The sequence below is a fragment of the Hibiscus syriacus genome, unplaced genomic scaffold (genome assembly GCF_006381635.1).
Source record: "Hibiscus syriacus cultivar Baekdansim isolate YM2019G1 unplaced genomic scaffold, ASM638163v2 tig00111358_pilon, whole genome shotgun sequence".
NCBI lineage: Eukaryota > Viridiplantae > Streptophyta > Magnoliopsida > Malvales > Malvaceae > Hibiscus > Hibiscus syriacus.
The window spans coordinates 857,110-919,884 of record NW_024063070.1 but is presented as its reverse complement, the minus strand read 5'-3'; the positions used below and the strand labels follow the sequence as shown (position 1 = coordinate 919,884).

At 33.1% G+C, this 62,775-nt stretch overlaps 2 protein-coding genes, 1 long non-coding RNA gene and 1 pseudogene across 3 annotated transcripts; 2 read left to right on the top strand and 2 right to left on the bottom strand.

The window, feature by feature from the left end:
* Window positions 1-10,276: 10,276 nt before the first annotated feature.
* On the top strand, window positions 10,277-18,824 carry LOC120159365 (U-box domain-containing protein 51-like). Its single transcript, XM_039169964.1, has 10 exons — window positions 10,277-10,390; window positions 15,218-15,314; window positions 15,399-15,511; window positions 15,591-15,712; window positions 16,364-16,630; window positions 16,743-17,001; window positions 17,078-17,179; window positions 17,428-17,856; window positions 17,936-18,694; window positions 18,762-18,824. Exons 1-10 carry the CDS (start codon window positions 10,277-10,279, stop codon window positions 18,822-18,824), a joined length of 2,325 nt encoding a protein of 774 aa, XP_039025895.1.
* A 2,605-nt stretch (window positions 18,825-21,429) lies between these two features.
* Window positions 21,430-27,985, bottom strand: LOC120159336 (annotated as a pseudogene).
* Window positions 27,986-36,560: 8,575 nt separating this feature from the next.
* On the bottom strand, window positions 36,561-44,319 carry LOC120159330 (protein RRC1-like). The gene is made up of 18 exons (XM_039169939.1): window positions 44,215-44,319; window positions 43,978-44,052; window positions 43,699-43,834; window positions 43,483-43,528; window positions 42,055-42,115; window positions 41,795-41,944; window positions 41,439-41,558; window positions 41,178-41,343; window positions 40,305-40,417; window positions 40,037-40,108; window positions 39,702-39,923; window positions 39,510-39,568; window positions 39,318-39,402; window positions 39,087-39,224; window positions 38,528-38,752; window positions 37,599-38,374; window positions 37,304-37,470; window positions 36,561-37,191 (listed from the first exon to the last, which is right to left on the bottom strand). The coding sequence occupies exons 2-18, from the start codon at window positions 44,050-44,052 to the stop codon at window positions 36,884-36,886; spliced, it is 2,919 nt and encodes a 972-aa protein (XP_039025870.1). The 5' UTR covers window positions 44,215-44,319; the 3' UTR covers window positions 36,561-36,883.
* On the top strand, window positions 43,480-48,497 carry LOC120159331. The gene is made up of 3 exons (XR_005519344.1): window positions 43,480-43,530; window positions 48,339-48,342; window positions 48,487-48,497. It is a non-coding gene; the product is annotated as an uncharacterized LOC120159331 (long non-coding RNA).
* The last annotated feature ends 14,278 nt before the right edge of the window (window positions 48,498-62,775 follow it).

Genomic DNA, 62,775 nt, shown 5'->3' with positions numbered 1-62,775 from the left:
TCTGAGGTAGGTTTATTTTAATACTGTTTTCGAAACAATGTAACCACCAAAGATCCAAGGCTCTAAGAGTAGAATAACGACCTCCGGATGGTCGAAACCACCAAGAAATCATTAGATGAAGAAAACGTTCATGAAGGTCTAAGAGACTCGCACTATCCCTTCTTTTATAACGAGAACCTAAAATTTGTTTTTCATTTGAAATACCATCGTTATCTAATCCTAATGTCTTGGCTATGTAAGCCGAGTTAATATGTAAAAATTGTCCTAGGAGGTAGGAACGAACTTCTATGGTCTCAGTTTGAGCTCGGTTTCTGACACAAATGGCATTAGAATAAAAGATGCGAATAAGTTGATGGTAAACTATAGGTTCAAGGTCACAAAGTTTATCAAATTTCCACTCTTGTAAAAGAGGAAAATATTTAAAATTAATATCTAACATAGCTTGACGAGAAGGGATACGTTCTTCTCTAATTTTGTAAGAGTCAAAATATTGATAATACCAAAAACGATGATTTCTAGAACCAGGATGATTGAAGCATGAATTTTGGATAGTTATATTGGGATCAACAGGATTATGATTAGGAATTGGAATTTCAGGAATAGGAGGAGGATTTGGAGGTGGATTTGGTTGACGGTGTGAGCGACTAGATGATGACCTAGCACGTTTAGGATTGGACATGGTTTAGGAAATAGGAATAGAATGGATAACCTACAATTTAGAAAACACATGTATGCAATTCAATCAATCCCAAAACTCAATTGAGTCCTTAATATTTCAAGGTTCTCTAAATCAATCCTAATGGGCAAAGTTTTTGAAAACTATTAAAAAATAAGATTTTGAAAAACAATATATGTATAGTTTTCATAACAACAACATAATTCAATTAAAACACAATAATTTGAAAAACATTTTTTTATTTCGAAAATTTCAAAATTTTTGGAAAATTCTTGTGTTTTTGATGAAATTAGTTGTAATATCTAGTTTCTAATCACTAAACAATCAATGCCCGATCACTATTCCTATCTAAAAATTAGTCATATGTTCAAAATCAATGAAATAGAGAGTTTAGAAAAATTTACCTTGAAAGATGAGATTGAGTGGATTTTGATGTTGTTTGCACGATTTTAATGATGCTAGCAAGTTTAGAAGATGATATTTGAAGAGAATTCTGATTAAAAACGTTGTTTTGAGGCAAGAATAGAGATAGGGAGAGTAGAGAGTGGAAACAGCGGAAGAAAAGAGAAGAGAGGTTTTGAGCCAAAACCAAGGGTTCTGCCCGATAAAACCAGAACCCCAGGGGGGTATCGATTCCCCTGTGGGGGGAATCGGTTCCCCTTCAAAGGGGGAATCAATTTCCTCATGGGGTATCGATTCCCTCTGCGCCAAAATGCTAAAATTCGAATTTAAACACACAAAATGCTAAATTAATTTTCTCTAGTGGTATTGGCAACTCATATATTGAAAATTAATCACGTTCAAACAATCAAATTAATCTTTAAAATATATTTGAACATAAAGTTAATTTTCATCAAAAATAATAAACTCCCCCTAACTAATAGCAATTAATGCAGTCAAAAATTACTATTCTAAGCATTTTTCATTTAGTCTTAAAGGTGCTAAAATTATTTTAAACACTAAGTGAAGATAGGTTGGTCAAACCTAATTCTCTCCTAAGTGTCCAAAATCTTTCCTTGTCTAAAGGTTTTGTAAAGATATCCACTAATTGGTGCAAAGTATCAACAAATTCTAGAACTACAACTTCCTTAGTGACATGGTCTCTAATGAAGTGATGTCTTATTTCAATGTGCTTAGTTCTAGAGTGTTGGATGGGATTTTTAGTGAGACAAATAGCACTAGTATTGTCACACTTGATAGGAATGGTACCTACTTTAATTCCATAATCAAAAAGTTGTTGTTTCATCCATAAAACTTGTGCACAACAACTACCAGCTGAAATGTATTCGGCTTCAGTGGTAGATAATGCAACACAATTTTGTTTATTTAAAAACCAAGAAATCAGCATATTTCCAAGAAATTGGCAAGTATCGGAGGTGCTTTTCCTATCTAATTTGCATCCTCCATAATCCGCATCAGAAAATGCATGCAAGCTAAAGCTAGAGTCTCTAGGATACCAAAGTCCTAAACTAGGAGTGTCCTTAAGGTATCTAAAGATTCTCTTAACAGCTAGTAAATGTGATTCCTTATGACATGATTGAAATCTAGCACATAAGCAAACACTAAACATAATGTCCGGTCTACTTGCAGTTAGATAAAGCAAAGAGCCAATCACTAACCTATATAATTTAACATCTATACATTTATCTCCTTCATCTAAGTCAAGCTTTGTTGAAGAGCTCATTGGAGTATCATGAGGTTTGCCATTTTCCAGTCCAAACTTCTTGAGCATATCTTTGACGTATTTAGCTTGATTGATGAAGATGCCATCTTTTCTTTGCTTGATTTGGAGTCCCAAGAAAAATGAGAGCTCCCCCATCATGCTCATATCAAACTCACTTTGCATTAGCTTAGAAAATTCTTGGCAAAGAACATCATTAGTAGAACCAAATATTATATCATCAACATAAATTTAAACTACCAATGAATCTTTACCTTTATGCTTTAAAAACAATGTAGTGTCAACCTTCCCTTTTGAAAAACCTTTTTCAATTAAAAAGTTTGACAATCTTTCATACTAAGCTCTAGGAGCTTGTTTTAAACCATAAAGCGCGTTTGGCAAACAATGCCATTTCCTCGTCATCATCATCTTCATCCGAATCGCTCTCATTTTTTGTGGATTTGAGAGCAACTCCAATGTTTTTCTTCTTCTCCTTCTCCTTTGGTGTCTCTTCAATCTTATCAAGGTTCACCTCATCTTCAAGCATCATTTCATGAGTGAGGAGTGAACCAATTAGCTCTTCAAGAGTTAAGGATGTTAGATCCTTAGACTCGATGATTATCGTCTTCTTTGATTGCCACGATTTTGGGAGGGAGTAGACTAACTTCCTCACAAGCTTTTCATTTGAAATGATCTCTCCATATGATTTGAGATCATTGACAATCGTTGAGAATCTATCCGTCATAGCTTTGATATCTTCATTTGGTTTCATCCTGAAATTTTCATAGCTATGCGTTAGAATACTAATTTTAGATTTCTTTACCTCATCGGTACCTTCATGAGTGACTTGAAGTTTGTCCTATATTTCTTTGGCGGTTGTACAAGATGAAACTCTTCCGTATTCATCTGGTCCAAGAGCACAAAATATGATATGGATGGCTTTGGAGTTGAGCTGGAACATTTTTATCTCTCCTTCACTCCATAATCTTAGATGAGTGAGAGGCTTGAAGTATCCTTCTTCTACGACATTCCATGCTCCCATGTCAGTTGCATGAATGAAGTACATCATCCTATTTTTCCAATAGGCATAATTAGCCCCATTGAAGAAATGAGGCTTGTTGGCGGGCATCGAATCGAGACCGGAGTCGAAGTTTGAAGTAGAGGCCATTGATAACTTTGATTATCGATGTAACTCTTCCCGAATCGACTCAAGAGGCGATTAAACCTTCAAATGAGTTAGGCTCTGATACCAATTATTGAGTTAATCGATTGACGAATATGGCCAAGAGGGGGTGAATTGGCAATTAAAATTTTGGTGGAAGCTTTTGCAGAAAATTGAAAGAAATTGCACAACGATTTAGAGTGGTTCAACTTTCTCAACCAAAGTCTACGTCCACTACCTTAGCTATCCACATTAAGGATTTTCCACAAATTCACTAATTTGTCTTTCTTTTGAGGACAAAGGGTAAACTTACAATCCCTCAAGAATTATACCCCAAATTCTTGAGAACACTCTCTCCTAAAGAGAACAATACAAATTTGCAAACTTACAAGGAAATCCTCACAAGGTAGATTGTTTGCACAATTCTAGAATAAAGAAAAGAACACTCAAGAATGAATACAATTGAGCACAATAAGTGTTCTTGAAAGGAAAATGAATATTGAATGAAAAATAGGCTTGAAATGCTCAAACTTGAGGTTTGATGCTTTCTCTTTGATTCTCTCTTGATTCTAGTTGCTTGATGTTTCTTGTTTTTGATCAATGGCTTCTAAGTTTGCTTAAATACACCTTGAATCTGAACATTGGGGATCATTAATGAAGTTTTTGGAGTCGTTTAAGTGTGAAAATAATTAATATTTCTGCTTGGAGCGTGGGGGGAATCGGTACCCCATTAGGGGAATCGATTCCCTAAGTGTAAAATTCAAATATTTCGACCGTTGAACAGTGGGGGGAATCGGTACCCCCCTGGGGGGAATCGGTTCCCTCCGAGCATACTGGAATTCTCAGAGCCAAACCATTCAGGGGGAATCGGTACCCCCTTGGGGGGAATCGGTTCCCTATGAGCAATCTGGAATTTTTTGGCTTTGAAACGGTTCGAAATACTTTGTAAAATTATTTTGAATATTGTTTTAAGATTAAAACTTTATTTTACACTTGAGTAAGGATTAAAATGACATTTGAAAGATTTAGAGTAATGTTTTGATATTCGAATAATTATATCGAATATACTTAGAAAATCTTTTTGGAAAATCTTAAAATTCATTTAACTTAATTTGTTATATCGAAATATCAAAATGTTTTCAACATCGAGGTTATAAATCAAGTAACTCCTTTCATTATTCTTAGTTTCTATGGATCATGAACCATATATTTTCCAGATTTGATCACACTGACAATGGGGATTCTGTCAGTATTCTTTCTAATTCTTGAAATTCTCTTCTCACTAATCAATCCAAATGAATGACACATCTTTTCTCAATAACTTGGTTTGAGGGGAGACAAACATCGAAAAGTTCTTTACAAACCTTTAATAGTAATCAACAAATCCCAAGAACTTTGAACTTTGGATCCACTTGGGAGTCTCACACCCCACTATAGTCTGCTTTCTTGGGATTTGTCCTTATACCCTCTACCAAACTACCTATCCAAAAAAATACAATCTTAGAAAACCAACTCACACTATGTTAAGTTAGCATACAACTTTTCTCTCAACGATTTGGAAGAACTACGCGAAGATATGCATCATGTTCTTCCTTAGTCTCTCAATAGATTCGAACATCATTGATGAAAACTATCACAATTAGTCAAAATATAATTGAAATACTTGGTTTATCAAAACCAAATGGTTTTACTACGAACTCGTAGCATTATATTGAGTCCTGAAAACTTCTTAGAAAGATCTTCTTCCTCCACCTTTAACTGATAACATTCAGATCAAAGATCAAGCTTTAGAAACGCAATGCACCCTTTTGACTGATCAAAAGATCATCAATCCTTGGAAGAGGATACTTATTCCTCCCTGCTACATTATTTAACTAATGATAATCCATATATTATTGCATAAATCCGTCTTTCTTTTTCACCACTAGAACTTGTGCATCCCATATGACATGATTGGTCTAGAAAGTCCCTGATTTTACTAATTCTAGTAATTATGCCTTTAATTATCTAAGCTCAATCGGAGACATTCCATACAAGGTTATAGAATAACATTATACTTGATAGTACCTTTATTTTAAATTCTACATATCAATATGGAGATAATCCAATTAACTCTCCCTATAACCCATATGGATATTCTTGAACAGATGGAATATCTTCGAACTTAACCTTGAAAGCTTGAGTATCCACCTTCTTTACCAGGAAGGCTTAACAACCTTCTAGCAATAACTTCATAGCATTTACTACTAAAATCATTCTAATAAACATATTTACTCTTTTTCCTACCAAAATGATCTCGATACTTTTCAAGTTCTTTAAAATCAATCGCTTTAAGCGTAATTCATTATAACATGGTAGGAGGCCACTAATCCATACTAAATTTTACCTTTGAAAGGTAATTATATCGAGTCCATAAAGCTTAACACTTTGAATCTTTAATAGGCAGTTGCTGTCTAAAAAATATGACTCACCCTCGCACTCTGGCCTAAAGGGTTAGTTACACATGTATCACATAGGATCAGTTCTAACTTAATGTCCTTTTTCTTTAGCCAATATTGTACTTACGTATGAATGAGGGTTTCTTTAATCTTATGTTGGAACTTCCTATCATGCCAGTGCATTACTCAAATCAATTTGAACATGAGGGTCGTAATTAACCACGTTACAACCACTATTCGCTTATTCTCGAACCTTTAATTCTGACACTTATCTGGAACCCTCTGTTTCAAACATTTAATACTTACATTGTACTTATTCACTTTTTTGTGTAAGGAGTAGCATCAATCGAACCTATAATCATCGTATTAGTAATAATGACATCTAGTGGCATGTACATGCTTTTCACATAAAATACACTCTTTTTTTGTCGAGAATCGGCTAAACCTGTAGCTTTGATACCAATAAATGTATCACCCATTTCCCATATACATCCCTGTACATGAGTCGTAGATGTTGCATATCTTTTAAAATGTTTCTATACTTGAAAACCAATAAAATTTGGTTTCTTTAAATAAAATAGTTTAATAAATAAATATATTTCTACTATAACTTGTGTCAAAATTCATATTAAGACAATACGAACTCTTTTTTACACGTATACATGCCAACTAGAAATTTAAAACAATAGTAGTACATCATTACTGATACCAGTAAGTAATATTCGATGATTTATGCCAAGATCAGCTCCTTACTCCACTCGCTCCTTTTATCTACGCGTGAAAATCATCACATGCTAAGTATACACTTAGTGAGGTATAAGAAGAGTAAGTAAAACATTTTAAAGCATAATTAAGCCATAAAAGATCAAAATATGAATTAAATCGTATAATATATATATAAACACATAAAACTGACTTGATAAGCCAAATTTTCATCACATAACCCGTGAAACATTACTTCATATGCATAAAATACCTATCAACCAATCTATTCAAAAATATCCATTCACTTCCCAATGTATGGCAAGGGAGAATGCAAGGTATAGAAATTGCAAATAAGTGCTAAACGAAAATATAGGTACCGTAGTAACAACAACATTATACTAATATATTGAAATGGTAATTCACAAACTCATTATGAACACCATCAATACATACAGAGTGCCGAAAGTACGTATAGGTACTAATACAAAAATGCAACAAATGCATTAAACAAAATCGACCGATAACCATCTTATTCAAGGTATTAACAAGTGCTCATTATGAACACCATCTTTGCACACAGTGTCATAGTACAAAAAGTACTACTCCAAGTACACAAAGTACTACTCCAAGTACACAAAGTACTGGTACGAAAATGCAATAATGCATTAAACAAAATTGGTCGATAACCATCATACTCAAAGTGTGTCGAAATGAACCTATGACTCTCAATGTACATACAATATGTTCTTATATCCCAAAATGGATATTAAAGATTTATTCCAAAACAACAATAGATGTTAAATAGAATAAAAATACATCCAATTGTTTTAGGGAAGTTCATAACCTAAAATCAGTCAATAAAATCATTTTCATAAACTTTATGAAAATACTTCAGAATACGTTAAAAACATGCTTAGTAAAAACAATCGAAGTTAACTCATCGCAAGTCGTCATAACATATAAGTACATAGTAAATACACTCACTTTAACACTATTTATACAAGTCAAAATATAAGCCTCGCTAAGCTTTAAGATTGATCCTCTGCTTTAAATTCTTTTCTAATAAGAAGTTCATCACAATTTCTTATTCTAACAGTTTGTACTACCTTTAAAGAAATATTATTCTGTATTAATATACTCTCTTAAAAATTATTATATTTATACCAATGGAAACTAGACTCAAATACGAATCAAACCATATAAGTAACTTCATATGGTTCAATTTGTACAATTCATACTGAATTTTCAAAGTTGACTTACATAAGCTATTGTGAGCAGAATATGTTGCTCTGTTTTCTAACCTATCGTCAATTAAAAATTCATATCTTTTTGTATAATCCTTGAAATCAGGTTCTATTTGTTTTAAATAAAATTAGAATGGTATAAGAACCCAAAGGTATAATATTCATCTTCTAATCATTTCTATAGACTTAATGGCTATTTTATAAACTTACTGTTCAAAACAAAATTTCTAGGCCGGTTTCACCAACTTGCATTTTCAGCTTATTCACTAATTATATTAGATCACCAAATGAACATACATGTTTCAACCACAAATCATATAACATTTAGGAGTAAGTTCTTACATTTTTAACTCCGTCACTGGCTCATCGCAAGCTAATATTTGTATGATAATATAAATATGAATTAAATATGCACTCACCTGGTGTCCTTAGTTTGCAAACCTTCCTTAGAAATTCACATTCATCCTTAACTCTAATTTTTCTTGGTCTTGACTTTAATCATAATCTAATTGAACATCATTATAAAACATATACATTTCAAACCACATGTTATAATCTCACTAACATAGGCCCACGATGGAAAATAAATTCCTAAAAACATTTTGATGCTCATTCGACACAATTTCCATATCACAACATAAATGCTGACTTTATCACTTCACGTGACCATTCCAACTCTTTTTTATCCAATTTATCCAAACTTCACATGAAACTTTCATTTAAGTTCCCAACTTCTCATGAAACTTTCATTTAAGTTCCCAACTTCTCCATATTTATGATTTTATCCTCAACTTTTCTCAACTTCCCAAAATAACCCAATTTCACATTCTAACATCAATTTCAACACTCTAACATAAATTTCCAGCATAGTACAACAACTATTTAACAATTACACATTAACCCCATAACTTTTCATAATTATCTAATTGGCTCAAATAATTTTTAAAGGTTTGAGGACCTTCCAAATATCATTTCTAAGCTTAGAGAATTTTTTCACAAATTTTTTTTCCTAATTTTTTCCTTAGGGATGAACACTTTAGGGGTTAGGGTTTCAAAATTTTCACTTGATTCGAGAATGAAATCAACATCGATTCAATGTTTCAAGACCTATACAATCAATCCCCTAACTTAATTTCATAAAATCTCAATCTTCCCCTGAATTTAGGGTTAGGCCAAAATCAACATGAGCATGAATAGTCTTGTATAAGTGTTTTTAATCATCAATCAAGCTTGTAAATGATTCTACAACCTTAATAGCATTAAAAGCCCTAATCATTTCTTAAAAGCCTAACTTGAACATAAACTATAGAATTTGGGATATCTGAAGACAAGAAAGATTAGCATGCAATATTGGTACCAAATGATAGTGTTTTACGAATAGAACGATTTTCTATTTCACAACTCGATCCAAAATCCCAAGGAAATTGCTTGAAAATGTAAAATAAAATTTCTCACTTTGTTCCATGAAGCTCACAGCTAAGGGGCTGGAAAATACCCAACTTTCATGAAATTTATGCTTAATTTAATGTTAATTTATCATGTATTTAAGCTTAAATGAATTTAAAATTCATTTAATTTCAAATGACAATTTTACCATTAATGAATCCTTATATTTACATCCATACCAAGCCACATAACACTTATCATCTTTATAAAGTTAAAGATGAATAAAAATTCCTTCCCTTTACAACTTTGCCCATGTAATCTTTCCAAAATTTCAATCTTGCCATTTTTCATCCAACGGTCCAAAATAAACATGGAGATAAATTCTCAAATCCAATGGTCTATATTATTTTCCATAATTTTAACATGTTTAAATAATATTTTTAAGCTTAATTTAATAACCTTCAAAAAAATTTCATAATTTCTATTCGATCTGATTTACCTAATTTTTACCAGACTTTAACACTTTGTAGCTTTTAACACAATTTTCGGATCAAGAATCTAATTTCTACCCGAACATCATTCTTTGGGGTAATGTAATGAGTTGTGACCTAAAATACTTAACATTTAAAAATTACATTTTTTATCCTTAAACTTTTTTAAAATTACCTTTTTGGTCCCTAAACATTTCCAATCTTTATACTTTAGCCACACACCCTAAGTACTAAGAGTACCATAGGTAATATAATGAGTTGTGAGTATCGAGGTACATAGATTCCTCTAATTTCGTTATTATGTATATGTGCGTGAACAGTAAGTGAATCAGCTAAATGAGTTAAGCCTCATTAGTTATGTCTTCGTGTTGGTATATGAGCATGAGCTATATACAACACATAGCAGTATGCAGTGTTGCATAGTATCACATACTTTTGGTGCTTCATGATTAAAGAAAATCAAGTTCATTAAGCATCGTATGACTAGAATTGGTCGTTATCAGATAGCTCAATGATGGTAAGTGATAATGAGTGTCAGACGCAGAATCTCATAATCCCTAGTCAGCGTGCAGTTGCTATAGACCTCCGCTTTGTGTTGTGTATTCTCCAAGAGATTCAAATGTTACAGGTTTCTCTAGATAAGTGATCGATTTTCAGTTGTGAGCCCCATAGATGCTCTATCAGGTGAGTAGAGAGTATGTGTGCCACAAGGTATATGAGAACAGTCAGGTCATGTGGATGAGTATTAAATCAGATTCACGCAGTAGAAGCTTAGGGGTCAACATTAGTCGAGGATTATCATCATATATTTAGTAGCCGATATCGAGACAGTGTAGGCAAGTGCCATGAAATCTCAGGGTGTAGCATGATGATCTACCTATATCCAGTAAGTAAGAGAGTTATTGGGTTACGCAGTGAATTAACTCGATTGCGTAAAGTTGGCTAGAGAATGATTTAGTGATAGCAGTGAATGGAGGAGTAGCGTTATCCTTGTGCAACATTCCGAGCATACAATGTCAAATAGCAAGAACGTGATTTTTTAGCTACGTGCTTCTCGAAGGTTTTCGCTTGAAGTCTGATATTGGTAATGCTTCAGAAATCGTATATCGGTTTGGCGAGTTTCGAGTTGCATGTTAGATTGTGAGGACTTATTCCTTCAGAATTAGATTTGATATGAGTCTAGATATTTCAAGGTTCTTAAATGTTTAACCTAAGGTTGTGTCATTGGTTAGACTGAGTAAATTTAGAGGACGAAATTTCTTTTAAGAATGGGAGAGTTGTAACACCCCAAATTCTGGGCTAGTAGTTTCGGGCTTACCTAAGAGGTAAGTGGACCCCATGAAATTCATAAGTAAAATCATTGGGCTTAATTAGGTTTGGATTTGGGCCCAATTAGCCATAAAATGGGATTTCAAATTGTGGAAAAAACAAAGAATGACTTATTATGCAATTTTCCCATTTTAAGAAGATGGAGACTTTTTATATATTCCATCATTATATTCTCTTCATCTGCTTCTTTCTCATTTCCTCTCTAAGACCCATAGCACAAAAGTGAGATCTTGAGTCATTTCTATGTTTTATTTTTGTCCTAAATTCATCTAGCAACCTTAGTTTAATGAATAAAAGTCTTTGTTTAATCCTAGCTAAATAAAAATAGGGGTTTTCATCCAAATCACCAAAGGAATAGGGTATGGCTAGAAAATGAACTTTATTTTGGGATTCTAACATCAAGGTAATGTATTTATAATCCTTTGGAGTATTAAATTTTCGTAAATTTAGGGATTTTGCTAAGATTTGGTGATTTGAGCATTTTAGGGCTTACTTTTGAATTCTCAAGTACATCACATTTTAGGGGTTAATAATGCATTTTTATGATACCTTAAGACCATAAACAACTCACTAAATCTTCAAAATAAGTTTAGAAACCAAACCAAGTCATTTAGGATTATTTTATAATGATTCACGAACCTAAATAAACTATTTCAAGGTTTGAGTATCGATATTGGGATGAATAGTACGATATTGGTTAAATTGGGGCTAAAATTAGGGATTTTATAAGGGAGTATCTATACTGCCAAGTGGGGCAATATCCATACTCAGGGTGACAGTATCGATACTAAGGCCCCTTTTTCGTAACAAAATACACTTTTGGTATCGATACTCATAGAAGTATCGATATTTGACCCTATGACATGGATACTGCAAGTAGAGTATTGATACTACTCACTTTGGATGATTATATTTAACCCATTTAAGGCCCGTAAGAGCTAAGTACGATCCGTAATAGTAAGACTTAGTCCATAAGGGACATAAATAACTAAGTATACCTAAAAACACTCGTAGGAGTATGTTACATAAGGTGTAACCATATTAAGCTAAATACACCGAAGTATCTTTAATCGAGGACGTATACGGATTATTGGGATCGAGGATCGTTACAGGAGATATCTGCTAAGCGGTACGATGAATATATCATATTTGATGGTAGTAAAAAGCAAGAGCTTCGAGAATGTCAGTGAACCCAGGAAGAGTAAGCCATCCTTTTTAGTTTAAGAGGTTCTAAAAGGAATTACGATAAGGTTGAATAGAGTAACACTACTCAGAAATGAACCCGAGCCATATATTGGGTTTGTCAGTTCCAGAGTTAATAAATAAGCCTTTGCATAACGTTTTAGATGAGAAAGTGAGCGAGATAGCAGCTAATGTGATGTTGACTTCACTTTAGTGATTCCTGCTATGTTTAGGTATACCCAGGTTACCTTAATTTCACTAGTGGGGCATTGCCAGTGTGCAAGGCACTTCAAGGGCTAACTAGGGTGTGAGGCCTAAACACTCGCGAAAAGTGGATTAGCGATGTTAGTGTTATGTGGCTTGTGGGCCTTAAATATTCATGGGTAGTTATGTCAGTTCAGTACAGTCAGGTAAGCTTATGATGCACATAATTTACGATTCTTACTAATAGGTTATTTTATATTCAACTTAGGTTGGGTTGTTGTTTCGAGATCTTGCCATTATTTACAATATACAATCACAGGTTCCTGTTCGACAGTCTACCACCTTAATAGCACGAGCCAATTTGAATGTATATGTGTTTGTGCATACGTATATATATATATATATATATATATATATATATATAAGTATATACATATGTATGTATGTATATATATATAAGTATATATATATATATATGTGATGTATGTACACAAGTATATATATATATATAAGTAATGTGATGTATGTGCACAAGTATATATATATATGTGTGTACATAAGTACATATATAAGTATATATATGTGATGTATGTACATAATCGTGTGTGTGTATAAGTATACAATTAAACATGAGTAATTAAAATAAAAGATTCTAAAATTAATATTCACATTTAATAATTATGCACATTAAAGAAAGAATGGGAAATTAAAAGTCGTTAGAATGTATACATAATTAAATTGCATTGAATTGAAAATGCAAGAAGAGATTTACTATTAAAACGTTACTAAAATGAAACAAATCAAAAATCAAATTAAAAAGTGGAAAATCAATGATTGTTGGAGGAGCGTGAGCCTAATTAACCTAAAAAATCTTATTGGACACCAATCTCTCCCCCGCCGCCAACTTCGAAATTTGCTTTTCTCAATTTCTTGCTTCTAAATTCTCAAATAAAATCAAATTTTCCCAAAAAAAAACAAACTTTTTTTTTAAAAAGTTTTCTCCCACTACTCATTTGAGTATTTATATATTCAATCTCAAGTAAATTCATCTTATATGTATATTTTAAAATTTTAAGTTAAATTATATTTAAATTATTAATTAATTATTACATGAAAAATAAATTAAACTTTTAAATATTTAAATTAATTTTATATAATCTAATAAAATCATGTTTAATAAATAAATTATTTTATGAAATTAATATAATGATTATAATTAATATTTATAAAATAATGATTATAATTAATATCGAAAATAAATTTATTAATTTAATTATCATACTAATAATTTGTTTTAATTTCTAAAAAGTAATCATATTAATTATCATAGTTTATTATAAATTAAAAATATCATAACTTCATCAATTGTAACTTATAATTCATGTAAATATCAAGTCAGATAAATATCATATCAAGTCAGATAAATATCATATCAAGTCAATAACAAGTCAGATTATTTACAGGTTGAGTCAATTACATGTAAAGTTCATAACATGTTAGATTTATAACAGTTATTTACCAAGTTAATATCGGGTTCGTGTTTGTATAAGTTGGATGCAGGTTGGGTTCGGTTATCATATTATCGGTTCAATTCGGGTTTAGGTCGTTCTCAAATTGGGTGTTGGTCGGGTTCAGATCCACAATTTTCAGGTCCAACTCAGGTTCAAGTCAACATCAGTTCGAACTCAAATCGGTTTCGAATCACCACCACTCATGTCACAAACAATTTTGACTTAAGTCAATTTCAGTCAGTTTTCAAGTTGAATCAACTTTGTACATCCCTATTTATCCCAGCATAAAAGACTTAAGTTTTATAAAATAATTGAGTAAAATATATTAATGATTACTAAACTGTATTAAAATAATTTTTTAATCATTGAATTTCAAAAGTTTTACAATATTTATAAAACTTGTGATTCAATTACAAAATAATCATTGTATCGTTAACAGGGACGGAAGCATTAATTTGTGTCAGGGGGTATGAATATAAAAAAAATATTAAAACCTTAAAGAGTGCGAGATAATAAAAACCAATGGGTGCGAAATTAAATAATTCATATAAAATACAAAAAAAAAATCTAAACTACAAAGAAATTTTAAATTTCTAGGGGGTGCCCACACCCCAACACCCCACGATCCATCCCTGCTTTCCACCACCGGTGCACCATATGTTCTCAAAACTCTCAGCATATTCAACCTTTATTTTATTCTTATTTACAAGTCACCAATATTGACAATCAGTATCTCTCCCATTGTACATCAATAAACCTATCAACGTATATGGGGAAAATTAGAGAAGAAAAAACCAAGCAATTAAAAGGCTTGGTTTGAATGTGGAGGCTAGACTAGAGAGGACGTTGACAAGAAATGATAATAAAAAAAGAGGTCAAACACCTTACCATCCGCAAAACAAGGCCGCTCTTTCATACTCTTAACTCCGATTTCCATGGTACAATTTGAAGTTTATATTTTTACCAAATTAATTAACCCAAAATAACACGACCGATGGAAAGAAAAATGTGCAATTGAGGTGGAAAATCGTTCTCCTCTTCTCAACTCGGAATATGTTAATGTCGTAGTCGGTGTTGCTTGGCCTCCTTTTGCATAAACAAATTAAAAATTTGTTTCTATCAAAAAATGAAAAATTAAACTAGCAACTTCATTGACAATCAAGGGTATAGTTGGTTAGGGTTTAAATCTGCTCTCTTCAAAAATTTAAAAAGAGAGTATACTTCTGCAGAAAAACAATGGTAGGGCAGTCGACCATCTCCTGCAGAGAGGCCAAACCATTGTTCTCATCCATGTAAAAGCCAGACGCTGCAACTCGACTCCGCCCCGTACGTTTTGGAAAACGTTACGATACGATCATTACATTACGTCGTACACGTTACTGATTTGTTCGATTTTGTGGTACCTAACAGGGTTTAACCAATTTGCTGAAAGCATTGGTGGTTTACCATTTGTGTGTAAACATCCCGACCCTCAGACCAGGGAAGTTTTTCTTCCTTTCCGTTGCTTCTGCACTCGTAAGGATGTAAGTTTGATTCCCATGTGCAAGTTCATTGCTTGCATTAACTAATAGGTTTGATTTTTAATTATGTTATTAACTTTAGATACGATGCAAGGATGTTGTTCTTGAAGAAACTAACGTAGCTAAAGCATTGATTGAATATACCACACATGCTGTAATCGAGGTTCTTGTAATTGGTGCCTCCACAAGATTATGTTTTCTCAAGTATGTATCTCTTCAACACATTTGATTAAATAGTCATTTTAGATTATATATTTTTCGATAAATTACATGTTTAGTACTCAAATTACCACTATTATTTTATTTTAGTCATCTCACTATTTTTTTTTTAAATCATATTTAATATTATATTTTTATTTTATTGAGTCACCTTCCGTTTAAAAAAAATAATAGTGATGATGATCATTTTATTCTATAAAAAATATAAAAGTAATGATTGGGTACTAAGCATTTAGTTTATCCCATAAAAATAGAACTTGTATGATTAAACAATCATTTTAACTTATTTTCTAATTTTTAGAATATTTAATGTTTATACCGTTCATTTTAAAGAAAAACTCCTCCAACGTTTGACTAAATAGTTATTTTAGTCATTGATGTTCTTTTCTAGAGTATTGTCTCTTAAGTTTTCATTTTAGAGTAAAAGGTCTTATATTTTGGAGTATAACCCCTTTGTTTCTTGATCTATAGAACGTCTTTTTACCCTAAAATAAAATATTGAGATTAAAATATTTTTAAAAAATAAAAATTATTATTTAATCAAATATTAGAGATATTTTTATTTATTTTTATGCATAAAAATTAATAAAATAAATATTCAAAGTTCACACTTTCCATTTCAACTTCTCTCAGTAGATTTAAAGCACCGGATATCACAGGAACCGTATCAAAAAACGCACCAGACTTTTGTAGTGTTTACGTGATATCCATTAACAAAATTTCATCCATGCGATCGGCTTCCCGTCCTGCTCCACCTAGCCCCCCATTGCGCAATCAAATTCTTAACCAGTCCAACTTAAAACCAGCTCCTTCCCCTCTTCCAGAGTCGCAAATCGTCCCGGCAACTGAGAAGCCGCGACCCGAACAGCCGCGTAAATCTACCGATTCCACGGATTGCATCAGGCAAGTAGCTTACACTGTCGGGTTTTTTCTCCGTTATGTATTAATAAAAGCGTTCTCTATGTAGTTGTAGCTAATGGTTAACTAGGCTGTTGGCAATCTTGGATGAATGCAGGTCACCTTTTAGCCGGAAAGGCGTAAACAAACGATTTCCGGGGCTCCCTTCGCCTGTGCGGGACATTGATATATCCTTTGCGAGCTCCGGAAGCTCCGGCACAGCTCCAAGGCTGTCCAACCTCTCAGAAAATGAAAGAGATCAGAGCTTCGAGTCGGTGGTGCCGTGTGGACAGAACACAATGGATATGAGCTCTCCACATGATTTCTCATATTCTTCGCAGGACAGTGACAGACACTCGGACTTATCTGCATCAACGGTGAGTAATTAAGATCCATAAGATGGCAAAGTGATGGCATAGATGAGTTCTTTCCTCTTTTTTTTGAAATTTGCAGGATGATGTTGAAGCTGAAATGAGGAGGCTAAAACTTGAGCTCAAGCAAACTATGGAAATGTATAGTACTGCCAGCAAAGAAGCACTCACAGCAAAACAGAAGGTTAAGACTTAAAGAGTGTAAACTAAAATCTGCTTAAATGTTTGTTACCGCCATAGTACTAAATTGCGATTGCAGTAGTGGTTGTGAATATTGTGAACGTTACGACATATTTGTTTTCCTTTACGATGTTGCACTAATCTTAGAAAAAACATTATAATGTGTCATTTATATTATATTGTGACAGTAATTTAATACTATGGTTACAGCCCTCCCCCACTTTGACTAGAGTTAGAATTACATGACAACAGGCAAGAGAACTCCAGCTGTGGAAAATGGAAGAGGAACGGAGATTGAAGGCGGCATGGCTTGTCGAGGAAGCGGCGTTAACGGTAGTAGAACAGGAGAAAGCTAAGTCGAAAGCAGCAATGGAAGCGGCCGAAGCGGCTCGGAGAACAGCGGAACTTGAATCACAGAAAAGAGTGAAAGCAGAGATTAAAACGCTCAAGGAACAAGCGGAAAAGACCAAGGCACTTGATGCACTAGTGCAAACAGATTTCAGGTACAGGAAGTACACCATAGAGGAAATCGAAACTGCCACCGAATTCTTCTCGGAAGCTCTCAAGATTGGAGAAGGAGGTTATGGCCCTGTGTATAAAGCTCATCTGGACCATACTCCAGTCGCGATTAAGGTCTTGCGCCCCGATACGGCTCACGGAAGGTCACAGTTTCAGAGAGAGGTATGTCAATGTAGGTATGTAAGGTGAGCAAAACTCTAGTCGAGTCGGTAATTGATTTTAACAATTGGACTAATCACAGGTAGAGGTTCTAAGCTGCATACGGCATCCCAAAATGGTCCTCCTATTGGGAGCCTGTCCGGAGTACGGATGCCTAGTATACGAGTTCATGTCGAAGGGAAGCTTAGAGGATTGTCTCTTCCGTCGAGGAAACACTCCGACCCTGTCCTGGCAGCTTCGGTTCCGAATCGCAGCCGAAGTCGGAACAGCCTTGTTGTTCCTCCACCAGACTAAACCCGAACCCATAGTCCACCGTGATCTAAAACCAGCCAACATCTTACTCGACCGCAACTACGTCAGCAAGATCAGCGATGTCGGGTTAGCCAGGCTAGTTCCTCAATCGGTGGCCGACAACGTAACACAATATTGGATGACCTCGGCCGCCGGAACTTTCTGTTACATAGATCCGGAATACCAACAAACAGGCATGTTAGGAGTAAAGTCCGATATATACTCCCTTGGGATCATGCTTCTGCAAATGATAACAGCGAAATCACCGATGGGATTGGCTCACCATGTGCAGCGGTGTATCGGAAGAGGGAGCTTTGCTCAAGTGCTGGACCCGACTGTTCATGATTGGCCTGAACAAGAGGCCTTGAGCTTCGCTAAGATTGCGCTTAACTGTGCAGAACTGAGGAGGAAAGATAGACCGGATCTCGGCAAAGTGGTGTTGCCGGAACTCAACCGCTTGCGAGAACTTGCTGAAGAAACCATGCACTCAACTATGGAAGATGGCAGTCCAGGAGATTCCCCTAACTGTTCCCAAGTTTCACTACAATTAGTAAGTTAATTAAATTAGTTGAACTTGTGTAAAACTAGAAATTTAACACTTTTCTTTTTTATGTCAGGAGAATTCAAGTCATTCTAATTTTGCGGACTCAGACGATTTCTCGAGAAGTGAGAATTTATAGGTCTTTCCATGTGAAAGTGATGATTTTCATATTTGATTGAGGTCATAATTCATTATTTACAATTCATTAATGCCATACAATTTTTTATCAATTAAATTTTATTTTGTTTTTATAATTTTTTTAATCTTTGATTAAATAAAATAAAATTAAGAAATAAAAAAAAAAAAAAGATTAAATTTCTTAGCAAGAGACAGAATTACGATCACATGCGGAGAATAAAATTATTTTATATTAAAATAACAATAATTTATAAAATATTTAAATCTAAAAATTGAGAGAATAAGGTTTTTCATCTAAAAATCACTCAAAAACTAAGAAAATACCCCTGTAACACCTTTTCCCTTTATTTACCAGGCACTCGTTTGAATAATTTAATAAGGAGGTGTATTTCAAGAAATGTGCGTTGCTGACAAGGTCAAAAAAACTCTTAAAATGCGAGTTTTCCAAGAGTTTCAGTTGGGGTGACATGTCAACTGAGAGTCACATCGAAAGAGGAATATTTTACGCTGAGTTGACAAGACAACTAGGAAGCATATCTTATGGGACGACCCTTTCCCAGATTCTTATAAAGCATATTTAAAATATACACTTTAAAAGAAATTTTAAAATATAAAACTATAATGACTAACAATGTAATTTAATACATATTAGATCTATGAGTTAAAAGTCTAATGATGTAAGTTTATATAGGCATAGTAGAGTGTTTAAGTTGTATCTTTTAGCAATATGAGATAAAAGCTAAAAAGAAATTCTTCTATCTTTTTCTTATGTAATATTTAACTTTTTATTTTTATTTAACCCATTAAATTAGATTTTTTTATTTTATAATTAAAATATAAATTAGAGTTTATATTAATTAAAATTAAATATTTTTATATGTTAAAATATTTCAATATTTATTTTTTAATTATGAGATAAATTATGTTAAGAAATATTTTGATGAGAATATTTACATTAAAATTAAAATTAAATAAATAATTATATATTTTATAACATTTTTACAAAACATCATCAAATTCAGTTTGAGATTAAAAACTTATATCTATAATTTAAGTTAAACTTATATCTATAATTTAAGTTGAACTTATATAAAAATATGAATAGTTATATTGACATAAATAAATATAAAAAATTAACTTTTAATAAAAATAAATTTATTAAAATTTAAATTCATCATATCACTAATTTTTATTTTTATTTTTAAATATTATTCTTAATACCTAAAAATATATAAAAATAGTAATTAATTATATTGTAATAGCTTACTATTCACTATAAAAGATTCTAACAGTTAAATATTTATACAAATAAATTTAATAAAATAATTTATAGGATTAATTATTTAATATTTAGAATATCAAATATTTAATTTTGATTCATATATATGTTATTAATAGAATTTAATGGACTAAATAAAAATTAAAAAATAAAAATTGCATGAGAAAAAGGTTAAAAAAAATCTTTTTTAGCTTTTATCTCACAATACTAATGGATATAGCCTAAACATTCAATTATGCCTATATAAACTTACACAATTACACTATTTAACTCATGGAACTAATATATATTAAATTATATTATCGATTCCCTTAATTTTATTTTTTTAAAAATTTAGCTTTTTAAATATGCTTTATAAAAATTTTGGAAAGGCTCACCCACAGCGCGCTCCCATAGTTATCTTGCCACCTCAGTGTAAGGTGCTCTCCTTAGGATGTGCCACCTTAACTAGAAGGCATGCCACCTTAACTAGAACTTGTAGAAAGCTCCCCATAGGACGAGCCTTCTGGCCACGTCAGCAAGGCATGCCTCCTTATTAAAATATTCGAAATGGTGCTAGTTTGGTAAATAAAGATGAAATGATGTTATTCTGTTATATTTTTAGTTTTTGGATGATTTTTAGATAAAAAAGAAAAGAAATATTTTATTTGACTAAGATCTAAATTTAAAAAAAATAACTTTATACCAAAATAATTTAGGAGGGTATCACTCCCAACCACCATAAACCATTCCACAAATTATTAATTTTTTTAAAGGAAGAATTTCATTAGATTCAAATGGCATCATTGATTACATCAAACTTAATACAATCGGGCTTAGAAATATCATTGGGCCAGAGAGTGAGCAACTCGATTGACTTCTCAATTAACGTAAAACACCTTGAGCTCTCGATTACTGGCCAGAATTTCATGTGTCTCGTTGAGCAACAATCCGATGGTTGAAACGCCTTATGTCGAATGTAAATTCTATTCACAATAGAGATAACACCTTCTTTAATGATAGCGTCCGTCCATCCGTTCTCGATCGTAAACTTTAACCCTGTGATGAAGGTTGCCACTTCCGAAGATTCAACCGAGAAGGGAGGGTCAATTTGACCGCACATACCACTCACAACTATCCGATTACAGCCCCTTGCCATAATGCAATTTGATGCTGTGGCACTGGTGTCACTGAAAGCCGAATCAACATAAGACTTTTTTGTTTTGTGGTGAGGGGGGGGGGGCAATGTGAATCGTACGATGGGACGATACATACACCAATATACCTAAAATATACTGCTCCTGTTTTTTCTTTTCATTTATCATTTCTCCACACTTGTATTGTTGGATCAATCAATTTTCATAGGTTGAGTTCATGCAACATCTGAAGCGGGCATTACGAACAGTTATCATTATCTCAGTTTGTGCATTCTTAAGCATCTTTACAATTTCTGTGAAGGGAGGACGGACTTCTGGGTTAGTGTCCCAGCATCGGGTCATGATCTCACTCAGCACAGGGAGACAATCATTTGGAATAACTGGCCTAACACCCTTGTTCACCACTGCAAATGCTGCTTGCACGGCGGTCATGTTCTGGAAAGGAAGCAACCCAGTAATAAGCTCCCAGAGCACAATTCCAAAACTATACACGTCTACTTTTTGTGTGTAGGGCCTATGTTACATCATCTCGCTGCATGGGCAAAGTCAAATAAACACAAAAGTGTTGCTAACAAAAGCAAAGAGCAAAAATCAATAAAATACTTGACAAATGGAAAAATTAGATACAAAATCAACCAGGTAAATAATGAATAAAAGTTTCATATGAAAGATAATTCAGTCAAAACTAAGGATGAATAATGTTAAAACCAATTCACGATCGAACACTGCGACATGGTGAAGGTTGATAAGGTAAACCCTGCACCTTAGCTCTGGACCACAAAACCATGTTAGACCCTTTTGGCAAGGCACCTCTGATCAACTGCATGCCTGTTGAGCCTGGCCATCCTTTTCTATCAGGCAATATGCCCCCCGAAAAGTACTTTCTCACTCCTCTTTAATTGTATTTATATTTTTAGCTCTGTAATTTTCTTCAATAACTATAATTTTAACAATAAAAAGAGGAACGGTATCAAACTCTCCACTTAATGTTCAATAAAACAACAATGAGGAAATCATGCATATATTAGATCAATCTTTAGAGTTTATTAACAGAATTATATATCTTAAGCTTGTTATACACACACGCACACACAAAGACACACCGAGAGAGAACTTATAAAACTACACGTTTATCTTTCCTACTTCACTCAAGCAAGTGCTTCTATTGTATTTGAAGCCTCAAGCAACATCAGGGATCTAGAGCGTCAAGTTCTCCTCGAACCCTTGAAAAAACAAGGCATAGTTACGATTTGACATATAAAAAGTTATCAGTTTTCAACAACTCCAATTGAAACATGGGAGAAGTTCTACTAAGGAAGTGCAAGTAACAGTACAAGTTCGGCTCAAAAATGAGTTTCCAATGCTCCATTGTGAACAGGAAAAGAAGTTTTCAATAAAAATGAAAAAAGCAAGCAACCTAGCAAGTTATGCTCAAAACTATTCTCTGTAGGTGGGAAGCGCCATAGCGCTGCACATTAGTGAAGCACACAAGAAGCAGGAATTACAATCAACCAATTTTGATGCCTTAACTTGTTCTATTGCCTATGGGTATTGAACAAAATCAAGCATGTCATGTTTGCAATTTGCACTTCAAGCCCAAGAAAGATTTGGCTCAAAATTGTTCATGGATGATAACTCAACATAAAACCCTTATATATATGGTAGAAAATAGAAATAACTTGATATAGCATTATCATAATTTCAACTCAAGGATTCACCTCCTACTTTACATCAATGTTGAATTGTAAGACCTTAACTTATTCAATAAAAGTACTATTCTTCAAACCGATAAGAACTTATCCCTCTACAGTTCCTACCCTAAAGTCCAAAAAGAAAAAAAAGAAGATATTAAGGTAAATTGATAATATAATTAAGAGTGTAATCCTAACATTGAAATACAACAATCTTTTATCAAATCCTAGAAATGTATTGCACATCATTTTACATAAAAGGGTCCAAAAAAATCATGTCTAACAACTGTATGATACTATCTCATGTTCCATTGTTCATGTTTTAAGCTCCATCATCAATGTATCTATAATGAAAATAAGATATTTCAAATAAAAATTTAACGTAACAATTTCTTATGATTCAGAGTAGATCTTCCACATGCTAGAACTAATATTTTTATTCTCAAAACACTCTACAAATACACATTTAGCTAAAAAAACAACCATAATTTTGCTAAAAGTTTGGGGTCATGGACGTTGATGTCTTCTTCAACCCCTAGCAGCACCAACAAGACCTAATTTTATATTGTTCACTTGCCTTTCCACTTTCTGTCTCCTTTCCCTCTAGTGAGATTTCTCTTCTGCTACTCAATAATCACTCTTGTCACACTTCAAGATTGATTCTTTCCTAACACATTTTTTAAAAATTCAGCATACGGGAACCTATGGCCTATGGGCAGGATGACTGGTGGTCATTGTGAGATTTTCACAGAGAAATAACAATTTTCTGTTTAAGTTGGATAACCCACAGATAGTATTCCAACAATTGAATAGCCGACCTGACAATACACTTGCAAATGCTTCTCAAACACTGACGGCTTAGTTATGTTCATTGGTTGAAATGAAACCAGGTAAAGCCGGACCCTGTTCCTTTTAACTGGAGACATTTTTCTATTTTTTCTTTATCTCCAACGCCAAACATTTATCATTATCTCTCTTCTGATTTTGACTCTTTAGCTGTCATTTTCTCTTATTTGATTTCTCGTTTCTTCTTTGGTTCATCTTATCTCATAGATCATGGATGACTCTTTCAAGGTGCATCTTTTGCACACAAGTTAAAGGCAGATAATCTAAGTTCCAAGTTACCTAGGAACATGATCAGATTTCCACACTTCAAGAAATCAAACAGAGTCCTCCTCCTCCTGGGTATAAATTGGAACTAAAGAAAATAAAAGGGGAAAGTTCTAAATCCACTGCCAACTTATCTTTCTGATTACTCATCATAACCATGCTGGCTATGCTTTAACCTCATAAAACTGAAGTCCCCATCAATAGTGATTCTTTAGTACAATTACTATGTTTTATGTTTGAAGGAAAGAGCCATCTGAAGGCATTAGATTCTATACTTAGAACCTTTTGCTGTGTGGGGCTTCATTGTGCTGGTACCAAGAAATAAGCAAGATTTGCTGATATAAGTAAATGGTAGCAGGGGGTGTGTTGTGTAAAACAAAACTGGCACTTATCCAATCAAGCCTCAGATTGTCTATCAAAGAAGGAGCTCACCTGACTTATATCATTTATCTTTATCAAGCAACAAACAGCCTCTGCAGTTACAAAGAGTATATTGTTTTGTTGATGATTAGAGCAGGCAAGGATTCCAAAAAGTAGAAAGAGAAAAAGCAGGAAATGTCAAATGGGAACTTCTGCAGAAAACTCAAAAGGTTAAAATGATCTGTGACTCCAAGCATTGTATTGTTAAATATTACTAGGATTTTCAGCTAACCTGAATTGTATAATTCAAATTCCATCTAAACTATAAAGCTCAATATATTTTATTCAAATTGATTCGAAGATCTGAATATTTGAATTTTTTAATCAGTTTTTTTCAAATTGAGCCTGCTTTTGCTCACCCTAGTTATATGCATATATTAAACAGAAACCGATTAATGATATACACAGAATATATATATATATATATATATATAGGGGTTAGAATCCAATTACATTATGTAAAATTAATAAGTTTTATACCAATTTATAGCCATTAGATTTAAATAAATAAATGGCTTAGATTTAATTAAAATTTATAATCCATAAATAAATACTCCCTCCGTCATATAAGAAATGTCCCTTATTGATTTTTTAAAAGTTAAATTTTTTAAACTTTGACCATGATTATTTTAAATATTTTAAATAATAAATTTTATAAAATATATATTTAAAAGCTACTTGATTGGAGGTTTTTAAAATATATTTTTATCACTAATAAATTTTAAATAATAATTAATCAAAGTTTTAAAAAATTGAACAAAAAAATCAATAGTGGATATATTTTATGGGACAACTTAGAATAAAATAATATTTTTTTAGGGTTAGAGTTAGGGTTTATGATTTAAGATTTAAGTTTTAGAGTTTAGGATTTAGTATTTATAATTTGGGGTTTAAGAGTTAGTGTTTGGAGTTTATGTCAAAGGTTTTAAGGTTTGAGATTTAGGATTTAAGATTTGGGATTGAGGAAAAAGAGAGATTATTTTATTGTGACCTAAAAGATATTTATTTATGGGTTATAAATTTTAATTAAAATCAAGTCATTTTATTTATTTAAATATAATGGCTATAAATTAATGAAAAACTTTTTAGTGTAAACGTATCCTGCCATATATATGATTCTGCGAGATGTGGGTGTGGGAAGATGTGTCCTTCAGATACATGTCAACTGTTTGACAAAAGGCTCTTTCAATATCAGTGAATTGGTGCTTCAGTATGGAATTTGGTCCAATGGTAAAACGGTTTATGAAAAAATGTCATAAAATTTCAGCTAGATTGAGACTACAAGAGTTGTTAGCTAAGCCTTCGATCTTCTTTGCTTCTCCTCTATACAGGATAGATAAGTCATATCCGTTTTCCTATTTTATCTTTTCGGTTGGTTTTCTAAACACATTTCCAAGGGTCCTTAACATTCGTAATTCTTATCTAATAAACTAGAAAGATTATATATATATATATATATATTTGAAAGCATCCAACAATGGAGAAACTTAAGCATAAACCATATTTAAATAAAAAAGGACCACTTGAATGTGTGAATACCAAGTCAATCATGTAATCAAAATGCATCAAATCAAAATACTTTAAATATCCTAGACAATGAGAACAAATATAATGGGTCAAATAATACTAGACTCTCATGAAAGTCCTATAATATTTTACTTTTAAAATGTACCTCAAAAAAGAAACAAGACACATGACACATTTTCTCAGCCGGAATAAAACAAGCACTCTAGATATGGAGAAAGAACACCATGTTCTGCAAAGAATAGCAGTGAATGAAAACAAGCTATGCACAATCTACATGTTGCTTGAAAACACAACTTCAGCATTTCTTATTATAACACTATTATCATGTTCAAATTTTTAATGGTTCCAACTTTAATAGGAACAGCACTCTACAAACTAGTTTAAGGACATAAATGAATGAATTCTATATAAGTACCAGCATATCCACTTAATAAGAACAGAACTCTACAAACTAATTCTATTTAAGCTGCAAGACATCTAGATGACATAAGTTACACATACTTTAGGGAGAGAAAGAGACCTCAAAACTTCAATCCTCCGGGGTGATACACGTACATTCCCTAGTAATCTACTCAAATTTTCTTCTGGATAAGCAGCAAATATTGAGATCTTGAATAATCTAAACCTTGCATTCCAGCCAAATATATTTAACTCAAAAAAGTTTAAATCAAACACAGTCATGAAGTCAGTGCGTCACATTTATCAAACAAAAGCATCAGCCTTTTAGAAGGAAGCTGCTAGTTCACGTTCAAAATTCAGATAAAGATTTAAAAGGTTCTTTATATTTAGTCAACATCTTTTAAAAGGGATTCTAAGAAAACATAAGTTAAAGCTCAAGCTCAGAAGATGAAAGCATAAGATAGCAGAACCTTACACGGAAGGACTTACCCTTAACATAATTTAAACAGAAGAATACAAAAGATAATCTAAAAATGAATACTTTGATGCACAACCTTAGGGGTTTTATGTATAAAAGAAATCCAGCGAGTTTATGCCAACTAGAAAGACCATCCAACAAAGATGAAAATACCACCAAATAAAAAAGGGTGTATGTTATATTGTAAAAGGGAAGATATTGTAGAATGCAAGGGTACGGAGCCATCCACCGGTATGTCCCTGTCTCCGGTGTCATGCCCTCAGTCTGCACCTCAATTCGTGCAACACCAAAATCTGCAATCTTTATTGATTTTTCGGCAGCTATTAGAAGGTTGTCTGACTTCAAGTCTCTATGAATAAACCCAAGCCCATGGACATAGGCCATTCCTCTTGCAACATCCAACGCCTGTTTAACTGCCAATTTCAACGGCACAGCACGATTCTGTCTCTTTGCTAGAAACTATCAAACTGATCCCCCCCTTTGCATACTCTGTCACAATGCACCAAACCATAGGCTTACGACATGCCCCGATAAATCGCACAATATTGGAATGTTTCAGTGTTGCAAGCATCATAAGTTCCTGCTGAAACTGCTGCTCCATAACTTGTGCCTTCTCTGGACTATTCTCTGGCCTTTCCAATATCTTAATTGCAACATTATCACCATTATATGTACCTCTGTACAGTTTCCCAAAACTCCTTGAGCAAAAGCCATACCCATATTTAGTTTTCTTAAATCAATAGTCCAGTCATCATAAGTTTGCAATCTCTCAGTTGGGTACCTACTATCCATCAATGCCTGTGCTAATGCATCATCATTAGATGCATGGCCAACCTTACCGGGATGGAACACACTCTGCCCCACAGAGACAGAGTATGTGGCAGTTCACAGGCTTCAGACCAGGATGGCTTAAAATATGGGTTAGAGAATCATTAGAGCCCACACTACTATTTTCAACCGACATGGAAACAGACCCACCGATGTTACTCGTCTGTAAACTGTCAATGGACATGTTAGTGCCCTCACCAAGTTTTTGGTAAAACCCTTAGTAAAATCATAGTAATTGTTGCCGTTGTTGTTGGTTCCTCCTAAAAGCCCAGTAAATTTAGTCCCCTCGCCCATTTTCCCAATCATGATTGAACCCCAGAAGCTAAAAGCAGGACAAGCAGCTCAACTATACCAAATAATTAAAGAAAGTGATTTTTCGGGCTAACACCTTTTTGCAGAAAGACGTGGTCCATTTATCGTACCTTACGCTGATGTGTGTTACGTCGAGCCGGGCCGAGCCTTCCATTATGTGTAAAGATTAAGTGTTAATTTTGTAAATTTTTTAAAATGATGCATAATATGTAATTAATTTCTGTTAGAGTGATTTTTGTATAAAAACATCAACTTTTTTATTTATTTTTTGTGTGTGAAAAAAAACTTTATGCATTAAAATCTTTAAATCTTCTTTTGCAAGTTATTTTATAACTTGATAAATTTTGATTTTTGCATAAAAAATTTATTGACTTTTAAAATTAATTGTTTAAAAATATAAAAAATATTAAAATAAACTTTTAATTACAATTGAGGGATAAATGAATTATTAGTCATTAATTATTATTTTTAACAACAGTTAATAATATTTATTCATTTTGAATAAAATTATAATTTAATATTTATTTTATATTTTTTAAAATTAATATTAGAAAGAATATTTTAAATATATAGGTGCTTTTTTTAGCTTTACCTTCTTTTTTTATTGAATTTTATTCACTTTTAATTCTTTTTTATTGTATTTTTATTGAATTTTAAATATATGAATTATAATTTAAATTAATTATTTATTATGTTATTATTCAAATTAATTAAGAAAAATTATGGTAAAATGTTTCTAAAAGAAAATTATAAATTCATACATGAAAATCTAAAGATTTTCTTTTCTTTTGTGTTACTCTCTAAACTTGTAACAAAACTCAATAAAAAAGAATATAAAGCTAAAAAAATATCATCTATATATTTAAAATATTCTTTCTAATATTAATTTTAAAAAATATAAAATAAATATTAAATTCTAATTTTATTAAAAATGAATAAACATTATTAACTGTTGTTAAAAAATAATAATTAATGAATAATAATTCATTTGATCTCTCAATTGTAATTAAAAGTTTATTTTAATATTTTTTTTATATTTTTAAATAATTAATTTTAAAAGTCAATAAATTTTTAAAAAATATATGAAAGTTATAATTTTTTAAATTATAAAATATTTCTTATTATCATCATCATTATCGTCATTTTGTAAAAGAAATACTAGTAATAAAACTTTTATAAAATTGTTCATATTTTAAATTACTTACTCTTAAAGTTTTCTTATACTATATTATACGTATTGTGTAATTTCATGCAAAAATCAAAATTTGTCGAGTTATAAAATAATTTGCAAAAGAATATTTAAAGATTTTAATGTAGAAAATATTTTTTGCATAGAAAAAAAATAAATAATTGAGGTTTTTACACAAAATCACCCTATCAAAAATAAATTATATATTAGGTATCATTTTAATAAAATTTACAAAACTAACATATGATCTTTAGCGTAAGGTGTTATGCATGAGCCGCGCCTTTCAACACGTGACATAAGACGCGGTGCATGGTCGCGCCGCCTTTCAACACGTGACGTAAGCCGCGGTGCATGATCGCATCTTTCTACAAAGGATATTAGATTCATATTATTTTCTCTAATGGTATTTGACAGGTAAATAATTAAAAAAATTGATTTTTCCGAAAAAATTGCCTTTTTATTCGCATTGTGACCACACCCGGTATCACTCGCCACTGTTTCCTACATCTCCACTCACCAAATTTCGTGTACAAGTGTCGGTAAATTTGATTTTTTAAACTCCTCCCTTATTTTAACATCTTAAAGGAAAGGGGTGTTTAACCTAATTTTTCCTTCATAGTATTTTTTTAATAAAATAAAATTGAGGTACGTCTGTATAACTGAAAACATATTTTGAAAAAAAAATTTATTTGAAAAAAAATTCTGAAAATGTTTTATGGTATTTGGAAGAGGTTCCGTAAATTAGGGGTTTCAACTCGATTCGACTCAAAAAACTCTACTCAAATTGAGTTCGAATTGTAATTTCATAAACTCGACTAGACTCGAAAAAAATTCAAATTCAATTCAAGTTGTAAAATGCAACTTGAATAACTCAAAATATTTAGTGACTAGTGAATTTATATTCAAGTTTATCTCGAGTCCTTAAACTTTGTATGATATATGTATATCACATTTGAAAAAAAAAATATGAAGATATATATTTGTATTGTATATATGGTTATAGAAAACAACTTAAATTGGAATCAAATAATATTATAATATTATAAATATTTACAATTAAATTTAAACAAAAACTCGAAAAATCAACTCGACTCGACTTAAAAAAGATTCAAATCAAATCCGAGTTGTAAAATATGACTCGTCAACTCGAATAACTCAAAATTTTTTTGACTCAACTTGATCGAACGCTCACCCCTAGTGTAAATCATTTTCCACTTAATATTATTATTTTTAAAATATTAGAATAATTTATTTATTTATTATTAAAATATTGTTTCTATTATTTTATTAATAAATATATTAAGATTAGTATATTTTATTGAAAGAAAAATATTATAAATTATATTAATTATTTATTAAAGTAATAGTATTATATTATATTTTAAAAAATATTAATTAATATATTTTAACTATTTTTATTAAAATATTATTAGATTATTATATTAATATTAAATACATAAATAATATTATTCATTGTTCATTATTAATAATTTAATAATATTATTTCTATCAAATTAATAAATAATATAAATTTTATTAATAATTTATTATGTATTTGTCGAAACGATTTTTCCTTAAAAAGTGAGATTTTAAAAACCACATTATTTTAATTTACCTCTTTCAGTTGATTTTTAATTTAAAAAAAATGCGATTTAAAAGATCTCTCATTTTGAAAAGTTTTGGGCTTCCTTTACGATAAAAAAGGGTCCGAAGAGTCGCCACAAATCTTTGATTAGAGTGTGATTGGGTACCCAAAAACACTTTGCCATTTTTAATAAAAAATTAATTTTAATTAAAACGACAAATTTAGGTATGCGTTACCAAAAATCGAGTTCGAGAGTCGATTACGCGTGGGGAAGGATTAACACCCCAACAACGCCCTAAATTGGTACCTAGTCGATTAATTAATGTCTTTGCAATGAAACCTACAAATTCGAGTTTAATTTGATTTATGACCCCTTAAAACAACAAAAATGTTAACTTTATAACATTCAAAAACACCAAATTAATTAAATTAAAATTACCAAGCATTAGAAAGATAAAAAATATTCGATTATTTAAAAATATTGAGACCAGATCTTTAGGTAAGTTCTAACGACCTTTTCTCAACAAATTTAAATGGCTGAACATTTCTTTTTCTTTCATTCCCAAATTTTAAAGTGACGAATCAAAATTTATTTAGGTGTCACTGATGGGATACAATTTTAATTTAAAATCGTCTAAAACGGCTCTCTAGTGAGTTAAGACAACCATTTGAGCAATTTTAAATTAAAAGGGTATTACCCTTAATCCGATTATGTGATAGGGGTTAAGTTATGCACATGAGGAATGAAGCCATATTAAATAAATAATAAAATCTAACTATATACATATGGTAAAACATGCTTGCACGTAGGATTGAATTAAATAACATATTTTATTTAGGCATTACAACTAAAAAAACTATGAACATCCAAGGGCCAAAACGAACATAAAAAAAATCAGCAATAGGAAATGAAATTGCAAAGCAGGAACATAGATATGCTTAAGGGACTAAAATACAGAAGAAATAAAATTACAAGTTAAATTCGAAAGTTCCTACAAAACCAAGATAACTTGCTCCAGGACTAAAACAAGAATCCACAAAATTACAGTTCAAATGTAAAAACAACATGGAATCAAAAACAGCCTAGCCTAGGACTAAAAAGAAAAGCGTAAACTTAGAAGATATAAACAGAAACCCAAAAGACAACAGTTTGAAGCCCAAAATGCAATACTTTGAATATTAGAGGATTACACGCATGATTAGCCCCTCCTTGGCCAGGCACTCATTCCCTAAGTTTAAACACTGTATTTTTATGCTTCAGTTATAACCTAGACTAAAACTAAAGGCCTAAGTATTATTTAACCATCATCCCCGCCGTTCTTCACTTTCTCAACCCCTCCCCTTTTCCTTTCTCACTCTTCTTCTCTAACCTCACGACCATCACTCAACGCTACCCGACTCTTCGACAATGGTATGGTACTCGAAATACTAAGGTAAATTTTAAACCTTATTTATTTCTATATATATATTTTTGAACCCCGATGGATGATAACTCAAACTGAAAAATTGACATGCAAGGGCTCTAACAACACGCAGTGATTTTACCTAACTCCGGTGACGTTAATGCCTCGACAAAGGACTCTAAAATTTACGATTGGCTTACTTCCATAGCAAAGCTATACCCAAAGGTACTTACTTCTATTTTCATATTTTATGATTAGCATTTATTTTGAAAATTATTAAAACAAAAAAAGGAAAAGACTAATGTAAGGTATAATGAAGAAAAACCTTGTATGAAGTGAGCTTCTCTTTGTATTGCGTTGTTCCTGAAAAGGGGAAATTCTTCTGTTTCCTTTGATCTCCAAAAAAATAGGAGGAAAATCCAGTACAATGTTTTTTTTTTTCTGTTTTTCTATTTTCTGTAAAGGGAAACAATAATCGATGTTTTTCGCTTTTGCTCTCGGTTAATTGCTAATATCTCTCTCTGTGTAATCTTTTCTCGTTCTTTTTTCTGTGATCACTGATAATCTCTTGGATGATTCCCTCTTTTTTTGGTCGTGTCAACTGATATATTCCCTCGTTTCTAGTGGTTAATTGTTGATATCTCTCTCTGTGTAATCCTTTCTCGTTCTTTTTTCTGTGATCACTGATAATCTCTCGAATGATTCCCCCTTTTTTTTGGCCGTGTCAACTGATATATTCCATCGTTTCTAGTGGTTAATTTCCATTCAAAAACTGACTATTTACAGTTTTTTTTAATTGCCCCAATATCGTGCTCCTCTCCACTACCAATAATGGCTCCCTATTTTTGTTAACTCCCTTCTCACGTTTATTGACTCCTTATAACCATTTTACTTTCCAGGTTTCACGTGGACTAGAGTTCATTCTGCTGAGGATCATTGGAGTTGAATTGGGCCTCAAGCTGGTTTGGGTTCTTCTTTAGGCCCACTATTACTTCGGGGTCTACTCCGACTTAGCCTCGGACAAATTGAGTATCTACAACTGTCCCTCTTTGCTCATTGTATTGTAACGATAATAGAGCAAAGATCAAAAGATGATCAAATTTGTCCAGTCATGAGAACTTCAAAAGGTTAAACCACTCCACTGTTACTTCGGGATACATGAGACTTAAAAAATCTTCAAATGACGGGTCTGCTCCCTATTCCTTCAGGGAGTATAAGACTCAAACAATCTTCAACAAACCGGTCTGCTCCCTATTCGTTCATGAAGTATAAGACTCAAACAATCTTTAGCAAACGGGTCTGCTCCCTATTGCTTCAGGGAGTATAGAACTCGAACAATCTTCTGAAAAATGGGTTCACTCCCTATTACTTCAGGGAGTATAGAACTCGAACAATCTTCTGCCAACGGGTTCGCTCCCTATTGCTTCAGGGAGTATAGAACTCGAACAATCTTCAGCAAAACGGGTCCGCTTCCTACTCGTTCAGGGAGTATAGAACTCAAACAATCTTCGGCAAAACGGGTCCGCTCTCTATTTGTTCAGAGAGTATAGAACTTGAACAATCTTTGGCAAAAACGGGTCTGCTTCCTATTTATTCAGGGATTATAGAGCTCGAATAATCTTCGGTAAAATGGGTCCGCACCTTATTCGTTCAGGGAGTATAGAACTCGAACAATCTTCAACAAAACGAGTCTGCTCCCTATTCCTTCAGAGAGTATAGGACTCGAACAATCTTCAATAAACATGTCTGTTTCACTACTCTTCCATGAAGGCTTATAGGTGATTTGCTTCATTACTCTTCCGTGAAGGCTTAAGGTTGAATTGTTTCACTGCTCTTTCATGAAGGCTTAAGATTGACTTGTTTCGAAGGTCAAACTTCAACTCAATTGTTGTCTAGACATCATTCTTTTTAAGATTTCAAAACTAGTTATCCTCATCTTGACGTTCCATATCTTCAAATCTTCAACTATCCCTGGGAAACCTATAAATATTTAATTCATCATGCAATTATGAATGCCATGATCTTACTCATTCCTAAAATGTATGCAATTATGCAATTTAATGCACTTTCTTCTTCGAATGAACATCATCTCCTTTGATCTCGATGGAACTCAGTTTTGTCTTAGGAACATACCATTTGACCAGCTCACTCCAGTTAACAATCTCAATACCATGTCCTTCAGTTTAACAGGACCTTGACTTCTTTCTTTCCTGAAACCCGCCAGTACCCATAACCAACTTCTTGATAAATGACAGTCTCTTTAGGTAATCTTTTAATGGCTGAGATTTTCTATGAATTACAAGGTTTCAGCTTCCCGTAACCATACAAGCTTACATGCTTAAACCATTGTCGGCTTCAGAATACCTGTATTTTCCATTGTAATTACTTTTAGACCAGTTGTTTAAAAATATTTATTTTTTATTACTCAGTTATCCAAGTACTATAACCTTACTTTTACCTAATTTGTCGCATTATAAGTAAAATTTAATTGTTTTGGATTAATTTTTAATAGTTTAAATTTTGATTTTACTTATACAGATGTATTTTTGAAATCAAAGCGTTTGGTATTTCTTTTAATTCTTCAAAAATGAAATCAATTTTTTTGTAAGTTTTATTTTATTTTCTTGTTTGTTTTCCTACAAATTGAAAGAATAAGATGAATAAATACTATTTTGGATTTGATTTGAGGGTTAAATTTATTTTAATTTATTAAAATTAGGACCAAATCGATAGAATATATAAGTAACATGGACCAAATGTGTAATAATATCAAATATTTTAACTGTCACATCAACTTTTTCGTTAAATATTAACGACAAGTAGCTTAACTGAATGCATTTAAATAGTTGATTGACATGATTGACAAAATTTCAAAAAAATGATGGTCAAAATAAAAAAGGGCAATAGTTAGGTGGTCATTGGTATAGTTTATCTTTTATTTTAAATAATTTACTTTTAAATTTTCAACTAATTTATAATTATACGTTGAACCCTTTATAATTTCATTTTTTTATAAATTAAATTAATGATGCTCATTGTTAGAGATGTTCATCGACACTCGTCGAGCGTTATAGAATTTTACATTTCAAATAAACAAACTCGTAGATTTATTTGCACATGCTTCCTCAGTCACTTCACCTGTAAATATGCCTATAAATGAACCGAACGTTCAATGAATCGTTCGTAAATAGTTCGACGGGAAGTTTATTTATTAAACGAATGAATATGAACAAGAATTTATGTTCGTTTAGTTAAATGAATGAACATGAACAAAGGGTTTTCTCGTTCATTTACGTTCGTGAACATTCGATAATCCGTTAGTTTATGTTCGTTTAAGTTTGTTTATATTCAACCCAATCTAGAGATTCATTTGAAATATTAAGACATAATAAATTTTAACATTAAATCTATTAATATTTTAAAACCTATTTAATTTTAAATCCAAATAAAAAAATTACTCAAATCAATTAAATAAAATATATATCCTAAAATTATTTGGAAAAAAAAATTCTTCTCAAGTATAAACACAATTAATTTTATGTTCATTCGTTTATGTTCGATTACATTTGTTTATTCATTTATGTTCGTTTACGTTCGTTCTTGTTCATTTATCATCTTAATGAACGAATATGAACAAACTCGAACAAACTAAATTTCTTAATTAACGAACACAAACAAAAAATTACGGTTGTTTATTTCATGTTCTTTCGTTTGTTTAATTAAAGTGAAAGATAAAAACATCAACATCTTCTCATTCGTCTGGTTCATTTACCTGCATATGTGTAAATATTATTTAATAAAATTGCCACTCCATCCACTAAGCGCTTATCTTACCATGTAAAGCTCAGTCATGTAGTTTTTTTGACGCGACATTCTTTCTAATATTTTTTATGCACTTTAAGAATATAAAATATTACAAAGAAGTTAACAATTTCAAATATTATAAAATAACATTTTGAATTTCAACCTAAAATGTTATGAAGAATGTCACATTTTAGGTTGTCACATTTTATATTACGGTCAACCTAAAATATTACATTTTTCATAATATTTTAGAATTCACGATATTTTAACTGCATGCTAACCTGCGGTACCACAGAACTCCCCATTTCTTTGGAGAGGAAAACTCCAACCTCACAAAATGTGTAGGTGCACATGCGTAGTAAACCTAGAATATTGTCCTCAAATCATTAAGGGAATCCCTGCATTATATTATTTACAAGTTTCCATCGGATATTTCATATTTCTTCATGAAATTTAATATAATAATACATTGAAACTGATCCGGGTGATGAGATGACCAAGACAAGACAATGGGGGACCAACTCTACTGGATGAGGGACTAAAGACTGAAAATATTTGTCGCCAACAATCAACTTGTTTTTGCAAAATGCAAAATCAAATAACCAAAGTGAGCCATGACATTTCAAAAAGCAAAGAAATCTTTTCAAAAACAAATTACGGGTTCAAGCAGAGCCAGGTTTCATGTAATGGGGTTTGTTGTCAGCCAACAGACATATGGAACTTGTGCATCTCACCATTGTTTGGAACCAACTTCTGAGATACGGAGTGGAGTACAGTGCAGTCTCCAACACAAAACAAGTCATCCACAGGTCTCAGACTCATCCTACTCATACCAGATCAGATCACAACCCACAAAAAGACTGACCACTAAACAATTGATGCCACAAACTTAAAACATGTCAATTTATTCGCCTTCTCCTATCCCTCTCTCTGCCTCTATCCCTGCCATGCTCATCCCTTTCCCTGCTTCCACTTTTGTCAAGATAAGCTCGCTCCCTGTCTCTCCCCCTTTCACTTTCCGGATCATGACTTCTACCTCTATCCCTATCCCTACCCCTGTCCCTGTGCCTTTCTTGCTCCTTTTCTGAACTGTTTTCACTATCCCTCTTTCTGTCTGATGATTTCAAAGGAGGGCTCTCACTTCGGCTTTCACTGTGATGCCGCTTTCTTGCAGAGTCAAGTGCACCATCCCGCCCATCTCTCCTATCTGCAATTTCAATAATGCATAAACTAGTATTAGGGTATGCCTTCAACTTTGGGAAGTACATTAACTACTATAGACCCTTCGAAATATCTTGTCAAATGGATAAACAACTTACTTCTTGCAAATTTACCATCACCGGAATCTGATAAACCATATTCAGATTCTAGCCGTTTTCGGTGAACAGTAACCCTTCTCTCAATATCTTCAGCATTTTTAATTCCCCACTCCTCAAGAGATTCTCGATATTCTATCAAAGCAACCTCTAGGCGTCTCAACTTTTGCCTGTGGTATTAAGAACATTGTGAAACATTAATGAAGTATTGACTACATGAGCAAGTGATACTGCATAGAGTTGATAACATTTCGGTTTTGGTGTCTGTGTGGCCTTAAGAAATGAGAATTCATCGTACCTCTGCTCTTCATTGATTGCACTTTCTGATGAAGCTGGAGTATTCACACGAGTTCCAAATTCCAATTCATCAGCTTTACTAGGGTCATCACCAGCATTCTCACTTCCAGAAGACAACCGAGTGCTTCTATTTTCTTCGTCATCGCTGTCATGATCCTCTCTAGCCCATTTAGAGGCTGGCAAAACAGGATCAATTTTATCTTTCTTTGTGAATGCTTTTAGTTCAGGATGTGGGACTGGAAAGGTTTCAGCCAGAGGTACAGACACTTTTCGTTCTGAATGGATCTCGTCCTCTCTATAACGAGTCCATTCAGACAACCCCAAAGACTCTGGTTCAGCATTTGCATCTCTATGACCACTAAGATGCCTACTAGAACTAGATCGGAGCTTCAACTCATCATCTAGTTCATAATTCCTTTGTTTTTCTGCATCTTCCAAACTTATGAGTCGTGCAACCATTATTTCTCTACCACCAACAAGAGACAGCCCATTATGTCTACAACGTCTTTCAAGCTCAGCAAGTGGGAGATCCATCAACTCCCTCATAGCTTCACCTTTTCCCATTGCCAAAGCAGCATCTTGATTGGCCTTAATCCCATCAACTGCATCTTCTGAATTAATTTTCTTTTCAATTTCTGGTGCATTACCACATATGGAATGGAATGGGGCCACACCAGAGTTTCCCGATCGAAGAAAGGTAGCTCGCAGTCCATTAACATATGCATCTGAAAAAAGAAACCAGTCTGACCATACTTGCAACACTTTCAGAACCCTTTCCTGCAGAAACCAAGAAAAGACAAAAAAAATCCAAGAACCACAGATTAATACAAGCACAAGGCCACAAGCCAGTTCATTTTGCAGGTCTCTCAGCATAACGAACATAATATAAAGCATACTGGAAGCAGCATAAAAGGTCAACATTATACCTACCTTAAGGGCCTCAGCCGTGATCCTTCCTGTCACACTGCGGTATAAATCATTAAAGCTCTCCATTATATCAGGCAATGTTGCTTCAAATTTGGTACGGTATGCAGATGCATTTTTAACAGTAGCGCTGCTGTTATGAAGAATGTCAGAGACGAGCATAAGCCTTGCAACTTTAGTTGGAATTGGGGTCTCTTTAAGTGTCAAGGACTCTGTCAAAACTTCAACTATCTGCAGGGGAAACAAGGAGGGGTGGACATGTATCAAATTTAACTTCTCAAGATATTGTTTAAGGTTCAAAATGTGGAATGAAACTAAGGATATACAGGATTTTGCAAATAATGAATCACATGAATATTAGATCTGGAATGCTGTTCTTGTCGCTAGTAAATTTGCTTTTGTTTCCACAAATCTCCTTTTTTTCAACATTTAAGAGAACAATCAGAAAAATTAAAGGGAAACCCTAAAGACAGACCCAGCCAGGAACCATTAGAGTTCGAAGAATAGAAGACAAAACTTAAAGAGCATGAAATGAAGGCAGGCATACTGTAGATATATGGAATACCTCTCCAGCAGCATCAGCATTATCCAATGAAAAGCCCATAGCTTCTTTAATCTGACTCCTCTCCAATGTCAAGGCCCGTAGCATGTCTTCAAATTCATCTCTTTGAGGATCAGTAAGTGTTCGTTCTGGCTCCAGCCGCTGTAATAATAAATATAATATACGACTATCCACTCACTGAAATAAAAAAAAAGAATTATAATTGGAAACAAAACAAGTTCATCTTTGGAATACCCTGCTTCTTCCTGCAGCATATGTGGCAGTGGACTCCTTTTCATGCTCCTGACTTTTTGTAATTGGCAGAGGAGGTGGTAACCATCTAGAAAATAAATAACAGGAACCAAAAATTATGCATTGATAATACTACTGTCTAACACAACTTGTGAAAGGAACGTAATTAACAGAAAATTGTTGACGCATAATTACCTTCCACTACCAGTTATCATGATAAAAGGCTCTGTTCGCCACCTTTGAAGAGTATCACCCTGCATTTCCACAATCACTGAAGTTCTTCAATAATTATTCATTCTTTACACATCCCAAGCATGTCATGTTAAGTTACAAAATAACACCAGGGACAAAACTAGAAGATGCATTTGAATAGCTAACACAATGGACCTGAGCGAAGGAATATAGTCTCCAGACATAGTAAGTATGTTCCTTTGAGCCAAGCTCAAATAAAAAACTGAATAGAGGATTGCCACGACCCCTCTTCATAACAGCTTGTTCAAAGGCACATCCACCATCAAGAACATAAAGAGCCATTGTATCGATCACATGGCGAAGATGGTCATCATCAGGGGGAATAACCATTATATCTGGAACATTTGGAGTAAGAACCTAGGCAAGAAGATATATCAAATAAGAATTACCTCAGACTGGAAGATATATCAAATTACCATTTTCTTAAAGAAATAAAATGACAAGATAACTCAGTTAAATACTTAAATTACCAGTTCAGAGTTCTGATTTGGAACAGATGTGACTGGTGGGCCCGAAGGACCAGATAAGATTACAGAACTACCCTGCCAATCAGAAAATAGATTTTAGATAGCATAGAAAAACACCAGACTGGGTTTTGTCAACTACCTACTTAAATCAAAGCTATATTATTAGATATTAGCTTCAGGAAAGAATTGTGTATGACAAGCATCGATTATACAAAAACATATATGCCTTTTAATCGATAGCTAAGAACTCTTTTGCACGAACATAACCAACCTCCTTACTCCGGATAGCCATGTGTCCAGGTGGGGGAGCAGGTAATGCTTGTGATGGAAGAGAAACAGATTTACCCCATCCAATTTTCAACTCATATTCATATACAACAACTCCTGCCAACAGCACATATGTTGACATCATATTTCAGTCAAAAGAACAGCTAATTATCGCAACTGTTAGGTACAAATCAATCATAAATTATCAATAAAATCATCAAACGATTAAAAAACAAGGGACATTTTAGCAGCATTTACAGAGCTTAAGAAATTAGAGTCACAATTTAGAAATGCATCATATAGCACAGTTTAATAGTAGAAAAAAATCATATCAAGTTAACTAAAAATTTATTTCCTTCAATCTTCAAGATGTAACTGCATAACAGTACAGATAACCAAACCAACAAGCCTTAATCCCAATATATTCGAAGTCAGCCATAAGACTAAAAACAGATACATGTACATTAAACACACAAATCCTTCTCCTCCAGACATTCCTATCCACAGCCATTTTTTCTTCAAGAACTAACAGTTTCATATCATCATTTATCAGCTCCAATCATGTTTGTTGTGATCTCCGTAGTCCCTTGAACCTTTTTACCCTATCCAATGTGCTTAAATATGCGACACTCAATTTGCATCTTATGTAGCAAAACCACCAGATTGATTTCCTTTCACCTTATCCACTATAGGAGACATCCCAACCTGGAGATGTATATCCACATTCTTAACTATGTCCTTCCCGGTCCTACCACATTACCATTATCAAGCATCTAATTAAGAGAAAAAAAGAGAGCTCAAGAATCAAGGACATGATAATGCACTCTCTCAGAAGATTAATGACACACCACATCTACAAAAAGGCTATAGGGAATACCTTGCATTTCATCCTTTGCAGCTTGTCCATCAGCTCTATTCATGAAAGCTACAAAACCACAATTTCTTTGCCGCCTTCGCTCTTCCTCTGTCCTAGGCCACATTATCTTCACACTAGCAATAGGCCCAAATCTTCCAAAAGTCCGAAGAAGAAAATTTTCATCCACCTAAATTAACAAGAACATAGAAAAAATTAGAACTTACTGAGAAAAAAAGGGGAAGTAAGATTAAAAACAGCAATTAGAAAACAACAATAACATGCCTTTGGTGAGAGATTTCCAACATAAAGATTTGTTGTTTGAGGATCACCATCATCAAATGATCCAGGCAGTTTTCCACTAGGATCGAAATCATCAGGCAGTTCATCAAAGCGACTCGATGGCTGGGAAAGTAACAACCAAAAGATAAGATTCGTATATCTTACTGACAAAAGCAGCAGAAAAAATATAGCATGTTGTACAGAATACAGATATGCTATATGAGGACTGAAAAATATTCAGGTGACGCATAAACCATCCTCATACATCTAAGTGAAAGAAGAAAAGGGAAGAAAGTTGAAGTATGGATAAAATTAGCCACTACTAGGGAAGAAAATTTCAATCCAACTGAAGGACTTACTGCATTGTCACTATGATACCCGTCAGGCCAATGTTCTCGCTCTTGATTTCTCCTCTCCCTCATTTCTTGTTCATGCTTCAATTCCTCCATAAAATGATCAATGTTCCGAGACTTTCCCTTCTCTTTCTCTTTTGGCCTCTCCTCCTCCTTCTAGAAACATCATTGTCAAAGTTTGAACAAAATGTGAATATCACGTGAGAAAACTCAGTTGAGAATGATATAGATACAAGTGTATGCCATAATTTCACTAACAGAATTACCTTCTTCTCAATTTCCTTTCCCTTGGCTGCCAAAGGAGGTGGTATGAAAGATGGAACATACCTGCATATATACAACAAAAGATAAACTTCCATTTTCCAGAAAAATTTCTTTTCACAGTTCCACCCATTCATTAATTTCCTCATCAAAGAACTTTAAAGGAGACTATAGGATAACCATCATTAAAACGTTTTATGTGACACTAAAACTGTTCCTAGAATTCATTAGTGGATTCATTTTCAGCCAAAATTTTGTTGTTAGCATGCAATCATGCTGGAACAGATTCCTGCAAACATCAATTGAAAGCATTTTAAAGAATTTGGTAGCAAACAGGACTTTCTTTAAAGGACAGATGGGAATTTAGGTAATCCAAATCAGATCACAACAGAGGGGATCTTTGTCCTATGTACTGTTGTTACTCATGATTTCAAATTTTCTAATATGCACTCTAAACCGCACGATTTGGAATAACTACAAAATCCTAGAAAGTGCAGTTTCTCAATTATCGTTAACAGAAGAAAATGCTTCAGTGGCATTTACATATTTAAAAGAAAAAAGAAAGGCGCAGCATGCTAAAATCCTTCAAAAGTCAAAACTAAATGCGACGAGGTTATCTAACCAGCTTATAAATCCACAAGAAAATCATTCAGGCAAATAACCCCAACTTGTTTGTGATGGAACTTAACTGAGTTGAGGAACCTCCTAATCTAAGGTCATTAGGTCAAGGACACTATCCATTTATTTTCCATATAGCAGAATGACTACTTTCACTGGAAATTTGATCCAAATTTCTATATTTTGTACCTTTCAAGCCATACAGCATAAGAACAACACTACGGCTACTGACTTCATGACATGAAGGAATATAATATGATGACAATTGAAAAAGATAAAATAGCCAAAATTGCAGAATAACCATTAACTTCAATTGATCTTTAAGAATTCAAATGAATCATATTCTTAACACTTTTCCTAGACAACTTCAATTACTACATTGCCTTTCTATCAACTGGAAGTGGAACTCATACAGTTTCCTCTTCAATGTGCCAGAGGCGGCCAACATCAATGTATCATTAACTTCCCAAACAGTTTTCATTTCATATGCAGATTAGAACTTATAAATAAACTAAAAAGGTAATAATTCCACAATGGAGTGGGAAATGAATTTTATTTCAGAAGACGATAAACAACAAGTATTTCTCTTTCTAAAGTAGAAAAGGAGTCAAACTGATTATATATTTTCAAATTTAATGACATGCAAGTGAAATTAACTGCTATATGGAAATCTTTTCATGAAATTATAGAAGCCTTTAAAAATACATGGGTGGAGTGAGAATATCACTATCATCACCGTGTAACTTTTCACTTTAAGACACCTCGCCAAATGAATATTAGTATTGCAACATGGTTAATCAAAAGCAATAATTTACCTACTTCCCTTCTTTGGAACAGATACCCCATCTTTCGACTTTTCACCTGTCATCCGCAAATGAATAAACAAGGCCCATATTTTTATTAATGCGTCCTCATGATATAATACAAAAATCACTCTACTTGCTCAAAAATTTCTGACACTTAAAACCGAGGCAAATATATTAAATATTCTGCCAAAACAAATATCGAGTGAGTTCCTGATTCAGACTAACCTTCAGAATTGGGCTTGAATTTCTCATTGGGATTGATTGTTCCACCCCGAACAAATGCCTTCGACCCTGGCGCATTTTCACCTTGAAACGAAGCCACGAACTCCTCATATAATCGAGCAGTTTCATCTTCCTCCCTCTGATAATGGGAAAGGAAGAGGGGGTGCACCAAAAAGTTAAAGTAAAACATTTTAGCTCAAAGTATCAAATAAAACCAAATCGGCAAGCTGGAACCAAATCAATTGGTGGTTTGACCATTGTAGGTGAGAGAAATGGATGAACCTTCTTCTTGGCTTCCTCCTCTTCTCTGTGCTTCTGGAAAGGCGTTTTCTTGCGAGTGATCGAAAAGGAACTCATCTTCAAAACATTGAATCAGATATTAAATACCCTTATCCTTGACCCACATAATGAAAATGTTATGAAAAAACTCAGCTAAACCCCCGCAAATTGATTCAATCCCTAACATGTCGTAAACCCTAAAGTATTAGACCTCCCAACGATGAGGGTGGAGAACCCTACCTTGGCAAATGGAAGGAATTGTGCGATTTCGACTTGCGAGAATGAATCGGAGAGAGATGCATCCAAAATAGGAGGCAAAATCAACACAAGAAATTGAGATCTTCAGTACACTGATTTATCTTCTGCTGTCGGGGGCCTAAAAAAATGGCGTGACCGAATAAATAAGTGATCGGTTAAAATTTAGATTGGTTATATTATATCATTTAATCGAAAATATTATTAAGTTCAATAACATATTAGGTAACGCTTATATTGACCTATTTTCTAACTAAATCGGTATATTTATACCGATAACATTACAAATTTACATATTACATTAAAATTATCGGTTTCGATGTTTTTAGGATCGATATAATTTTAAATGTATCGACACTTTATGAGTGCACCTCGTTGGGCATTCCTTCTGGAAAAAAAGTATCGACACAAACTTAAAAAGTGTTGATATATTATGTAGACCTATTTTCTCATAAAACCGATATATTTCTATCGGGTACATTGTAAATTTACCTATTACATTGTAATTATCGGTTTAGATGTTTTTAGGATCGATACTTTTAATAAATGTATCGACACTTTATACGTGCACCCCATTTGACATTTATTCTGGACAAAATATATCAACACAAATTTAAAAAGTGTCGATATATTATGTTAATATATTTTCTCATAAAACAGGTATATTTATACTGATTACATTGTAAATTTACCTATTACATTATAATTATCAGTTTCGATGTTTTTGGGATCGATATTTTTAATAAATGTATCGACACTTTATGTGTGCACCTCGTTTGGTTATTTTTTCTGGACAATAAGTATTAACACAAATTCTACAAGTGTCGATACATTATGTTGACTTGTTTTCTAATTAACCGGTATATTTATACCGGTTACATTGTTAGTTTACCTATTACATTATAATTATTGATTTCGATGTTTTTGGGGTCGATACTTTTAGAAAATGTATCGACATATATTTAGGTAGTTATTGTACATATCTAAATATGTCATGCAAATTTAATGTTGTACCCACCCTTTAACTACCAATACCATATCTTATTGAAAGTACGACTGAAACATGTTGTTCAATGAACCTTTACTTACATCTCCATCAACTCTGGGACCACTGAACTTGCACAAATTATTTTTTTGCCATAGATCATACTGATGCAGACAATGTTAAGCCAACCGAGGAATGCCATGAAGTACATAATGTTGATGAATTTGACAGATTGGTTGGTCAGCTCTTCTCTTCACGTGATCAAGCTTGGTACTTTTACAAGGGATTCGCACGAGAACATGGGTTTAGTGCACGTAAGGGAACAACACGGCTTGGCATGGAAGGGAATGTGAAGACACAAGAATTTTGTTGTTCCAAAGAAGGGTTTTGAGTATCAAAAGTTAATATTGTTGATCGTCAACGTGCTCATACGCCAGTCACAAGAACAGGATGCAAGGCTAGAGTCGTAATTACAACAATTAATACAAATGATCACTGGTTATAAGTAAGTCTTATCAGAAATATAATCATGCATTGTGCACGCCTGCTATGACACCATTTATGTGTTCTAATAGAGTTGTAAGTAAGGTTGATATTGATGTGGCAACAACATTGAAAGAGGTCGGTGTTGGCACGTCACAAGTAATGAACTATTTAATGTGGCAGACAGAGGGTTATTATAATGTTGGATTTACACATAAAGACCTCTACAATGCACTTCAAAGAGGTAAATCAAAGGAAATCGTCGATGGGGATGTGAATGCGCTTATTGCTTACTTTGATTATAACAAACATGATGATCCCAGGTTTTTTATGAAATACTCGGTAGATGAATCAGGGGCATTACATAATCTTATTTGGTCGGATTCTACATCGAGATCAGATTATACATACTTTGGTGATGTAATTGTGTTCGACACAACGTACAAAGATAATTTGTATGGTCGACCAATTATGCCTATTGTCGGTGTCAATCATCTCCATAACACAATTGTGTTTGCCACCGCCATAATCGCTGATGAGACGTCCCAATCTTTCGAGTGGGTGCTACAGAATTTTTTAAAAGTCATGATGAATAAATCACCTATTTTAGTTGTCACCGATAGGGATAGAACAATGCAAAGGGCTATTAAATCTGTTATCCCTTATGCTAAGCACAGATTATGTTTTTGGCATCTGTCTCGGAATGCACAAGCTAATATTGGTGACCAAAAATTTATAGCAGCATTCTCAAAATGTATAGTTTCCTGGTGGACAACCGAGGAATTTGATATTCAATGGCGTTCGGTTGTTTCAGAATTCAACGTCGAAAAGCATCCATGGGTGATTGAGAAGGGAAATACTCGGCACTTATGGGCATAAGCATATCTAACCGGTCATTTATTTGCCAATATTCGCTCAACACAAAGGTGCGAGTCTATGAATGCTTCACTCGCGATTGCACTGAAACACAAAAAGGCATATTTAGATGTTGTTCGTGCAATTGAAGATGGAATTAGTATAATGCGTATGAACGAGTTGAAAACGGATTACTTAAGTTCCCAGACGAAGCCCTTCCAGATCACAAAACTGGTCGACCTTGAAAGCCATGCTGCTGAGATTTATACATGCGAATCTTTTCGTGCATTCCAAGATGAACTTCAACGGGAGACATTGTACCAGATTCAGGAAGAGATTCAGTCCTTATCATATGAATGTCAAAATTATATTTTGACAAAGTACAAAGAAAAAAATTGGACATTTGAAATTAGTTTTGATTCTCGTATGGAAATCCTAAATTACTCATGCAGAAAATTCGAGACCATCGAACTTCCGTGTCACCATCAACTTCACATTTTGAAGCACTTGGATTACATATATTTGCCTGGGACTTTGATTCAAAGTAGGTGGACTAAGGATGCGAAGGCTTCTACAACCAGTTTTGTTGACTTGAATGTGCCTCCAGAAGTAATGCAAATGGCAAGGTTCACTGGTCTACGTGCAACGTCAAGTAGGTTATGCTACATCGCATCAAAGACAGATGCGTCTTTCAAAACCGCAAGAGATGAGATGAAATGACTAACAGAAGAATTTAAAAACTCGTTTGGTTTGAATGATTCAGTCAACCAGAGCAGTGTAGTAAATAACGTTCGCGACCCTCAACGAAAACAACGCAAGCGAAAAGAAGTACCGAAGAACAAGGTTGAGAAGAAAATTAGGCGAAGTGGGTTCTGTAACGGTGAGGGACATAACAAACTAACATGTCCTCAAGTCAAGCTCAGTTTGAATACAAGCACACATCCTACATCAATTGATTTTTTCGAAGATGGAATGTAATGGTCATTCAGTCCCGCACGTGATGACAACGATCTCCATATATCGTAAGTATCAATATGACTCCTATTGTGTATAAGAAACATGTACAACAACCTATTGCTAACTTTTCTCATCTCATACATAATTACATTCACATATAAAATTATAAATCGTATACAAAATTATGAATCGTATACAAAATTTCCCCTACATTAACAAAATTTCCTCTCTTAGTCTATTTTGATTGTGGCTTACGAGACCGTTTAATATTCTATCCGCATCATCATATAAATGCCAAACAATCTGTAGACCAGAGTCTCCCGCAATCATTGCTAGAATCAGTTCTGTAACTGGGATTATCCAGGTTAATCATGTTGATTGCATAGCCAATAAAACCTGGGGGTCCAAATGGTAAGCTAGGAATTGGTAAGGTAAGCTTCCTTTAAGGGTTTATGGTTTAGAGCCCTCCAACGTAAGGAGTGCATGATTGAACATTACGTATAATAGTTGTATTCAATTGTTAAACAATTGTTCTTAATTTTATATAAGGATAGTTGTAATGATATACGTTCACGTTTCTGGAGCAATTAGTTAGATGCATGCAATACCCTATATCCCCGAGGCAGAGCACAAGAAATCTGGCACTTAAAGATTTACCAAGAGCGGTAGCTTTTGCTCTGAATGAAGACCGAACCTAGAATCAACTTTGCAATTATACATATCATGCTGAAGAGAACCTGCTGAATTATAGGATTTGCACACAACTGCAAGCATTTTAAACCCTAAACCCAACTACTCATATGGATTGCATAATTTTCCATGTGAGTAGTTGGGTTTAGGGTTTAAAATGCTTGCAGTTGTGTGCAAATCCTATCATTCAGCGGGTTTTCTTCAGTAGTATAGGCATAATTACAAAGTTGAATCTAGGTTCGATCTTCATGCAGAGCAAAAGCTACCGCTCTTGGTAAATCTTTTAGTGTCAGATTTCTTGTGCTCTACCTCGAGGATATAGGGTACTGCATGCATCTAACTAATTAGTCCCGAAACATGAACGTATATCATTACAATTATCCTTATATAAAATTAAGAACAATTCTTCAACAACTGAATACAACTATTATACGTAATGTTCAATCATGCACTCTTTAAGTTAGAGGGCTCTAAACCCTAAACCCTCAAAGAAAGCTTGTCTTACCAATTCCTAGATTACCATTTGGACCCCCAGGTTTTATTGGCTATACAATCAACATGATTATGAGCTTCATTTATCCTTTTGCATTCAATCAGACTGTAGAGATTTGAATCAATTAAATTGGATTAAATACTTTAACCCAATTACCATTTCAAGAACAATTACATGAATACATTGATACTTACTGGTCGCTTTTGATTTTCTTCAATATTGATACGTTGGGGCTCCATTTGAAGGTCATCATCTTCGCGAACAAAAATTGAACTTTCAACCTATAACCATTCAAAAATAGCAAACTTTAAAACCTAACCCCTCTTTCCGAAGACTAATATTCTAAAACAATTAGGGTTTCGATAATATACCTATCGAACACATGAAGGGAAAAAAGTATCCAATCTGGAAATCAATGAAAAACTAATTTGAATACCATAATATCGATAAATTTACATGAAGAACTGATCATAACTGTTATGAATATTGGTATTCGTCAGAGTAGAAGAGTTCTCTTTTGCCCTTAGGGTTTGTCGATTTGGGGTTTAAAGTGTTACATATAAATAATGAAGGAAAAAACACGCTTAATTTAAAAAAAAAAGTATCGACACAACTTTAAAAAGTGTCGATACATTATATAGACCTATTTTCTAATTAACTGGTATATTTCTACCGGTTACATTGAAAAGTTACCTATTACATTATAATTATCGGTTTCGATTTTTTTGGGATCTATACAATTTTAAATATATCGACACTTTATGCGTGCACCTCGTTGGGCATTCATTCTGGTCAAAAAGTATCGACACAACTTTAAAAAGTATCGATACTTTATGTAGACCTATTTTCTAATTAACCGATATATTTCTACCGGTTACATTGTAAAGTTATCTAATACATTATAATTATCGGTTTCGATGTTTTTGGGATCGATACTTTTTATAAATGTATCGACACTTTATGCGTGCACTCATTTAGGCATTCATTCTGGACAAAAAGTATCGACACAAATTCCACAAGTGTCGATACATGATGTAGACCTATTCTCTCATAAAGTCGGTTTATTTCTATAGGTTACATTGTAAAGTTACTTATTACATTATAATTATCAGTTTCGATGTTTTTGGGATCGATACTTTTTATAAATGTATCGACACTTTATGCGTGCACTCTTTTAGGCATTCATTCTGGACAAAAAGTATCGACACAAATTCCACAAGTGTCGATACATGATGTAGATCTATTCTTTCATAAAATCGGTATATTTCTACATGTTACATTGAAAATTTACCTATTACATTATATTTATTGATTTCGATGTTTTTGGGATCAATACGTTTTATAAATGTATCGACACTTTATTCATGCACCTTGTTGGAAATTCATTCTGGTCAAAATGTATCGACACAAATTTAAAAAGTGTCGAAACATTATGTAGACCTATTTTCTAATTAACCGATATATTTCTACCGGTTACTTTGAAAAATTACGTATTATATTTTAATTATCTTATTCGATATTTTTGGGATCGATACTTTTTATAAATGTATCGACACTTTATTCGTGCACCTCGGTTGGTCATTCATTCTGGACAAAAAGTATCGACACAATTTAAAAAGTGTCGATATATTATGTAGACCTATTTTCTAATTAACCGGTATATATCTACCAGTTACATTGAAAATTTACCTATTACATTATAATTATCTTATTCGATGTTTTTGGGATCGATACTTTTAATAAATGTATCGACACTTTATTAGTGCACCTCGGTTTGGCATTTATTCTGGAGATTACTGAAAATGATTCTTTAATAATTTGTTTCGATACATTTGCACGCAGATATAAAATACATTAATAACTAGTATTGATATTTCAACAATCCTCAAATGTCTCGGTATACAAAGAAGCAAATATGGATATAAAAGCCCGACCAATCAACCAACAACGATTCAGATATAAAATGTCATTATATATTCGGAGCAAACAACCTAAATGAAACGTGAGGGAAATCCCGACCATCATAATTTTTAGTAACAAGCAGGAAGACTGGAAAGGCGAAGAATGCCTTCCGAATACTATCCATTTCAACCAGCTCACGAAGATAGGATAACCGTAAACCGAAACCGTCTGAGAGAAACATACCTAATGTAGAAGCAGCTGCATATTTAAAATCTCGAAGGTGATCCATTTGGTTCTCAAACATTTAAAGCATCAGAAGTATTTCAGACTTATGATTTGGGTGCTACACGGGTAATGCAACAAAATGCATCCAAAAATTCTCGAGAATTAAACGCTAGATCTTTTAATAATAATGTTAAATAATGGAAGATACACACGTAAAGCATAAACCCCATTACAATTAACAATGTAAACGGATAAAAGTTCTCCGGTATAATGAAAATAGTCGTAAATGACAAGTTAAGATGCTTGTCATGTACGCCTATTATCATTGCACAGGTAGAATTTTACCTTTTACATTATTAATTTAGAAAAGTATTGATAGTTTATACAAATGTACCCTTCAATTATTTTTGTTATTATTACAAGTTGTAGCCCTCAATTATCGAGATTTTTAATTTTCATTTGTTGCATTTCCCGTATACCACCCAGATCATACGTCCGAAACGTTTCTGACGCTTTAACTGTTTGAGAACCAAATGCATCACCATTGAGATTTTAAATCTGCAGCTGCTTCTACATCAAGTATGTTTGGCTAATACAGTTTCGATTTAGGGTTAACCTACCTCAGTGAGCTGGCTGAAATAGATAGTATCCGGAAGGCATTCTTCGGATATCCAATCTTCCTGCTTGTTAACCAAAAATTACGATGGTCATTATTTCCCTCGTGTTTAAAGTTGGAAAAAAACAATGGAAATTAAGAATAATCAATGATAACATGCATATTTTCTAAGTTAATAAGTTTTGAAAAAGGTAAGTTGTTACCTTAGAAATGAAATTTGAAACACTCCCGATGCTTCCATTGAGTAAGTTGTTGTTTGGATGGAACAAAGGCTCGGGCTAATATTTATAGTGGAGCTAAAATTTATATTGAAATTTAAATTCAAACTCCAATTACATATGAAATGAACTTGAAATGCAGTGTTAAATTGAACATGGAAATTGCATAATTGATTCATATTGTTCAAGTAACATGCGTTATGAACCATCAAGCGGGTAAAAGACAATATTGATTCAGTTCAAAGTTGAGTTGTGAGTTGATGGGGTTGTCACACTTGTCACATGGGAATAAAGTACTCACATGGAAGAAATAGATAGATTGTTTTGTTATTCATAGCCCATCCGAATGGAATATTTACCATATAAGTCACATGGTATACTGTGGAATATTAAAATACACAGTTATTGTGTTATATGTTATAGTATTTTTGAATCGAATGAAAATATACACACAATATAATCAAACCAAAACATATATACATAACAAATTTATACATAACAATGTTCAAATAATGTACCCACAACGAAATTAATCCGATGAAAAAAGGGTTATTTCTAACGAAGACCGGAACATTAGGCGCATTCAACAAATTTTCCAAATACTCTCGTATGTTACCGCCTTTTTCTGAGGACATATATAAATAATTTCAATTATCAAACTAATGAGGTTCAATTTTACTAACAAGAAACTAAATTCGCATAAGCATGAATAAATTTGTGTTATACCTAGAGCATTGTCGTCCGAATGAGAAGCAACGTCGAAGGGATGTGGACATATGTAATTGTATTTCTATATAAACATATAAATTGTTAATCAATCAATGTATGAACACCTATTTAACTGGAAAAACATATTGCATAAATGTAACTTACCGGATTATAAATAATTTTTTCCGCTGAATCATCGACCAACAGTATATTTAGGTCGTTAAAATCATAAAACGCGTTCCAAACATCATTGAGATCTTTACAATAGGTAACATTATCGTCTTTTTTACACTTTGCATTATCATGTTCACAAATAGTCGAACATAAATATGTAGGAATCATAGATAAATAAAAGTCAGCAAAGTGTAATGGCATTCATCTTACCCAAATGAATAGAAAATGGTCAGACAGCAAAGGTAGTTTCTCAAGTACACGATCAATGTTATGCCTGAGATTGTAATCAAGTTTGAATGTTAACATTTAATTGTATATTAACGATTTTGGCTATAGTAATTCAATTGATCAATAGTTCCAACCTCATCTTGGAAGACCAAATGGCAACAACAAAATTGTCTACACAAAAATGCATAAATTCATATAATCATGTTCTGATGATAACATCTACAACATGAAAAAAATGAGATTAAAGTTTTGTACGCTTATATGTTAAAATAATGGATACAAAATAATATAATTAAAACCTTTTGGATGTCTTGGGAAGTAGGCAAGGACATCATTGACATAAAAAATTACAAGTTTTCTTGTAGGCGGCGTTGTAGACACGATATACTTGTTTGAATCATCATCATCATCATCATCATCATTATCTTCATCTTCATCGTCATCTTCATTGACCGCTTGGTTGTCCACATCTGTTAAAAGAAAATAAAATACATTTTACAACGCGTAAATGTTTAGAAACATAAATAATTAATTACCTAACTCGTTTGATTTCGTTGACGTAATTCGTCTCTCAAGATGTAGACTTTATCGCGCAATGATGTAATATCGGCTCGCATTCCACTCACAAGGGAATCAATATGCTCCTGAAAATTGACCATATATTCCATCACTGTCTTAATTGTGACATTATCTCCACCTGGAGCTTCTCGAGCTTCTTCCATCATTGCGTCTCCCATTGGTTGGTCGTCTCCATGGCCAATGGGGTCGATTTCCTCCCTCTTTTGATCTAATCCGACATCCTTGACATGCTTCCAACCAACATTTTCAATAAAATCATATCCCGCTATGGTAATTATTAACATGTCAATCTTGCGGGTTAATCGAATAGGGGGGCGATGATACATCCATATGGTAGTGAAGTTGAAATTGATGCTCCCTTTGTGACCATATATACAATTGAATTATATATCAGTTTAGCAATGTTTGGAGTTGTTTTGGATATATACTTTGCTATCCACCAATAATCGTTGTCTCGAATCATTGAATATTTCCCCAGTAGGCCGAATAAACCAAGTGAGTATTTTGTGAAACACTCTCGACTCTACATCTAGGTGAATTGGGATATTTCTAGTTCATCCGAATTTCTTTTATTCTCTACACCTATTCCTTCCGCAATAGTATCTGGATATATATATATATATATATATATATATATATCATTCCCCATGACATGGATATTAATTCCTATTATATTACTCTTATTAGGCTTACGCTCGATGGAAGCATTGTTGTAGAATACTCTAACTAGGTTGGGGTAATATTTTGGTTCTACACCAAGGAATTCAACCCAACCCCAAGATGTAAATATGGATTTAAAACTAAAACCATATTTATCATCGAACAAGAAACCCATGTCAATGACATATTCGGGATGAATCTTCCTTACTTTGAAACTCCTCCGTCATCTATTTTTCTCCTCATCGGATCTAAAGTTTAGAGTTTCAAACGACCTGATTTAATCAGAAAAAGCGATTGGTTGAGAAGGAGGTTGTCGTTGAGAAGAGCTTGGTTAAGAAGAGCTTTGAAAAAGACCGCACCTCTGACGCTGACGTTTTGGAGCCATTTTGGGTGTAGATGCTGTTACATTGGAACACAAACACATTAACGAAAAAACAAAAACACATTAAGAAAAAAAAAAGAGTCCAATATGGAAATCAAACAAACCCTAATTTATGGCAAAACATCGATAAATTTACTTGAATATCTGATCGTAACTGTTATGGGAACGCTGGTATTCGTCGGATTCGAAGAGTTCTCTTTTGTCTTTAGGTTTAGGGTTTTTTGATTTGAAAGTTGTATCGATTATAATCTATAAATAATGAAGGGAAAACAAACACGTAAAATTTAAAAAAGTATCGACACAAATTTAAAAAGTGTCGATGCATTGTGTAGACCTATTCTCTCTTAAAACTGGTATATTTATACCAGTTACATTAGAAAATTACCTATTATATTTTAATTATCGGTTTCGATGGTTTTGGGATCGATACTTTTTATAAAGGTATCGACACTTTATGCGTTCACCTAGTTTGGGCATTCATTCTGGACAAAAAGTATCGACACGAATTTAAAAGTGTCGATACATTATGTAGACCTATTCTCTAATAAAAACGGTATATTTATACTGGTTATATTGAAAAATTACATATTACATTATAATTATGAGTTTCGATGTTTTTGGGATCGATACTTTTTATAAATGTTTCAACACTTTATGCGTGTACCTAGTTTGGGCATTCATTCTGGACAAAACGTATCGACACAAATTTCAAAAGTGTCGTTACATTATGTTGACCTATTCTCACATAAAACCGGTATATTTATACCGGTTACATTGAAAAATTACCTATTACATTATAATTATGGGTTTCGATGTTTTTTGGATTGATACATTTTATAAATGTATAAACACTTTATGTGTGCACCTAGTTTGGGCATTCATTCTGGACAAAAAGCATCGACACAAATTTAAAAAGTGTCGATACATTATGTAGACCTATTATCTCTTAAAAATGGTATATTTATACCGGTTACATTGGAAATTTACCTATTACATTATAATTATGGGTTTCGATGCTTTTGAGATCGATACTTTTTATAAATGTATCGACACTTTATGTGTGCACCTAGTTTGGGCATTCATTATGGTCAAAACATATCGACACAAATTTAAAAAGTGTTGATAGATTATGTAGACCTATTTTCTAATTAACCGGTATATTTCTACCGGTTACATTGAAAAATTACCTATTACATTATAATTATGGTTTCGATGTTTTTGGGATCGATACATTTTATAAATGTATCGACACTTTATACGTGCACCTAGTTTAGGCATTTATTCTGGACAAAAAGTATCGATACAAATTTAAAAAGTGTCGATACATTATATAGACCTATTCTCTCATAAAAACGGTATATTTATATCGGTTACATTGGAAATTTACCTATTACATTATAATTATGGGTTTTGATATTTTTGGGATCGATACTTTTTATAAATGTATCGACACTTTATGCGTGCACCTAGTTTGGGCATTCATTCTGGACAAAAATTATCGACACAAATTTCAAAAGTGTTGATACATTATGTAGATCTATTCTCACATAAAACTGATATATTTATACCGGTTACATTGAAAAATTACCTATTACATTATAATTATGGGTTTCGATGTTTTTAGGATCGATACTTTTTATAAATGTTTTGACACTTTATACGTGCACCTAGTTTGGGTATTCATTCTGGACAAAACGTATCAACACAAATTTCAAAAGTGTCGTTACATTATGTTGACTTATTCTCTCATAAAAGCGGTATATTTATACCGGTTACATTGAAATATTACCTATTACATTATAATTATGGGTTTCGATGTTTTTGGGATCGATACTTTTTATAAATGTATCAACACATCTGTTTACCTATTCTCTCATTAAACCGGTATATTTTACCTATTACTTTATAATAATTGGCTTTGATGTTGTTAGGATCGATACTTACAATAAATGTATCGACACACTTTTTTGGAAACTTTACGTTTGAGAACCATACTGGACAAAATGTTGGAAACAAATCTTTGTGTTTATTAATTTTGTCATTAAAAAAGTCTATTTTTACCACTACATTGTAAATTTACCTATTAATTTAAAGTTATTGAATTTTTTAGTTATTGTACATACCTAAATATTGAATTGCCATTCAGTCCCACACATGATGACAATTATGTTAGTGACATTTGGAATAATGCAGACAACGATCTCCATATATCGTAATTATCAACATGGCTCCTACTTTGTATAAGAAACATGTACAACAACCTATTGTTAAATTTTCTCATCTTATACATAATTACATTCACATACAAAATTATAAATCGTATACAAAATTATAAATCTTATACAAAATTAACCCTACATTTACATCATCGCTTCCTTTTGTTATTCTTGTGTCTCATGGCAGCTTTTGTCATCTCTTCTCTTAGTTTATTTTTATTGTGGCTTACGAGATCATTTAATATTCGCATACGATCCCAATGTCCAACAACCTATATTCAAATTGCCAGTACGTTAAGTATTGTAAACCACAACATTCAATCTACGACTTTTAACAATTTAACCACAAACTAATTTTTAATTCCACTTACAAAATCACCAGTTGCCCCTGCAGAACCGATCGATTCCATCCGTATAATCACATAAATGCTGCAATCATATATGTTACAAAATTTGAATACCACACATGTCAATTATGAAACCTACATAAATTAAGCTTTTTATTTATGATAACATCTCATACCCATTCAATTGCTCATTCATCTTATGCTCCACAAATTTGAAAATTTTCAAGGGGACCTTTCCTAGAGAGCCACATGCTTCTACCCAATTGCGTTTCTTTTTATAACTATCTAACATTTTCGTCTGCATTAAAAAATATGAAGTTATGATCCAAACAAATTATGCATTATAATTTACATAATTTCCTTTCATACATACCAATCTTTTAGCATCATTCACTCTCTGTTTAGCTGCTTCAGATGTAAACAGATTATCATATACCGTTGCAACACGTTCTACCATATCCAACACCAACATATACCAATGTGAATTATGGTAGTTTATTGTGATCATGATCTGCAACAAACTTCACACCCAATTTGACAAAATTCAACATTATATATCTGAAAATATCATTTGCAATTCGTATGGTGTCTTACCTTATCATAGTTGGTGAATTTCATATAGTTATCCAATATGGGACCTCAAAAGCTCGCAATACCCTCAACAGTTACTTTGTTGTTGGTCTCCAACACCTATTGCTGTAATTACGTGACAATCATTATTAATTTACCGTCTATAACACTACTTTTCAACATTTATTAATTTAACTCATCGGTAAGTGGTATGGAAGGTAGCCAATCCTCCAGAGTGACTTTTTTGCATCGTAGCATACTGTCCAGGCGAGCAAATCAATAACCTAACAAAATTAATTACACAATCAGAACATATTCAATAGGTTTTAACATTTTGTACTTTCTACTTACCACACCGCCTACCCATTCCGTAGGCTTCAACGTTGCAACGTCGGATATACTAGCGTATTGATTTCCCATTGAGATTACAGAAAGATTGTATGAATCATTAGGATTAATATATTGTCATGAAATATTTAAATATCACTCACAAAGTAATATATTTCACTTACTCTGATTCTAACCCACTATTCCATAAATAATCATACATTACAACTTCGAGCTCATCAATTCCGCTTGGAATATTCACTTTTTCAACCTACAATTTTGCATACAAATTTTTGTCACAACAACATGATAAAAATCAAATTATGTTTTCTTTTATTCAACTTACCTTCTGCTTCTTCTTCTGGGGTGCAGGACATTCCGAATCCAAATCTGCATCTTTAACACTCTCCGGTGTTTAGATCACATTGATATCCTTCCTCCTCATTTCCTCCATCTTTTCTTCTTCATATTTTTTCAGTTCATCGTATTTTTGCTCTACATAGCTCTTCATCTCTTTTATTTAACCCTTCATTTTTCCCCTTCATCCAAGTTTTTATCAACCACCCCCTTCATCCCCGTAAGTTCACTCCTCAATACTACGGCCTCCTTGACCAGTCAATCAATTTTTTCACCCGTCACCATCTTAAGTTCACCCCTCAACACCTCAACTTCTTTCACCACTTCACCCCTCAATACATCAACTTCTTTCACCACTCCATCTATTTTTCCTTCCACTTCCCCCTTATGCCTCTCAAGTGTCTCTTCGACTCTTGATTGTCTTTGCAGAATATCAAAAAGGAATTTTTTATATGAGCCAATTCAGACATCAAAATGTCGAATTTACTCTGTTTTCCCTCACCGTCATCCCCCTGATCGTCATCCCCTACAACCATTTCTTCTTCCATCTCCTCTGCCTCCACTGTCTCCTGTAACACCCCTAACCCGTATCCGACCCGGATCCGAGTCCGAGGTGTCATATTGGCTTTTCAAAACTCTGTTCTTTACAAATTTTGTAAAATCTTAAATTATCATTTAAGAAAATGGGTACTTCATATAATAATTATAATCAAATTGTTTCTTCAAAATTGATCAGAACGTATTCAATTTAAATCTTGTGACTATATGCCACTAAACTCTATAAACAAAATACATATGTTTAATATGTTTCTGATATGATCATTGTAAGGAAGATACTAACTTGTCTTGATCCACGCTACATCCATTCTTGCTTCTCAAACCTACGTGAGAAGCATTCACACGCTAAGTCGATGACTTAGTGAGACATATAAAACATATAATGAAACTATTCACATATTCATGCAAAAAAACAATTAGTATTTTTATCGCATACAAAAGCATATATCTTTTCATATAACAATACACACATATACATATATGATTTCACAAAGAATACACGTAGCATCATATCAAATTATACATATTATGTACAATCATTTCCATTATTACCAATCTGTACGTTAGTCCTTATTATTTGCTACTCTTATCCGCCAACATCATATCATAGCCCATATATCACTTTATATTACAAAAACATGTATACTCTCATTATTATTATCCTCATTCCCATTATCATATGATTCCAAAATTATCATTATACATGTCACATAACACAGATATCAATTCACAAATGAACATACATATTCTCATAACAATTTTTGATTCTCTTTAAAGCCCATGCACTCTTTTGAGAACTTAAGGTATGTGAGTACACAGAGGCTGTGCACTATGCTGTCACCACAGCTCGTATAATTCCTACTAAGGGTGCGTAGAATTTGTCCCCTAGGACCACTATGTCCCGTAGGACCATGTAGAACACATATGTACCGTAGGAACCCTATGTCCCGTAGGACCACGTAGAACACATATATCCCGTAGGACACCTATGTCCCGTAGGACCATGTAGAACCCTCGACTCTTGGCATGCCAACTATACCTATAGCTCTCATAACACATTACATGGGCGTTACCTTTTATATCTTTTCACATATTCACGTAGACACATAGTTTACTTTCACGTAGCATAGTTATATGTAATTCACATTCACTTATCACATAGATTCTCACTTTTACTTGTATTCTTTTTCACATAACACATGTTTGCATATACATGCTCTCATATAATCCCTTCATTCAGTTATAACATTTAACCTAGCTTATTACACTATCATGTATTCATATATCTCATTTAGCATACATAACATATCATGTAACATTCTAGTAGAAACACATATAAGTCATATCACTTTCACATATATATTTCATCTCATGGGATCACATAACCTATTTTCATACATACATACATACATTTACATAGGTCACATTTAAAGATAAATTCAATCAATTAAACATATGCATTTACTCATATACAATACATTTAGCACCATATCACTACATGTTTATGCTTCAGTTATCCCTACATGTTTATGCTTCAGTACCCCTAATCACATAATTTTGGAATCAGACTCATAACAAGTCTTAATTCCCTATACATAACGTACACTTAATATCATGTACTCACCTGGTCTCAATGAACACTCATGAGCTCTTGTACTTCATTACGTATCTTACTTTGCCGACCTATTCGAACTTTGATTTCGATCGATGTCTACACAATCATGTATTGATACCATCAGTATCCAATTAATATACTATAATCTATCATTTCTTATACTTAAATAAAGATTTATTCCATTTCTATTGAAGTGCATCGGTACATTCTACAGTGTATTGATGCATCCCTTTACATGTGCATCGATGCACTACCCTGCATCGGTACACAATTTATATTTGATGTTTGTATTTTAATGGGGTGCATCGATGCACTCCTTATGCATCGATGCACTAATTGCATTCGATGTTCATTTATTTGAGAGTCCATCGATACACATTGAAGATGCATCGATGTACACTACCCAGAAATTACATCTTGAGCACGAAATTCACTCTATTTTTAGCTCAAATCTTCATCTTTCGCCTCCTTTAATATTCCTAACTTTCATACACATACTTGCACTAATTTCTACTCAATAATCACTTCTTTAACCTCCATATCCTCTCCTCCTTATGAAATTCAAGAATCATACCCAAATTTTAACATGTTACGAATCCAATTCTAACACTTAATACATCTTAATTAGATTGATGACAAGTCAAATTCACTCTTAAACCTCATTAAAGAACCCACTTTCAAGATTTTACTTATTCCACTCTTTTCTTTAATTCCCTATATTCTCTTCATCTTATTGTTTCAAAATAATTTAAGCTCTCCTTAAGCTTAATTATCACTTAATAATCAAAACTCAACCTTAAATTTAACCAGAAACTCAAAAATCAGAAAACTCACCTTTAACTTTTGGTTTTCACGCGTAAAGGAAGAAGAAAGATGAAGAGAACTCTAGAAACCACTTTGTTTCCACTTCTCTTCCACGTGTTTAATATATAACCATCTTTAATTCTTTTCCCTACAAATGACATTTTTGCCCTTCAATTCATCTAATAATTACTATTATCTTTCAAGTAATATTTCCAAATAATCATTGAACTATTCCATTCTTCTACTTTAGTCACCAAATTCTGAAACTTTACGATTTAGTCACTAACCCATAGTTTAGGATGTTACACCTCCACTGCCTCCTCTACCTCCTTGCCAGTAACCTTCAAAATTAAATTACAATATTAAGACATTGATTATATTCTTAATATTATTTAATTATATTTATTACCCTTTCTTGCTTCCTCGATCTATCCAACTTCAACTTCATCATCACTCTAACCACCTCTTACTTCCCCCATGCACGGATTCATGCCACTCTGATTCTTTCATAAGCCGGCACACTATCACAGCCCGACCAAAAATTGAACAGTGCAACATGCATTTATAAAAATATTTATCATTTTCTATAATAACTATACTATCATTTTATATAAAAAACAAAAACCTTCTTCAACTCATTTACCTCTAAGATTGCTATGCACCCTTTGAGGTATCTCTGGCTGCCCTTTTTAAAGGTGATTATTGATTTAATCAATCTCGAATGGATATATTCAGCCCAATTGAATTCACCCTTCAAGCTTTTATCGCAAATGAGCTTCATATAGTCCTTGTTCGTTGGTGTATCACCCGTTGGATAAAGAAAGATCCCGACAATGTATAATAGAACTCGGGCCTTCAGGTCATCCCCCCGTAAGATCCACTTTTGATTTCCTCTTTTAAGTTCAGCATATGTCACCTTCTGCTTCAAACTATATTAGTAGGTAAGTGCTTTCCAGTTCTTACTCTTAGAGACTTCTACAACACTTTTGCATTCATTTCCTACCCCCAAGACGGCTACAACACATGTGATCCCCAGAGGAAATGAACAATCACTATATTTAGCAATACATTGTTCGACATCAAATTGCTCCATCACGGATCGACATAATTCCCTCCGAATAGGTCAATCCCTTACTCCTATCAATGATCTAAACCCCATTTCTTCCAGCACATTCAACTGATCATTCTTCTTAAGGTGTTCAATTAATGAATTCACCATTTTAATGTTGCACATTGTCGACACTTCCTACATTTTTAACAATATATAATGCTATTGTTCTTATATATTTTGTATCAACGTATTTACAAGTTTAACGAATACCTTCTTTTAATGTGTTTTCCTCCATTCTTTGTATTCTTCACTATCCATCTTTGACTGTGCTATGTAAGGTTCCTTCTCAGCATCACTCATCGAATTCCATTTTTCCAACACATCATTTCTCATCTAATATTAAGCATAAACGTTTCTTAATCAATACATTAACGCTAAATAATACTCAATGTCAATTTCAATTTACATATCGAGCCGATGTGTTTGCTAGCTTCCTTCATCCTTTGGCATTCAGTCATACTGTCAACATTTAAAATTTGTAATCAA

What these genes read in the sequence shown, in the direction of transcription:
- LOC120159365 (XM_039169964.1), top strand. Translation starts at nt 10,277, where the DNA reads ATGGTAAGTGATAATGAGTGTCAGACGCAGAATCTCATAATCCCTAGT. An exon ending in AAGAGATTCAAATGTTACAG is followed by an intron (nt 10,391 to 15,217) that starts GTTTCTCTAGAT and finishes ATACTTCTGCAG; the next exon opens with AAAAACAATGGTAGGGCAGT. An exon ending in GCTTCTGCACTCGTAAGGAT is followed by an intron (nt 15,512 to 15,590) that starts GTAAGTTTGATT and finishes TATTAACTTTAG; the next exon opens with ATACGATGCAAGGATGTTGT.
- LOC120159330 (XM_039169939.1), bottom strand. Translation starts at nt 44,052, where the DNA reads ATGAGTTCCTTTTCGATCACTCGCAAGAAAACGCCTTTCCAGAAGCAC. An exon ending in GAAAGGAAATTGAGAAGAAG is followed by an intron (nt 41,945 to 42,054) that starts GTAATTCTGTTA and finishes TGATGTTTCTAG; the next exon opens with AAGGAGGAGGAGAGGCCAAA. An exon ending in TGATGGTAAATTTGCAAGAA is followed by an intron (nt 37,192 to 37,303) that starts GTAAGTTGTTTA and finishes TTGAAATTGCAG; the next exon opens with ATAGGAGAGATGGGCGGGAT.